The following is a 56,056-nucleotide window of genomic DNA, read 5'->3' as shown; positions in this document are numbered from 1 at the left end:
TCGCCCCGTGAAAAGCCATGGTTATTTTGAGGCGAGGTATATGTAGTAGTCGGTGACTACCCCACTGAACAACAAACGGGAGCCAAAGGCCCGTCGCAGGAATAGCTTTCAGACTTTGAGTAATATGTACGATTTGACAATTCGGCTGTCACACTATGGTATTCGATGGTCCGAGATTCGATTTCTAGCAAGAATGTTTTAAAAATAACAGTCCCATACAGCTCCTAACAACAGTGAAGCTTACGCGAGCGTATCCAAATTCAACGACAAAATGTAGTTTCCTCAAAAACAAGTTAATTGTCCGGACAAAGACCAGGGCAGGATGGTAGCCATGTATACACCTGGGCAGGTGTGTCAAGAGTGACACCTGTAAAGGTAAGCGTCAGTCAGGAAAAGAAGAATGGGGTCACGGGCCTAGTAAATCGCACGCCTGAATATATATACAGTGGCTCCCATTTACATATCTATCGGATATTATAATATTTCGCTTAATATAAAAAAAAATTCTATGTACCAGTTTTTTTCTTTATACACTAAGTAAAACGTGCAGTTTATTATGCAACATTTTATTATGTTACATGAATCCGGGTTGAGTGTGTTTCCTTGATTATTTTGTAAGCTCGAAGAAATCAAATAATGTCGACGTTTTGTTCGCAGAAATGTCAAAATGCACACGAGGCGGTAATACCAACTACACACGGTTTTGTCAGTGTTATTTAAGTGGTATCAGCATCTTCATTCACATTTACCCAAAGTTTCCGGATCCGGTTCTTACGTGTCTGACTGCACATCCGGCTGTGATAGTTCTATGGTTCCACCGATCACTGAATCATCTCCACCGCGGGTCACTAAACGGAAAACTTGACAAGTAACAACCTATTTCGGTGTAGGATTCGCTACCTCCCTTTCCTCTGTGTGTCTTACCTCATATTCACCACAAAGCAAGGTTCCTGTTCCGAATATATCAGCAAGTAACTGCCTACCTCGAAGGCCGATATTCTTCACCAGGACTCGCTCTCCTACGTCGGGGTGGGAGCCACGGACTGAACGGTCATATCGCTCATTATTCCGAAAAGCGACCTCTGGTGTCTCATCACGTACACATTTGTAGGCATATTGTATTCTACGTCTTAGTTTTCTTATGAGTTTGAGTCAGCTGTCCCATGTCCGCAAGAGTCATTTCCAAGGAACGCGTCAACAGACAGACGTCGAATAGGACTGAACATGAACTAGCAGGCTGAAAACCCCATGACATCATTTTTGGTAGCATTGTAAGCTGGGCAAATTGTGCTACAACATACTGCCAATCATCTTTCTGGTTTCTTCAAGAGTGGCAAGCATCCTTTTATAGTGCGATTGAAACACATATACAATATGTAAGTTAATAGATGGACAAAACAATAGGCGTAACTGGTGAGAGGAACATAGACACATTTATTTCAACAACATATATACAGTTTAAAAGAGTAGTCATGGGATGGATAAAGCAATTGGTATTGCTGAAGATAAGTACATAGAAAACATTATTTATCACAGAAAATAAACAACTTATAAGAACAGTTAGGGGATGGGCCAAACAATTGGTTTAACTGGAGAAAAACACATACAAATATGATATTAAACATATGTGATAAAGGACGGTCCTTGTTTTACGAAAATTAGCTATCTTACATAACTCATTAATCAGTTTGCTTTCAAAGTTTCGTCCTTGATCACTGTGAAGTCGCTCGTGGTCACGTGACATTGAATAGTATTGTGTGCGTCACAATATGATGACGTCATAGAAGGTGTGTCGTGATTTCCTGAACAATCGCGTAGCTACCGTAACACAGATAAGATCTTTCTCGTCGTCAGAAATGGCTACGTGTCACGTATCTCGTATGAGGAGACCCGTACGGGCTTCTATGCTGGACCCATTTCCAATAACAACTTACCAACAATGCTACACGGCAAGTCCAGAAATCTTACCCGCCATTAAATACCACCAGATGCCCTCATTGGTGCATGCGGGACTCAGCGGTCAGCGTCAGGCTAATCAACTAACCGTGGATCCTGATGGAACACTCAAAACAGCTCACAGGAACCCGGATGGATCTGAAATCAGAAATATCAACCCAGAAAAGTAAGTAACTGTTATTCTTTAGTAGATATTCTTACTGTTTAGTGGACAAGAGACTTGGCGGCAATGTATAGCTCAGTCGGCAGAGACTCAGATTTGTACAACCTCAAGTAACGATCGTAGGCGCGTGGTTCGATTCCTAAGCGGAGTGGTTTATGTTTCTCAGGTAGATGAGACCATGGAATGTCCGAGACTGTCTTAGTTGTGTCTTTTGAGAAACTTAGTTATGATTAAAAGAAATAAAGAAAGAAAGAAAGAAAGAAAAAAGGCTAAACAAACTGTGTGATTGATAATAGAAACATATTTCTTACGGGAAAAGAAATTTATCCGGTTAACATTCATGTGCAATTGAGTTTCATACAGATACCTGGTTACATGTCTCCAATGTTGGACTGAAATAGAGCCAGATTGTTCTGTCCCAAATAAAAGGAAGCGATAATTCTTTCCTCGGAAATGTTAAATGTTATTCTCAAGATTGGTCGCGATAATATAAGATCGTGCTGTGTAGGAAAGGAAAATTACACATTCAAATTAAATGACCTCTAATTGAATTTAATATTCCATGAACGAGAAATATCCTAAAGCAAAACGACAATAATTGAGACACATACATATCCAGTGTCAGTGAGCATAATAGAAAGTAGGAAATGCTTCTGTATTATCCGACATATGTTAGCCAGCTACACAACAATAACTAAATATAATTTTAGCATGCGACGGTCATCCCTTATATCGGTGTGGTAGTCACCAACTACTACAGGGACATCACTCTATCACACTGGCTATTGACAGAACTTAACAGGAGAAAATGTAATGGTTGCGTGTTTGCATTGCAAGCGAAATGAAAAGGATATTTACAAATTCTGGAAATAACCTTTTCTTTTCCAAGCGACATTTTGTTCAGTAATCTAAACAATGGGTAACATGAGGTACAAAATAATTCATTTTAAACAAACAATTTATATAAATTTCTCAGGGAAGTTTTCGCGGAAACTCTCCACAATACTGTATATACCGGCAGGTTATCGTAACTATCGTATTTCTCGGTTGACTTAACTTATCTTGTCCATAGCTTTCAATTTTAACATATTCATTGATATAAAATCTCTCAGAAGATTTTTACATTAGACATAGCCTTTCTCTTATTGCTCACTTTGATTAGGTGTGATTTTGTAACTGTCCCCTTAAAAGAATTAAAGTGTCTTGTCCAATCATTCAGAGGATTTTATCTGCCCTCCGCATTAAATAATCGCCAGCACTGGGTGTCACTTAATGGCTTATCTATAGGTACTAAAGGACAGGATGACATGAAATTTTGTCAGTTTAAAAGCCTTATAAACAAGCGATACATCGTCCTAAAAAGCGTCTAAATAACACCCTCTATTTGATCCCTCCCACTTAAACAAATGGGAGGGGCCTATACCAAATGGGAGGGGCCAAAACCTATTGGGAGGGGGCCAAAATCAAATGGGAGGGGCCTATACCAAATGGGAGGGGTCAATACCAAATGGGAGGGGTCAAATACACGGGATTTTTTACGCTTTTTTGGACAATGTATGGTTTATTGACCTATCAAAATGTAAACTTCAAATTATATCAACACTATTTTTTATATTATGTTAATCGCACTTATCGGCCCGAATGGAAGCGTGTGAGAGGTCTTAGTGTAGGAGGAAACCGGTGTACCCGGGGAAAACCCACGTGTAAGGCAGGTGACCACTAACCTTTTCACGTCCGATCGGGGAGTCGAACCCCGGCCGCCTAGGTGAAAGGCAAGTGTGTAACCACTATGCCACCCCACCACACATCACACATATACTTGAGGCTAACAAATTCAGTGCCATCCTTTTCTCGAGTACCTATGACTTGTTCTGGTGAAAGATGTCATACCAATTTCCCCAAAATAACAAATAAAAATGTATAACAAAAAAACTCTATACTCATTGTTAATTCAAATATTTTTTATCAGGAATCTGGAAACGAAAGCAGCCATGAACACGCCACTGAGAGAACTCAAACCAACTATGCCTACACGCACGCGCGAGACCGAGGCGCGACCTGTCGAGAAGAAACGTGAATTTGACACAAAGTTCGGCAAAATGGACATCAACATGGTTAACAAGCTTGTCAACCGTATCCGTTGGACATCTACAACAACAGATGCTTGTCAGGAGGAATTCGCTTCCATTCCCGTCCCTGAGGTAAGTGTTGTGTAGGTTTACTTGATAGTATAGATCATATAGTATAGCTGTATCAAAAATCTCTTCTATCATGCGACAAGAAACATGGTTTATATTGGTTTTTATTTTGAGCCCCTGATGCACAGACGGGTATAGACACATTTATACATGTATGACCTATTCTAGCTGGATAAGAAATAAGACATCAGTGTTTTCCTTCGACGTTTTTTCCAGATCGAACCTCCAGAGAGTACACTTGAGCCAAAAGCGGATATGGTTCGTTTGCATGGCCGGAAGTACGAGTCTAGTCCAGGCGATTGGCAGAAATGTATATTTTGGGACTGTGTGCAACCACGTGGAACCGTCACACATGGTGACCTGCTCGAGAAGACACATGGCCAGCCAGAGAAACTTTTGGCCAAAAGGTGAGATCTCCGACATGTATTCTATGATTTGACGGAAGTTGGTGATATATTGTGATCAATCGGCTGCGAAACTTATCGCTATTTACCATTCCCGCCTCAACTAGTGCAATCCCCCTCAGTGTCAACTGACGATTACAAACCTGTAAGTCGTAGTCAAAAATATATGTTAAAACAGTTTACGTTATCAGAATCTTACTTTGTAGTGCAAATAATATTCAGTTCATTGCGCAACCGGAAGGAAGTCGTGTACCGCCGCAAGATCATCACCAAACCCAAGATTCATCACAGAAGTCATTACGCCATCGTATTTTCGCTCCTTCGCTTCTTTGCTCTTTCGCCATCGTATTTTCGCTCCTTCACTCCTTCGCGTTTAGGTTGAAGGAACGAAGGATCGATATTTGAATTTTTGCCCTAACGGAACACCATAATTACGACTCAAATCGATGTCAACCAGTGATTCAAGTGATTGAGATACTGACAGAATAAGACGAAGGGAAGTAACTCTGGTAGATCAGGATGGGAATTAACGGGAAATGGGAAAACACATGTATTGCGATTACCGATTTGGTGTTTTTGAAGCTACAAAAACAATTTCACTAACTCCAGGAGTTAATCAATAAAATGGTTTGAATTTCAGACGTATACTTTACGAACCCGGGTTGTAAAAACATTCATGTGTAAGCCCGATAACTCCGAGTGACTGTGACTGTCAAGTACTACATGTATGTGTTTAAACAGTATTCTCATTGTACCTTGATTTAATTTTCTAAACTGACAAGTGACCTTTCGTCCATGTTCTCATTGTTAGAGTTTTCTTCTATACTTAGTAGCATAATTACGATAGATGTACATTGTATATATATAATAAGTTTGTGTTTAATATTCATCGGTAAGGACTTTTAATTAGCCTAAAAGCAATAAAAATATATACGTATATACAACTGTACATCTATAACTAATATTTACAGATGCAATTTGGGACGGATCCAATGGGTTTCAAGTTTGATTTGTAAATTCTTACTTAATTAAAGGGGCATTCCTTCTATCGGACATAAAATCATGCACAATTTCTATTCATGAAAAATATAATATGTTTGTGCCAACAAGAAGAAGACTTATCGTATACAAGTACCGTATGCCTTAACGATGATAAGTGATACTTCGGGGCGAATTAAGAATTTTCAAGATTCAATACTGGAAAAACTTTGGTTTATCTTGAGAGTAAAACTGTCGTATCTGAGATTACAAATTTAACTAATTTGAAAAAATACATATCTTCCAGTAAGTTTATTTTTTACGACCTAAACTTTATTCATACGAAGGAATGTCTCTTTAAAAGACACAGTTTTATTCAAATCAAGTCGAAACGGAAATGCATCTACAATATAAAAAAAATATCGATACATAAATAAATAAATACGCTCTGATGCTTGGAAAGGCATTCATCTGTTTGGTACAATATGATTTGATGGGTGTTTGTGATGTCGAGTTTCGCGTTATCACAGAGAGACATACGATATACTACAGCCTTCCAAAACACACACACATACTACACAGGGGAGAGCGTCTTCAAATTACCATAGCTATTGGTAGGACAATTTGGTTTGGTTTATTTTGTTTAATGTCCTATTAACATTCAGGGTCATTTAAGGACGTGCCAGGTTTTGGAGGTGGAGGAAAGTCGGAGTACCCGGAGAAAAACCATCGACCTACGGTCAGTACCAGGCAACTGCCCCACGTAGGTTTCAAACCCGCAACCCAGAGGTGGAGGGCTAGTGTTAAAGTGTCGGGACACCTTAACCACTCGGCCACCGCGGCCCCTGATAGGATAATTCTAAAGTAAACTGAACTGATCTATAAAAAACCGCATGTCCCTAAGACTGCTTGCAGTGTAAGGGTGTACAGTGTAAGGGTGTACAGTGCAAGGGTGTACAGTGTAAGAGTGTACAGTGTAAGGGTGTACAGTGTAAGGGTGTTATTTGGGGGAAATGCGTCTTGGTATTCTGACAGCTGTCTATTCCCATCCCGGAGTAGTGAACGGTCGTCAAGGCTCCGCCATTTGTACTCTTTGTACTCACAAAGGAAACGGGCGTCTTCGAAAGCTCACAAATACAGTTTTCAATCGGTGTTTGTGTTCAGTAACAAAAACTTTCCAAAGTACGTTCTGGGTTTTAAATAGGTGCGGAGGGAGGGAGTGGATTCGAGTCCCCTCCCCCTTACTCCCCCGCTCCCTCCCCAACCCCATGGGTCCGACAATGGAATATCACCTGCTATGATCTGTTGATTTACAGCGCTAAGGACTCTTTATTGAAATGTACATTGTCATAAAGTCACACTGTCACGAGAACAGGTCACATGTATAAACTGTATCGTGAGATATTAATATCACGGCAGGTAGAACAATAGCACACCTGAGATATCGACATCGATATGTCAATCATAGCAGTGTTAGGCCTCAGCAATGTGTGTATTGTATTACTTATGTAGGAAACACCCCATACATATCTACATAAATCTCGTTCAATATACACCACCGAATTTATCTCGGTTAGTTAAATATGAAATTAATAAACGAGTTTGATCAATTCTTTAAAACTACAACTACTATATTATACTAGACTAGTATGTTATTTTCTAACCAATTGCAATATCTCAAAGAAGTTTCCGGCAATCTTCGTAAATGCCCTGAAGATTACCGGCATTTCCGGGATCCCGAAATTCTGGGATTGATCTCATTCTGTGTTCAGGAACGACAACTCTTGGTAGAGATTGCTACAACCGGAACATTCGACACTTTCCGTTAACGAGAAAGGAAAGCGTTTCAAGAACACCATGCTGGGGTAACACTAAAGCCCAGTATTTGTTTAGAGATGTAAGGTGGTAAATGACAAATGCAATAATTTTATTACAAATACAAAAATGATGGTCTTCGCGCGTGTATCATTTTTCATTGATATGAACATAAACTATAATGTGATGTTTTTATACAGCTATAATCGGATTCCTTTACTTCTTCGATTATTGTGCTTTAACAAGGAAGAATTCTGTAAAGATATCAGTGTTCATTCCGAATGAAACCTACAGTGACAATATTTAATCTAAAAGTACATGTACTGAAGAATTTTCATATTTACGTATTTTTTTTATATCACTACTTCAAACATGAGGATAGAGACATATGAAAACATACCATATGTCAAACAACTGACACAGCATTCGTAAAGGTTTCTTGAATTATTTACTCACTACGATAAATCCTATTTAATTTCGATAGTGTTATCTGAGTAACCTTTTATAATGAACTCTCTAAGGATCACCTCCTCGCGGTAAGGATTAGCTCTTCGTAATCACAGGGGCCTGAGAGTTTGCTACACTTTAGGTTTATTTCGAAGTCTTATGTTAGGCCGAAATACGTTTAAACTGTAGCAAAATATCAGATCCCTTTGACTATATGATATGTCCAAATATGTCAAGACTGTAACAAATTCATGTGGCCATGTGACTTTAGGGTCTGTCCAAATATTTCAAGACTAACAGATTTTCATGTCCCTGTGAAAAGGGACGATTTTATTACTCCAAGTCTAAAACAAATTTTATTCTCATGTCCCTGTGACTAGAATTGGTCCAAATATGTCAAGACTAAGTCCCTGTGACTCTAACTATGATTGCTGCAAATAACTAAGATTGTAACAAATTCGCATGTCATTTAAATCCATGATCGATCTAAATTAACAAATTACCAGGTCCCTGTGTTCGTGGCGATCCCAGGCAGTTGACCAGTCTGATACAGACAAGAGCTGTAGATATGATTTAGTATCACGTGACCGTCTCTATAATATTCATTGACCTTATCAAACAATGAAGTAAAGTCTACTGATTTAATATTGGCTGGATTTCAGCACGAGCAGTAGTTACTTGGAATGATTCGCGTTTTATTTGATTAGGAACCATTAGATATAGCGGACACCTTTGGATACACAGAGATGTGATCGGGACACGGATTAAATATTCCGGACCGGAGTGTTGTGTTTGGACACAAGTTTTATCGGAATGAACTATTCATATAACTATTGGTAATGTGATTTTCAGTAGAATAGATATATTAAGATATAGATTTAACGTAGTATATAATATCTATGATAAAAATGGTTGATTTCATAATTTACAATAGGTGAAATATTAAGACCGTCTAACTTGGAATTTTTATACGGGTAGCACGAAATGAAAATTAAATGTTTTTGTTGTCTTTTGACGAGTACCATACACAGAAAATCCAAGTGCCGCTATTTTAAAACATTATGTGACTTGCTAAGTTGTTTTTTTCAGCAAATGGTTATACCTAGCAATCAGACACTTAGACCATTGTGTTTCAATATCTGTTCGTGTTTCGGGTAAACGAAAGTGACTAATGTTATAAAATAAGGACCAGTTGAACTAATTCACGGTTTTCTATTTTTTATGAAACCAACACCCTTGGGTTAGTTAATTTCTTCAGCTGTACGATATTTTGTTTTCTCATAATTTGGTATTATAAGATGGCGCCTGGTTTACGGGGCGGAAGTGGGGTATAGTTTAGGGTGTGTGAGCGGGTTGTAGTTTTCGGAGGGGGGGTGGGGTATAGTTCACGGGGCGGAAGTAGGTTGTAGTTTTCGGAGGGGGAGTGGGGTATAGTTCACGGGGCGGAAGTAGGTTGTAGTTTTCGGAGGGGGAAGTGGGGTATAGTTCACGGAGCGGAAGTAGGTTGTATTTTTTTCGGAGGGGGAGTGGAGTATAGTTCACGGGGCGGAAGTAGGTTGTAGTTTTCGGAGGGGGAGTGGGGTATAGTTTACGGGCCGGAAGTGGAGAAAAGTTTACGGAACGGAAGGGGAGTGTGTAGTGTACGGGCCGGAAGTGGGGTATAGTTTACGGAATGGGAGTGGGGTTTAGTTTACGGTGCGGGAGAGGGTTGTAGTTTTCTGAAATGGGACGAGAGCTTCGATCAAGATAGGATTTTAATTAGATTGAAAAGTTTGATCGGAAGTGTAAACAGTTGTATAATAGTACAGGCCTTTCTATTCACATATTACCAAAATAAAATACATGTAGATAAGAAAAATGATGGTAGCTTGTACTGTTTTCAGGAAGAGCCGGACTGGCGGATACCGGGAAGAATCCGAGAGGATCCGGAGAATGGCACAGGATAATATGCTGGCTAATATATAGTGAGTTTTTGAAGATACGCTGGATTTTTAATAGAAAATTGGCATCGTAATGACAATTAATATCCCAAAATGGAGGTATTTTTTAACTATAGAAGTAATCATAATCACAACCCTTTGGGTTTACGTAGCTAAAACTAAACTATAATAAATGGTAAAAGGGTTTATTTTATTTCTTTCAAGAAAAATATTTTTAGTTTGTTAAAATCAATTATATAAAAGAGGATCGGGAAGGTTCAATATAGTCCAAGTTTGTGTTAATACAATATCAAATTTCATGTTAGGAGAAAAATCAAATATCGTCACTTATTTCGTAATACTAGAATTCTATCTAAATCACGCTAACATGAAATAATTACAAGTTAACTCTTGAAAATTGTCTACCTCGTCAAATGTTTAAAAAAAAAAGTATATGTTGAATTTGATTAACCGAACATCGTGTAGATTAATGATAATTTTAATAATAGTATTAGTACATTCTGACTATACCAACCACTGATACCGAGTTAAGGTTTGTATGATCAGAGATTTTGGCGATCATCCTATAACTCGACACTTCATGTGTATCGATCTATAGATCGATAACCGATTATCGATCTCCCGATCAGTAGTACACAGACTGTCAGAACATGTACATGGGTATCTACACTCTATATAGATATGTCTGTCATAGTACAGATATATTCGATCGTCATTTGTACAGAGTATTGATAATGTGTAGGCTGACACGTTACTGTCTGCATTGTAAGATTAGTTAAACACAAATTAGCACGTTATATGTAAGATTTCATTTTATCATGAACATGAAAAATACCTAATAAAAATATCTACCTTCAACAAATATATCATATATTATTTCATTTTAGATTGATTTTTTTAAAAATAATAAATATTTGTTTTTAATTTTTGTTATTAAGAGGACAATACAAAAAAAAGTTTTAGGTCACGTGACTGTATATGTTTTGTTCTATTTACATGTACTTTGTTAGCCACACGTGTAAATATATAAACCTATCCCCTCATATAAAAGTAGAATCATCTAAATAAATGAATGGATGATTCTATTAAGAAAATATGGGTATGAGAGATACCAAATTGAATACTGATTACGTCATAATTCGCCCAGTGCCTACATTCGGATGTGTATTCTAAAGACAATTGTAGATTCACGATATTATTGGTTTTGTGAGATATATTTGAGGGTATTTACATAGAGGAAACGTCAGTGAACGTTGCAGTAGGCGAATTTATTTTAAAGCATTTCCAGATAATCACCAATTGTCATGTTTTCAGACAGGTAAGTTTATATATACGTAGAAGCTATAAACCGACACACATCGTGTTTTGTTTCTGTATAGGATTGATGTTTCCGTACTGTGGCCAACTAACGTAAAACGTTTCTTTGTATGTTTGCTGAACATGTACGTTTCAAAGGAAGGTTATGACGATTATCATTTGAGATAAGAATTTGTCTGTATATCAAATAGCTTCAAAAAGTTGTTTCATTTAAGCCCTGTACAAAGGATACTTATAATATTGAACGACTTTCATATGCATCAACATGTTGGACAATTCTGCCAATGTTCGGAATCCGAGTGTTGACGGAATTCGCCGATATCACGCGTCAGCTCCAAAATGTCGGTAATTTATGGAACTTCCGTTATGATACAACGAAAGCAGTTTGATTGTATCTGTTTCGCTTCAAACGGTCGCTTTAATTACTTCTGACTTTTTAACAACAAATACAGTATGTAAAATTCCTAACCGCGTGTCTCTATACTTTCAGTGTCCGTCAGACTCCAGGCTATGCAGGATTCGTACCCAGAGCTCCACCGGAAGGACAAATGGAGCGAAGGTTGGAGGGGGCACACATGGTCAGCACGATGAAGGCCACATACAGGTATTTCTATATAGTAATACAAATGAGAGAATTGTGGTCAGTAAGGGGATCTAGATTCTTATAGCTTACATTTTGTTCTGAAAATTTTCAAACTTATATGTATGTTTAGATCTTAATGCAAAGCGTATTGCAATAGCATATTTGCTTTTTGGTGAAGCATTTTTGAGATAAAAGAAATATCAAAAAAGAAATAAAACAAGAAATATCTTTAAAAAAGATAAACGGCATAGTTTAAATGCTGGTAGTTATAATGTTAAACTGCTGGTGAAATAAATCAACGAACTAATGCGTTTCAGCACGGATAACAACATTATATCAGTTTGAATCATTTATGGTGATAATAAGACTGCATTTGAATCAGGATTGTAATTTTATTAATATGTCATTTGAAAAGATACATCCACTTATTCAGCTTGCATTCAATCTTAACTTTGTTTCGTTTTTAACTGCATATCTGCATTTTGCATCTACCGCTACATTGACCAATGACATACTTCATCTTGACCAGTAACGCCACCTGTCGCGTCATATCCGGGGCCAAAAGAATATTTAACGGCTATGCCGAAAAAGAAGTAGGCAAAAGTAATATCCTTGCACAGGATGAGGGACTGATAATAAATACTGTGATGTTAGAGCCTCGTTTTCGACTGAGCGCTATTCCAACACTTTGACTGGCTATCTGCTTAGGTTTTTGAATCCTACAGACAGTGTTTTCCGGATCTAAACAGATGACACATCATAATTTGAATGACCTTCTCGCTACCATGAATTGAGACTATCTCAAACTCATTCATATAATCAATATGACGGCATCTAGTACATGAGGTCATAGATAGACGTTCGTACATTGCTCAGGTGCATATTTATAGTGACGATTCTGATATTTTTTTGTTTTGTTTTTGTTTTTTTTTTGTTTTTTTTTTCGAAATTGTTTTTCATACATTTTTATCAATTGAATTAACTTCAATTTTAACACTTCTTTCTTAATGATTGATTTTATTTACTCACTTTCCAGAGAACTGCCAGCGTCTACTTATCAGAAACAGCTGAATGCCAGAAAGGGACCATTGTCAAAAACGGTGACCTTGACCTATCCATTTAACCCCTATAATAAGGTTGTCCAGAGCTGCGTCCTGACAGAAAGTCAGCTCAAGTGATGTCATCGAGTTATTAATATAGGTCATTTGATTGAAGTTATAAAAGCGACATAAATCACTGAGAAGATAAGATATATACATATATATGCAATTAAAATTCAAAATAAAAGTGTTTCAGTTTTCATTAGAAATTTCATTTAATCATGTCAGAAATTGTATATAAATATCAATTACATATTATGTACACATAATGATGAATAAATATATCGAACATTACAGCATTAATCTGGCTTGTTCTTTAAATAACTGGCCTGATCTGATGTCCTACTGTATTAGTCGAAGTGAACGCTACATGAAATTTCAGGAATGTCACTATAATGCAGTCCTCGAATTGGTGACATTCAACAAAACAATTGGTGACATTCAATAAGACAATGTCCTTAAATAACCGTCACGTGTGTGATGTTAAGACGTTAACATCCACCAGCCTCTTGAAGCACTCATAATTTTTTCTGATAATTAATAAGTGTATTTATCTATAAATCGTAATGAATTGGCTGGTTGATCATGGATAATATTATGCGGACTGCCGACAACTGGCAGCCCAGTATACAATTAAATTATCTATCACAAAGAAATCATCATTGATCAATAAGTTAAATCAGCCGATGAACACACAAATATTTATATTTAAATTTTACAAAATGGAGCCATTTGCTACCAAAATGGTAGAGAGGGGAGACGACTCACATTTCAAATTAGTGTGACAAGAGGAAATAGCTTTTGAAACTCTGAACCTTCAAACAACGAACTTCCCAGAATAAACCGGTCTATTTTGTGAGAATAGATCTAATTACAAAATAATTTCCGTCGCTAAGAAATCGCCAAAATAGGCGCGTCTTGGTAACCTCTGCATGGTATTGTCAACGTCACAATGCGTTTACAACTTCCGGTAAAATTTGAACGTAAAACGTCAAAACATGCATTCGGGAAGTTTCGCCAAGTTTACATGTCAGAAAGGTTTGAGACGAGCGGACGGGCTATCTGTGGGGTTTGTGTGTGGACAGACTCTTCGGGAATGTAACAACATAGACAGTAATACCCGGTTGGCGGTGGACAAAATTGGGGCATTTTACGCCTCTTCGGACATCGTGACTCTCACTATTTCTCTGTACGACTCAACCGGAAGTTTGCTAACCATGGATAAGATTGCACATAAGTACACCGGAAATGTGATCGGAATTTCTCCGGAGTACCAAGAAGACGAATGTCTCCCTCATTGTCACGCGAACACGGATTTCAGTCAAAGACCGACGATAGAAAAATATATCGTTATATCAGAATGTCGTCATATTCTCGGCTTTCTCCGGAAACACATGGATCGTTTTAAGTTCTTGAAGACAATCACTTTCATTTGCTGTCATTATATCAATATTCCAGATGACATCAACTTCCTGTTGCGTGCGTCTCCGGATATGACGCTGATTCAGAAGCTTGACCACACTGGAACAGGTCCAGTCTTCGACCTTTCGGAGAAACCGTTTAACCATGGCTACACACCATGGAGATACCGGGCCAGTTTGACCATTGACGCTGGACACTAAACAGATGAATTGGAAAAATACTTCTGGTACCGAGTTGTGTTTACAGCCAAATTGCAAGCATGATGACAGTTGTAATACACATAATATAGATATAGATATATAATAAGAAAGAAGAAACACATTGACATCATAATAAAATAAACCCACTTCCGAGTCTGACTTCAGTGCCTTTATGAGGTTATTGAAATATCAACGTTTGATAAATTGGACGTTTACCGTGCCCGCAAAAAACACCGGTCGAACTGTATATCGTAAAACTGTTGTGATGATTAATCGATGCCTTGGGAGTTGAAAAACACCCTCATCTTGTGGTAGAAACATTGTACGCTGTACTTCACTGTTCAACATTTTTATATAAGAAAATCCCAATTATATATGACGCACGCTAAATCGTTTTTCAATTTTGATTCGACAGTAAAGTTTTTACATTACTTGTTCCAAGATATAACCAACAGTTCAAACCGTAGACGTTCCGGATTCCACTTCCTCTACCGGGGTCGTACATCTGGAGGTATCCAAATCTATTCCCAAATGGTTAACACTCAAGGCGGAACTACGTCGTAACTGGGAAAGATTTGAAGGTGAATGATTATGTACATTCAGACCATGTAGTGACACAGGACTTGAGTTTGCTGGAGTCTGCGTATTCGAACTATGTGGAGAACCAGAGGGACTTGGTTTTGTTTGATTCTGCGAGTTTCTCATGCTAATTTTTTGCATAACCTCTTTGCTTGGGCGATGGTTGAAGAAGAAAGATGGGCCGGGTTTTGTCTCCTCTCTGTAACTCAAGAATTCTGGAGGAACCTGATGTATATCGTCGCTTGTTAATTCTCGTAAAATAATTGGAACGTCCAAAGATCTGTTGTCGTAACCCAATGAGGGCGATGACGTCATACTGACCGAATCCAAGTCGATGATGGCGAGTTCCTGCCCAGCGATCGATGGTTGCATTTTCGGGGGGAATGACGTTATTTTTGCTATATAGAAGGCGAAGATGGCGACAAATAAAGAAACCACGCAGGCGGAAATGGCAATGTAATATCCAAAATCCAATCTGGACCCATGATCCGGATGGCTTGTGAAGAACAACACTAGCATAAGCATTGTAAACAAGACTGAAAAGAAAAGAAAAGAAAAGAAAATCAGACAAACGTTTTGAAACCCTATCTAGATATGAAATGTTTCTATAAGCATGTATTGAAGTTCAAGTTGCCTCCCTTTGGACGTTCGTACTTCATAGAAAGGCAACAATACCATAGTATGTCAATGCTATTCATCCTAGAATCACTTAATTTTCCTTATTTGTTTTACAGATTTTTTTTAACAATGCTGCATAAACATTCATAAGAAAATATACAAACTATATACAGATGTATAGCAAGTAAGAAATCTTCGGATTCCAGTTCACACGACTCCATTCTTCGACATTGATGTAAGTCTACACAGTGACCAATCGGGAACCGTCGGCACTTTCCGTAAACGAGAAAATACTTAGGGCGAATTTGTTCTCCTAAAACCAGTTTTAGTTTCGAACCGGTTCTGTAAACTTTCCATTTGTTGAGTAAACCAGTTTCAAACCACATTTAAACTGAAACCGGTTCATTCATTTGTTTATAATAAACCTTAACTAGTTTATTAAACCATTCAAACCACCACCGGTTGTGGTTTGGAAGGTTTCGTTTCTGAAAACAAGATGGCGAATGTTGTCAACACACATGCAGAATGTGCTCTTGAAGTGCGTTACGTGCTCCAAACTTGCCAGCTATGGCTTGTACTGTCACTTGACTGGACAAATAAAATATTAATTATAAATATTAATAATTGTTTTCCCATTGGTATGACAGCTTTCCCTTGTGTTTGAAAGAAAGTCTGCTAGAACTGCATGCGTTTCCCTGTCATTGCATTGAATTGTGGAAGTATGTCTTCAACATAATTTGGGATTCGGGGGATTTTTGTGCGTTCAGGAGGTATTAACGTTTCAAATACTGCTCTGAAGCTTTTTCTCCCAAAGACACCATATTGAAAATTAGAATTTCGCATTTGTTTCTCAAGAGCAAACCAGTTTTAGTTTACAAACCGTTTTGAAAACCAGGTTTAAACCATAAACCCAAACCTAAACCAGTTCATTTGCAACAAATTTGCCCTTAAAAGTATTTTCTCGTTTACGGAAAGTGCCGACGGTTCCCGATTGCACAGTGACACGTGTAAAATTTGCTTTCTGTGGTACACGTCTTCTTTCAAATCCAAGAGCTCTCACCTTTTACCTTATCGATTTGGTATCATAATTCTCATAACGATTTATTTTACATAATTCATAAATGTTTCCCAGTAATTTTCTGAAAAAGTTTCTGCTTTAGTTGCATACAAACGTATTTGGACCGGCCTAAGTCCTTTAGCTATTCATATTATTTTACATGAATGCTATTTTTATACTACAAGACATGAAACCATAAGGTTTCTTATAGCTTTTATGTAGAGCGAATACCACTAAAACAAAAAGATATTGATGGTATATTGATTCAAAATGTGACATTAAAAAGAGCCGCCAATCGATACCAAAGTCATAAAGACACCAGGAATGAAATCAAAACCTCAATATAACGTACATTTGTAGTTAAAATTGCATCCGATCATCTGCGAAATTGAAAACTGTTATAAAAAATCTGAATAGACATAATATATAGATGATTTCTTGTAGCTTTGATCCCGTTAGCTCCTAGATTTTGCCCCAAACTTGCCATCGTTGCAGGTTTGTAACAACTAAAATTCTGTTGTTTTTTTGTTTTTGTTTTTTTCACTTGAAATTAAATTACATAACGTATAACAAAAAAAAATTTTTTTTAGATTGAACTGCTTCCGGTCAAAAGATAAATAGAATATCTCATTCGTCCAATCGCCTATGATCGGTATTGCACCATACCATAGGGATTTATTTTCTATATTCTATTCAAAAATTGAAACCATCGTCATCTCTTAATGAGTCCATTAGTGTTTAGAACGCTGAAAGTAATATTAACCCCTAGTGATTCTTACCCGTTGCTAAGGATGACGCTGAGGCAGAAAACAACAACGACCGTTTCCATGGGCGTGGCCAACAGAAGACAATACAGCAACACACGAGCGAGGAGAAATACGTGATTAGTCCAAGTACTCCAAACGCTTGACTGGTCTTGAACAGCGCTGTAAGATAAACGCATACGAAACATTTTAGACTTTCAGAAAATGTTTAGGTAAATGAATTTTGACGAAAAGTACATATTTTTATTTTCAAACAATAGCTTGCTAAAAAGGCTTTTGCAAGGATTGTAGATATTTAACTGTTGGTTTGTAAATATATCATAGTCTTACCATGCAATATCAAAAGTGTATTTTACTATACTTTTTTTACGCAGTTCTCTATTTTCTGCACGTGGAACGAACACCTCCAATATTTATAGTTATATCCTAAATAATGATTTTATTTATTGCTTTGTTGACCAAATCATATTAATAACGAATACAAAAATGTATGCTTATAAAAAGTTATGTGAAGCGCTATGTCTTTTTGTATCAGATACTATTTCATCATCGTATTTTGACTTTCTTAACGCGTTATACGCCTATTTAGAATTATATAAAACATATATGACGTCATCAATAAATGACGCCACCAGATTTTTTCCGAAATAAAAACATACCATAGATTAGTTCGAGAGTGTAAGTATATGTGGTAAATAGAATCTCACACTCGAGTCAATTTTAAACGGGGTTGGCCACGAGCCTTCCTATATAATGTCTACATCGAAGCCTAACTTAATATTAACTATGAGTCAAAGTTCCGCTGAGTAAATGAACATCTTTTAAAAAAAGAATAACACTCTATGATATTACAGACGTATAGTCGGTATATTCATACTGAACAACCCCCTTAAAGGCAGTATGATAATATACCGATTCCTTTTGCCTCGTTCTGATTCATCGAAATTACTTCTCTTGGTTTCACTCTGTCGGGTGATAGCCGAGAATACAGATGACTGCTGTGTTGAGCTCATTCAAATGTCACTTTTAAATGTCATCACAAAATAAGACGTCATATCTTGACATCACAATCATCATTTGTAACAATAAGAGCTAGCAAATAGAAAACAGAACCCCCACCCCCAAGTATTATCATGATCGAAGGTAGACTCGTCCACAGGGACATGACACACATGTACATGTACTCTTGTAAACGAAAGGAAAAAAATATTCTGTTTAAGGACAATTTTAGACAGACTGCTAATGATGGTAGTGTCCCAAATAGGACACAGCCAAATTCTACAAAGAGTTTTATCTGCACTCTTTCAAGTTCTCTCTGGGTGCACAAGAGTTATCGTTCCTTACACTAGCTCATCTATCATATGTTGCCTTTTTCGAAGCGAAGTCGGAATAATCGTAGACAATCCATTATATCTCAAAAACTACTTATGAACCATATATCCCGTGATTCCATGCTCGAGTTAAAGTCCGGGTCGTATTGCATTCTGGGAGATATTTTCTCGGTATGCCAGCGGAAAATTGGAAAATTGGCCAACTGGGAGTCAGTGATCAGGGAAGCGCCTCAATTTTAGCAACAACAAAAATGCTATAACTCTTATAATTGAAGATAAACTAATTAAACAAAGAATAATATGAAAACAAAAAAAATAAGACTTCATACCATTGACATGGTCAGAACCTAAAGTTCCACAAGCCTGTTGTCCACTCCGCACGATACACGTTGAAAACAGTCCATAATAGTGTCGGTATCCCCCGATGATGTAGCTCACCCAGTTAGGCAGTAGGAAGCCCACAAGGTCAAGGATGAACCCACACAAACACAGGGCACAACACAACTTCCGGTATATGATCTGCTTCCGGTAGCTGACCGCCATGTCGATAGTGAAGGATTCTTAAAAAAAATGACAAAATTTGAATCAAATAACAATATTAACAGTAACCTATATAGAGTATCTATATTCAACATCATAATCGTTTCATTTACATTTAACTTGAATTTAGATTTTCCCAAGCATTGTCAAAAATTAACAGGGAAAAGTTACAAAGATGTCAAAGGTATCGAAATGACAGGGTTCATTTCTATAATTATTGGATCAATTCCTGTCGAGATTAAACTGTATATCATCTTTATAAAACTTGCCAGATTTCAAAGAGTCGAAAACGAAGAAAAGTCATAATCAAAACAGACAAATAAACAAACAAATGACAATTACAGTACTATAACCGTCGAATCAAACTGCTGACACGCTGACAAAGACAGTAAGATTGTAAGCTTACTCAATTACTTAATACAAATAATGTTGAAGACTTGTGTAATCTTGGGAAATATCTGTTAGCGGCAAATAAGTGCCGATCACAAGCATGAGATATATATATATATTGTAATAATAATATTGATTGATGTTACTATTATATTATAGTATTGCTTTGTTCATTCTCCTGTGGCCAATTTAACATTTTGTATATATGTAAATATCCTGTATATCATATGTTTACACTGATGAGTCGTAAGACTCAAAATAGTAAATGAACTTGAACTTATATTGTATAGAAAAGAGCGTGACATTGTATTTCTCTCTCTCTTTCTTGTGCCCTGTTCCTTTTGTTATATTTCACAATAACTACATGTACATGTACATACTTATTTCACTATAATTTTCAAAGAGACCTATCGAAAATGAAGAGAGACCGTGATAACTCTGTACAGAAATAATACGTCAGACATATTTCCCCTCGTACTAAGAGGTCTTATATTCTTTCTCGAATGCTTATTTATAATCATGAGAGACATCAATACACAAAACTGTCAGATACAGACATAAATTGTCTATGTAGGTAATTTACCATTTAACTTAACATACTCACTCTATCGTCTGAAAGTAAATCCCTAAATGGACGATTTCCATGTGGATGTTACTTGCCTTAAATCACAATTCAGAATATATCAAATACGTACATATACTTGTATAGAAATCGAACCTGTTGATCTCGAAAATTGACCGATAATAACCAAAGATAACGGTACGTCATCTGTTTCGCTTGACTAGCGATCAACCCGGATGTACATGGGTGACAACATGTGAAAGACTGACAGAATGACGTTCAGTGGGTTTTAAATATTTAAAAGGTTTAGCATTTATAAATTCTATAGCAATGTTCGTACAATTGAAACATTTTTAACAATCCGCTAAATTATTAAAGATCAGTATACAATTTCTTGATAGAATTTCCATAATAATGTTATTTAAATACCGACTACTTCATACGATGAATATTTTGGTTAACATACCTGAAAAAAAACATCAAATCGAGATAAAATATCTATATTTCCCATGCCACTTCCGATTGGTCGACTTCATCATCAAATGACGTTTTGATTTAAACATATTTTATTGTATCTTAATATATACATGGGAATTAGGCACAAGTTATCAAACTTATATTAAGCCCTTTCCCTATATAATTTTACATATATATAATACATTTATTTTTACAAGATGACATATATTTACAAATGACGTCAACGATTCACCTGCATTATTTACATTTAAATAAGCCATGACATAAGCCTGTAATTAATTTTAAGATTGAAAAACTTCCGAAAAAAATAATTGATTTCAATATATAATTATATATAGACATTATTGTAAAGATAAGATTTATTGAGTTCTTGTCACAGAAAAATCATGTCAAAAAGCATTGACATTTTCACCATAATGCGCGGTAATGTTACGGTACGTCATCAAAACAGCAATCAGATAAAGACTTTAAAGTAATCCTACTCTTCCTTATACATACTCATATTACTTATTTGTAAAACATTATGTGAATAGGGAAATTTGAGTACGAACTAGCTGAACGCTGGAAAAAACAACCGCAAAAATACTGTTTTAAAGATTGGTTTGTTTTGGTTTGTTTTTGTTTAACGTCCTATTAACAGCCAGGGAGACTGTTTTAAAGAAAACATTGTTCTGTTAGCTTTAACACTACAATTGTGATTATTTTTCTTTACGCCAAGAGCTGACTTTCAAAGGATTGTAAATCCTGTACATATTTAATGTCAGAATCAATCTGCGTATCTGTGTTCTACGTCAGTTTTTAAAGCATGATTGAATAATCAATTGAAAGAGAAATGAAAATATTAAACCATAATTATCAATCCAAGCAATATACCGGTACATTATATATATATAAATATCTCGATAAAGGATGATAGTTTCGGGAATAAATCCTATTAATGAATATCAGCAGAGTTTCATGTATTTCCAATCTAACAATACATTTTCTACCCAGTCTGACTAATGGGTCATGACTACGGTGTCTCGGTCTAATACCGTATCCGCGTCCATGTTGTCGATTTCGTTGAAACGTGATTCGGAATCGATTTCGGAGACTTGTTTACATGTTCACGAACCGTGTCGCCGGTTCCGTTATTGACAAGCTATGTTAGATAAAATTGATATTACCTTATTTGTATACAAGAAAATAATCATTGTTATTTACCTACACATAGTATACATTTTAGAAGCGTACTATCTAAGCTGAAGTAAAGAACGGATTGTTTTATTTGTTTCTTTGTTTATTTGCTGAATTTATTTATCTCCCCTCGAATAATCAGGATAAAATTGATGTGGAATCCCCGCGTAGTAGCAGGTGGATACCACAATGAGATGTTCAGGGTCGATAAACCAAGTTATCACACAAACTAGTGTTTACCTAACTGAAAAATATACTAGAGGACCGTTCCTGGTGCTCTGGGGCAATTTGGGTTAAGGTATTTTGTTAAATGACACAACGACGATAGTACAGGACGGCTTCCGTGATAAACACATCCCGTCCCAGCCAGGGATCGAACCACACGCCCCAAAGATCTTGACCTGAGAAAACTACTTTAAGTAAACTAGCATCTAAGGGGTGTGAGAATTAGACGAACTAACACCAGCGTTAATGTCACAGAAGCTTATTCTTTGAAAATAATAATTTGAAGCTATCCATGGCTGATGTCATCACAAATAATAAAACCCGTTTAGCAAATCCCATACAGCGATGATCACAAGCAAATGAAATAATTAGAAAATTAAGAACTAATTGACTAAACTCTATCTAATACACGACAAGGATAGGAAAGCCGGCTTCTATTTATGATATAACTTATATCCAGGGGGAAAAAACTAAGCAAAAAATCTTTCAATAGATTCCTCTGTAAGACAGGAAAATAGACTTAGACGCCACGTTTTTCACAGCTAAAAATTCAATTGTGTGACGTCATTTGTTCATGACGTCACAATGCATATAAGTATCTCATGACGAAACAAAAGTATGGAACTGTGCCAACTAGCAATTATTTAGTTCACTGAAACAAGATATGTTATTTATTTAGTATAAACCGTTGAAAGGTTTATCTAATCGCAGGGAGTTGACACAAATCATCTTCTCCACTCTATTGGAATTTTAAGTACAGACTAGGAATTAGTGCCAAGTTCCTGTATATTGATTACCACAGATTTAATGTGCAATAAACACATTTGTTTACCGCCTTTACCGACACGTTACCGACACGATTTTCACACATTTCGATTCGTATGAGCTTGTTCAGACATGCAGGTTAAATTTCTTTATACCAGTACAGGTTCCATACAGAGACGTTATCATGATACATGTACACTCTATTTTAAAGCATGTCATAAATATTCATATCCTTTTAAACGTCTAACAAATCAAACCAAGTACCCTCATGTGCTTTTCAAGTATTTCACAATATTACATGGGCATTTTATATTGTAGATATTTCAATTAATTCACGGACATTTTCCAGCGATTTCATACACTCCATATGTATTTTACAGTTCTTCACAGATATTTCATAGTAATCCACAGTTACTTCGCATGTATTTCTCAGTTCTCGCGGGTGTTTCACACGTCTTTCAATTTTCACGATAATTTCACTGCTATTTCACAGTATTTCACGAGTATGTCATTGAGATTTCACAGTATTTCATGGGGGGTATGTCACTGCGATTTCACAGTATTTCACGGGTATGTCACTGCGATTTCACATTTCAATATAATGTTTTGATTTGAAAAATATATATATACCGATATTTATTACTTTTATATAGGAATCCGCCAAGGTGCTCTTATTTGATGATACCATTTCAAACTATTGTGTATGATATCTCTTTTCCATGTTGCAAAATAAAAATATATTTATAAAATTGATGAAATGGTAACAAAACATATCAAGGGAAGCGAGATCTTAATCAAGTACTAGTACGCGGTATTGTACACCTTGCTATTAAAACGTTATCCATGTTAATAAATAAATCCTACTCATTTCTCTCTCGAGTATAGACCCTGGCTAGATAAATAGGCAACTTAACCATTTCCGAGAGTGTGAACCGAGGTGGAAAAGACATTTCGAGGGTGAAATGTTGCTTCTCCGTACGTGGCTAGAATTAAGACGTCATAATGGAAACGAGCAGGAAAAAACATTGAGATCACCCTCATTTACCGTGCTATAGACCACCTTCATTTACAACCCTTTAGACCACCCTCATTTACAGTTCTTTAGACCACCCTCATTTATAGTCCTTTAGACCACCCTCATTTACAGTCCTTTAGACCACCCTCATTTACAGTCCTTTAGACCACCCTCATTTACAGTCCTTTAGACCACCCTCATTTACAGTCCTTTAGACCACCCTCATTTACAGTCCTTTAGACCACCCTCATTTACAGTCCTTTAGACCGCCCTCATTTATAGTCCTTTAGACCGCCCTCATTTATAGTCCTTTAGACCACCCTCATTTACAGTCCTTTAGATCACCCTCATTTATAATCCTTTAGATCACCCTCATTTACAGTCCTTTAGACCACCCTCATTTATAGTCCTTTAGACCACCCTCATTTACAACCCTTTAGACCCCCCTCATTTATAGTCCTTTAGACCGCCCTCATTTATAGTCCTTTAGACCGCCCTCATTTATAATCCTTTAGACCGACCTCATTTACAGTCCTTTAGACCACCCTCATTTATAATCCTTTAGATCACCCTCATTTACAGTCCTTTAGATCACCCTCATTTACAGTCCTTTAGACCACCCTCATTTATAGTCCTTTAGACCACCCTCATTTACAACCCTTTAGACCCCCCTCATTTATAGTCCTTTAGACCCCCCTCATTTATAGTCCTTTAGACCGCCCTCATTTATAATCCTTTAGACCGACCTCATTTACAGTCCTTTAGACCACCCTCATTTATAATCCTTTAGATCACCCTCATTTACAGTCCTTTAGACCACCCTCATTTATAGTCCTTTAGACCACCCTCATTTACAACCCTTTAGACCCCCCTCATTTATAGTCCTTTAGACCGCCCTCATTTATAGTCCTTTAGACCGCCCTCATTTATAATCCTTTAGACCGACCTCATTTACAGTCCTTTAGACCACCCTCATTTATAATCCTTTAGATCACCCTCATTTACAGTCCTTTAGACCACCCTCATTTATAGTCCTTTAGACCACCCTCATTTACAACCCTTTAGACCCCCCTCATTTATAGTCCTTTAGACCGCCCTCATTTATAGTCCTTTAGACCGCCCTCATTTATAATCCTTTAGACCGACCTCATTTACAGTCCTTTAGACCACCCTCATTCACAGTCCTTTAGACCACCCTCATTTACAGTCCTTTAGACCACCCTCATTTACAACCCTTTAGACCACCCTCATTTACAGTCCTTTAGACCACCCTCATTTACAGTCCTTTAGACCGCCCTCATTTACAACCCTTTAGACCACCCTCATTCACAGTCCTTTAGACCACCCTCATTTACAGTCCTTTAGACCGCCCTCATTTACAGTCCTTTAGACCACCATCATTTACAGTCCTTTAGACCACCCTCATTTACAGTCCTTTAGACCGCCCTCATTTACAGTCCTTTATACCGACCTCATTTACAGTCCTTTAGACCGCCCTCATTTGTAGTCCTTTAGACCGCCATCATTTACAGTCCTTTAGACCACCCTCATTTACAGTCCTTTAGACCACCCTCATTTACAGTCCGTTAGACCACCCTCATTTACAGTCCTTTAGACCGACCTCATTTACAACCCTTTAGACCGCCCTCATTTACAGTCCTTTAGACCACCCTCATTTACAGTCCTTTAGACTACCCTCATTTACAGTCCTTTAGACCGGCCTCATTTATAGTCCTTTAGACTACCCTCATTTACAGTCCTTTAGACCGCCCTCATTTACAGTCCGTTAGACCACCCTCATTTACAGTCCTTTAGACCGACCTCATTTACAACCCTTTAGACCGCCCTCATTTACAGTCCTTTAGACCACCCTCATTTACAGTCCTTTAGACCACTCTCATTTACAGTCCTTTAGACCACCCTCATTTACAGTCCTTTAGACCGGCCTCATTTATAGTCCTTCAAACCACCCTCATTTACAGTCCGTTAGACCCCCCTCATTTACAGTCCTTTAGACCGCCCTCATTTATAGTCCTTTAGACCACCCTCATTTACAGTCCTTTAGACCGCCCTCATTTACAGTCCTTTATACCGACCTCATTTACAGTCCTTTAGACCGCCCTCATTTGTAGTCCTTTAGACCGCCATCATTTACAGTCCTTTAGACCACCCTCATTTACAGTCCTTTAGACCGCCCTCATTTACAGTCCGTTAGACCACCCTCATTTACAGTCCTTTAGACCGACCTCATTTACAACCCTTTAGACCGCCCTCATTTACAGTCCTTTAGACCACCCTCATTTACAGTCCTTTAGACTACCCTCATTTACAGTCCTTTAGACCGGCCTCATTTATAGTCCTTTAGACTACCCTCATTTACAGTCCTTTAGACCGCCCTCATTTACAGTCCGTTAGACCACCCTCATTTACAGTCCTTTAGACCGACCTCATTTACAACCCTTTAGACCGCCCTCATTTACAGTCCTTTAGACCACCCTCATTTACAGTCCTTTAGACCACTCTCATTTACAGTCCTTTAGACCACCCTCATTTACAGTCCTTTAGACCGGCCTCATTTATAGTCCTTCAAACCACCCTCATTTACAGTCCGTTAGACCCCCCTCATTTACAGTCCTTTAGACCGCCCTCATTTATAGTCCTTTAGACCACCCTCATTTACAGTCCTTTAGACCACCCTCATTTACAGTCCTTAAGACCGCTCTCATTTACAGTCCTTTAGACCACCCTCATTTATAATCCTTTAGACCACCCTCATTTACAGTCCTTTAGACCACCCTCATTTACAGTCCTTTAGACCACCCTCATTTATAGTCCTTCAAACCACCCTCATTTACAGTCCTTTAGACCACCCTCATTTACAGTCCTTCAAACCACCCTCATTTACAGTCCTTTAGACCACTCTCATTTACAGTCCTTTAGACCACTCTCATTTACAGTCCTTTAGACCTCCCTCATTTACAGTCCGTTAGACCACCCTCATTTGCAGTCCTTTTTTCATGTCTCTGTTGATGTACTTACCGAGGATACAAAAATAGACTAGCACATAGTTCTTACCTATAGCCTTTGTTGGCACACAACACCTGTGATTTATTGTGGTAGTGATATAACAGTATTTGTAAACGAAAGTGTTTACAAATAAGTACAACAATAAAACTTTTGAACTTCCTTGTACAGGTAACACTAAACCCGCTCAGAACTGAAATCTGTCGATCTCATTTTTTCCAAATTAAGCACGGATTTTAGAGTTAAATAAAAGCTTCTACCGATACGATAACCATGCAACGATTTTGTGCAAGGATAATAATAATGAACGTGAGCTGGGGTTGAACTAAAAATGTTTAATCATTTTCATACATCAAAAATAAGGACGGGGGGGGGGGGGGGGGGGGGGGACCTATAAAAACCAAGTTAATGAAAACCTAAATGATTTAAGATTAGTAGAAGTTATTGCAAAATTGAAGTTACTAATAAGTGTACTACTGGAAAATTAAAAATCAATCATGTTATGATTTCTTTTATCTATATATAAGCTACATGGATAGAATAAATCATGTGTTATCATTTCCAAACAAGACAAGTTAGATGCGTTTCATTAATTCAATAAAAATACAAAATTATAATTCTTTAAAAAAAATGATTTTAAAGATACGATGTTTAAAAAGTTTAAACAATAGATGTTACTTTAAAAGTGAAATAAAAACATAGTTTACCTTTCCCAGACGGATAGTCCTGTCGGAATGACGGCTAGGATTGAGAAACCAGTTTAAAATCCAAGATATGTTAATCTACTTCCTATTTAGCTTATTTACCTGGTATGACTATAAAAATAAACAATAGCCTATTGATAGCTCGGCCCAGGTACCTGCTCTATAAAAGAAAACTTAACTTATTACACGGAATACATGAATTGTGTTTGTCCAGTTATATAACAGGCATTAACTTGGTTTCAATATATCCGGTGTATAGAACCTTTTAAAGTTACACAATTTATTGTTCGTGTACGTGTACGTAAACGGTAATTAAAAAATCGATGTAGTGTGAAACCATTTAAACCACTGGAAGTTGTTTTATTATGTATTGTTGTCTACACAAGCCTACCTCGCGAAACTAAAATCAGGTCAAAGACGTGTGGCGCATACAAAAACAACATTATAAGAAGAAAATATGAACCGTTTCTCTCCGCTAGGCTGCGCTCATGAATACTATTTTCGAAGCGGAGCCTAGCGGAGAGTAGAAAAACTACGGCAGGTAATCCAGTCTTAGGGATATAGAGAATAAACAATAGGTGTGATAACTTCTTTCATGTGATATGAAAAATAAATTCGTATATGTAGGTTAAGTTTTTCACTTAAAATAAGATCTTTCTTCAACCAATTAACATTTACAGAGAATTTTGCCATTTTTCATCCTTATTTTTAAAACATACTTTTAGGAAAAAAAGTCTTGATATCGCGAGTGCAAATTAAGTTTTTGCAACAAAGGAATGGGTGGCACAAGGATCACTCATATCAATTTTCATGACAATTAGTTCATCACTTTATGACGAAGTCGTATCCCCTTAGCTTTCTAGCCGTGAAGGCAAGATCTACGATCTTTCAGGTATACGACGCTCAGGGTGAAAAAAAGGCATTAAAAAACCTGTTTTGTCTTCTTTTCACTGTCATCATCGTAATTAAGGAGAAGATTGTTTTATGCCAATCCATTAGTATCGAATTTAACAACTGCCTTCAACATACACAATAACATTTCTCACGTAATAGTCAAAGTAAAAGTAGTCCCATGAGTGTGTCTTTTTAACACCTTTTGTTGTACCAATTAAAACAGACAATGTTTTTATCACAAACTCAATTGTTTCTAATACTAGTAACCAATATAGAGATATACGTCCCTGACATATCACGGCATACTTCAGACTTGTGCCAAAAATGTAATTGTCCCAAGGCCCATCTGATAATTTCCACCCTTTTTGCTCTGGAATAACATCACTTATGCGTCCTTGAAGAACAAAACAGCTGTATGATAGTTTTATTTATTAGCATTTATTAGCATAAATAATGGACGCAGGCTTGTAGCCTCTATATCCATATCAATATCAATACATAGTATAATATAAATATTTCCTATGTAATTAATGGCTTTATATTAGTTCCTGTACATTCATGAATAATAACGTTTATTTTTCCAATGATCATCTAACATTATTTCAAATTTTATGACAGAATCAGCATCGACAACAATTTGTGGCAAGCTATTCCATAAATCAATAACTCGGTAACTGAAAAAATGTTTCCTCCCATCAAGACGACATCGCTTTTTGAATATTTTCTTATCGTGACCTCTGGTTCTACTCATCTTGTCCATTTGGGAAAAGTTTTTGAGTTATTCTACTATCGTATATGTTAATTAGTTCTGCCATTCAGAGTAAATGGCAGCAACGCTGGTCTCTCGAGACGAGCAACAAACTTTTTAAAGTACAACCAAAACTTAAAACATCAAAACCAAGCCGGAAGGATCGTAGAGAGGAAATAGTCCTCTCTCGGCTCCGTACCGGGCACACATATCCTACTCATTCGTTCCTTTTGAAACGAGATGATCCACCGGTGTGTTATGCATGTGATGTTCAATTCACAGTGCAGCATTTTTTAATAGAATGTTCCGATTTTAAGCATATTCGTGATAAATACTTTCGAGTCCCGGATATGAAAACCCTTTTCAGTTCCGTGGATTCGAAAACAATATTTAGCTACTTGAAAGAAATCGATCTATTTTATAGACTTTGATGTCTTTTACGTTACTGTCTTTGACGTTCTATTTATAACAAAGGTCACATAATCTACTCGTACATAAATATATTTTACCATTTTTAACCACCTTTTATCATAATGATGTAAATATACGATACGGATGCTTTTAAAAATGACAAATTTTATCCGATTTTAACTTTAAAAATAAAACATGTTAGAATATTGTTTGGCCCTAAATGACCCTAGTTGTCGATGGGCCGTAAAACATAAATAAACAAATAAACAAAATCGTATATGTTATTTACTATCTTAAAAACGTTAATCATATCTCCTCTGGTCCTACGGTGCTGTAGCGTCGGGAGATTTAACCGTTGTAGCCGTTCCGGGTACGATATATTTTTAAATCCAGGGATCAGTTTTGTTGCCCTTCTCTGCACATTTTCAATGAGTTATATATCTTTTACTTTTGATGGGTTCCAAACACTTGCAGCATACTCAAGGTGGGGTATAACTAGAGCTTTAAATAGCATTTTGAACATGAGTTCCTCCAGATACACAAATGATCTTCTTATCAGTCCAACTATACTGTTAGCTTTATTGACAATTAACTGTATGTGCGTTTTGAAGTTTAAATCCTCATCTATGGTGACACCAATGTCCTTTTCGTTCTTGACATGTTCCAGTTGGATTCTTTCTCCTCCCGATCCTTCCATATAGTATTTTCGTTTTTGAGTTGTTTTATGTTCTATATTCTACACATACATATATATTACTTATCTCTGTATTACTGTACTATCTCATATTTACTTGTAGGCATATCACACAATTCTTTGTATTGTTTCTTAAGCCATCCAGTCAGAAGTGGCAATTACCAGACAATGAAAGACAGTTCGAGTGGTCGTTATAACAGTATAAACGGAATTACCCCCGGCATGGAGACCCGACACGTACACATTTTATAATCGATTTAAAATAAATAGTACTGTGATGAGGGTTCTCGTACCTTTTTCTTTGGATGCTGTATTTATCTGAAATAACTGAGATATACGCAAGAATCAGTTTCCAAGATCGATATGTTTATTCTTTGACTGCTGCGTCCAGAGTGACGCTACATGAATACATCATAACATGAGTGTTTTACAATTATTGATGGTATACAATTAATTATCAATGGACATATATGATGCATAACGCTTAGATGAATAATGAAATACCAAAATAAATAATCTGAGATTATTGAGTGGTTAAATACTTCCATTTTTAAGTGTCTAATCTGTTTCTTTAAAATTACAACACGCGAATTGAGCCGGAAATTAAACAACTATACATAAAATTAGAACCAATTCCGGACAGTATCCAAATTTTCCGGATATTGCTAGTTTGTCTATTTTAGCTTTTAGATAAAAAAAACCAACTTATTTCTTATAAAAATAAAAATCTATATATCTAAATAAATAACTTATTTATTTGATTATAGATAAATAATGATTAGTAATAATCACAACTAATGATCACAACTTTAAAGTAAAAATTATATTTATGTACAAGCATAAAACAAATTCGACTATGTATACTGTATCGATAAGTTCGATACAAGAAAAAATATGAATAATGTTATTTACAAAATATGTAGTACATACCACATTGAAAATTATAAAAACTGAAACATTTATTAACTTTATCATTTATATCTATATTTGACTTAACTTTAAAATAATAGCAAAATACAAAAATGATTATATTATTACTCACCTGAGATATACGCAAGAATCAGTTTCCAAGATCGATATGTTTATTCTTTGACTGCTGCGTCCAGAGTGACGCTTTCTCTTGGAAACAGATGGTATATCTCAACTTCGAGATATTTCATTTGACCAATGAAATTTGTAGGGATTAATTATCACCCAATGAAATTACTTTCCCTAATCAATATTTACCCAAAGGGTAGACTAAAAATGGGGTCTGCGCATGTGTGCAGTATACCCTATATGTTAAAACCTGTTTTACACAACATGTATACGTAACTATACAGCGTGTTCTTAATCCCAGGTGATAATCGCCCTATGCGCGTTTCACCTGTACTGGAATGTGTCAGATTTGTGTCAGACACCTAAATTGGCTTATACCTGTTAGACAACATAGCGTCTATGTGAATATATGTGTATAATAATATATAATTTATTTGCAAATAGTAATAATATACAATGTTGTAGCCCTTGCGAAGTACATATATCGGGCTCAGTGATATCTGGATATAAACTTGTAGTTACCAGACTTCAATTAGTTTTACTTTACCATTTAAGATCACTAGACTGCGTAAACGTACTAAGCTCTTCCCGTTGTTAATATGCAGTATTTGTTGAAATCGTTCATTCGTACAAATGTCTATATACCAGTGGCTATATATAAACATTGTATGGGTTTACATATTTATATAGATATTTAATTTTAGTCATAATATAGCGTACAAGATACACCATTAGTAAATCTTATTCATGCTTTCTTCAGAGTACATGTGGTTATGTGTGAGCATGCTTGCACGCATGATTATACAATAGCGTTTATATAAGTATCATTGATTCAATTGTTTTCAGACGAAATGCAGTTTTTTTTTCCTCTGACCAATCAATTTGCGAACACCCTTAATAAGGGTGGTCGAGCATCCATAATTTGCTGTTATTTACCTGGAGCGCGTTATGCATATCGTTCAGTACTGACAGAATGAAATATACATTGTAGTTAAATTATGCGGTAATCTAAATGGATTGTAATTTGACATACATACCTCTAGAATTCGGAAATTAATGCTCAACCACCCAGTAATGTAAATGTAATATCCTAGCATAGTTATATGTACAACGTACATTATCTTATTATGTATCATTCCCCCTCATGCACCTGCAACTCCCCTCTCCAAATCGTATGATGGAACCAATTTCCGTCATTTACGTATTCCGTATTTTTTTCCCCTCCTTCCCAACTGTATCCACCTTCTCCCTGCACAATAATTACTTCCCCTGTCACATTTCTAACACGGAAACTGTTTATGCATTCTTCATAAATACTAATCGTGCCGATTACTACATTTCTTATCCTATCCAGACACTAAATACACTCATACTTCTCTTAGGGCCATCCTCAGTAACCTGAATGCCTATTTGCCATAGTTTGTATTCTGTCCGGATAGGTCTTTTCTATAATCGCGCTTATTCCCCATCATGCTTTTCCACTTACATCACCAGGTCTGTAATTATCGACATTTTATATCTACTAGTTATGTTACAAGTATTACGATTCCTAATTCACACGCTACGAGTTGCAAATAAACTGAAACATTACTTCTATTACAGTTTCAGACAAGTTCCAAATGTAGTAAAGAATGTTATATCTCCTTCTTCTAACTTATGTATCTCTTTTCTACTAATCAAGCTGCTGCTCCTTCTCTGTGGCGATATTGAATGTAATCCTGGGACCCAAGAGTCCGAGTCCGATTTATCATCCATCTCTTCATGTTCGTCCAATTTTACAACATTGTCTAATGAAGCTAAGTACGCGTTTGTTCACCTTAACGTACAGAGTATTAAGCAGAAATACGACATACTATATATATATATATAGCGAACTATACAATCTCGATATTCTATCGTTTACCGAAACCTGGCTCACTCCCGATGATACTGCTTCAGACTCCGACTTTCCTGGGTTCTCTTCTCCTTATAGTTACTGTAGACCAAATAGACAAGGAGGGGGAGTGTCTGTATATGTCAGTAACAACTTATCGTCAAAACGTAGACCCGATCTAGAACTACCCTCTATTGAATGTGTATGGCTAGAACTTAGTTTAGCTGGAAAACCTTCCCTATATGGAACGTTGTATAGTCCCCCAAACGCCCCTGTCGCTTGCTTGGATCACATTGCTCATTCCATTGAACTTACATTTAACACTGGAATTTCCAATATTATAATTACTGGCGACTTCAATGCAAATCTCTTAAGCGATAACAACCACTCCACACATCTTCGTAACTTACTAACTACTTTAAACCTCACGCAGAGCGTCGCGAGCCCCGCCTTCTTCACTGAATCATCCTCCTCCCTCCTTGATATAGTATGCTCTAACGATCCATCATTAGTTAACATTTGTCATGTTGGCGAAAGCTTTCTCGATCAACCTTTGAGATACCACTGTCCTATTTATGGTAGTATCAATATATCTAAACCTACCCCAAAATGTTTTAAACGCAGTATATGGCTATACGACCATGGTGACTACAATGATTATAGAGATAGACTTTCTCAAATCGACTGGGACACTATATTTGATTATGCTGACATTGACAAAAGCACAAACCAACTTACCGATATTATACTCAGTACAGCCAAAAAATGTATACCATTCAAGACTATAACCGTAAGAAATAATTCTCCTGCATGGTTAACCAACATGGTAAGGAGAATGATACGCAAAAGAAAATACCTACATCGTAAATCTAAACGATCTGGAAATGAAGACGATTGGGCTAATTTTAGAAAACTCCGAAATCTATGTGTTAATGCTATTCGTAAATCCAAAAGTAATTACTTTAATAAACTCTATAATAAGTTAAACAATAATACTAACACTAGTGCAAGGGATTGGTGGAAAATTGTAAATAACTTCATGACTAACTCTTTTGAAAAAAGCTCAATTCCCCCTATCACTGTAAACAATAGCATTATATATGACGATCCGGAAAAAGCTAATGCATTCAACAATTTCTTCTCCTCTCAATCTACCATTAATGACACAAATATTCACCCTCCTGACCTACTTCAACCTCCTCACACCCTTGCTAACATTGTTATCTCTCGACAAGACGTTCTCGACGCAATACACTCTCTAAACACCAGAAAGGCGGCTGGTCCTGACTTGATAAGTCCTCGATTGATAAAGGAAGCCGCCGATATTTTAAGTTACCCTCTACAGCTACTATTTAATCTGTCACTTACCTCATCTACATTTCCGTCTCCCTGGAAAAAAGCACATGTCACACCTGTTTTTAAAAAAGATGACCCCTCTGTTATCAGTAACTACCGTCCAATATCTTTATTGTCTATTATTGGCAAATTAATGGAAAGATGTGTGTATAAATATGTCTACAATTTCCTTATCGATAAATCACTTCTAACCCCGTACCAATCTGGCTTCAGATCTGGTGATTCTACCATCAATCAACTTCTATCAATTTCCCACGATATTTTCTCTAACCTTGATAAGGGTAACGAAATCAGATTGATATTCTGTGACAAAAGCAAGGCGTTTGACCGGGTTTGGCATCGAGGCCTACTATCCAAATTAAAATCTTTCGGAATAACTGGAAATCTCTTTTTATGGTTCTCAAATTATTTACGTAATCGTTGCCAAAGTGTAGTTATCAACGGTAAGCAATCCAACTTAGCCTATATTACAGCGGGTGTTCCGCAAGGTTCAATCCTTGGCCCACTACTTTTCTTAATTTTCATAAATGACATTGTTAATAACATTAGCTGTGCTATAAAACTGTTTGCTGATGACACATCTCTGTATGTCATCGTAGAATCTCCACATCTTAGCGCTAACCTGTTAAATGATAACCTTAGTAAAATTAACGAATGGTCTAAAACATGGCTTGTTAACTTTAACCCTTCTAAAACTCTAACAATGACCGTAAGCAAAAAAACTAACAAACCGATCCACCCCTCCCTATTCATGAATAATACCATACTTACGGAAGTCACCTCACACACACATCTAGGTATCACACTCTCAGCTAACGGAAACTGGACTGATCATTTACAGCACATTATAAGCAAAGCCTCTAAAAAAACTAGCTGTCCTTAGAAATCTCAAATTTGGCATTGATCGGAAATCCCTTCAAACTTTATACTGTTCATTTATTAGACCTTTACTAGAATATGGAGACATTGTCTGGGATAATATAACATTAGGCCAAAGTAAATTATTGGAAAGTATACAACTTGAAGCTGCTAGGATCATTACCGGGGCTACAAAACTTACAAGTCACGACCGCCTATATTTAGAGTCTGGTTTAGATACTCTTGTTAACAGAAGAAGAAAACATAAAATTATTAAATTTCATCAGATAGTTCATGGCCAATGTCCTACCTACTTAACAAACTTGCTTCCAGCTCGCCACTCAAATATCCACTCCTACAACACAAGAAGAGCCGACTCCTTCAAATTAATTCCCTGCCGAACTAATCTCTTCAAAGACTCTTTCCTTCCCTCTTCTGTTGTTCTGTGGAACGCACTCCCTGAGGTCATAAAAACTAACCCCTCTATTATTAATCTTAAAAAATTCCTCAATGCTGGCACTGAAACCGTACCCCTATATTACTATCGTTGTAAAACTAGACACAGTCAGATTCACCACGCACGACTCAGGATGCATTGTAGTTCTCTGAACAGTCATTTATATATACGCAATCTAGTTAACAGTCCCCTGTGTTCATGCAACTTATCTGACGAAACTACAGAGCACTTCCTTCTTCACTGTCCAAACTACCAGCACATCAGAATTCAATGTTTTAGAAACTTACCTCCCGACTACAATGTTAACATTTTATTATATGGTAACCCTGATATGCCAGACCAGTATAACGAAAATATCTTTGATATTGTTCAAACATTTATTATGCATTCTAAAAGATTCTAGAGTCACTGGTACACGTCTAACATCACATTCTTAAAATGTGTGCTTTTTATATGCGCAATATCTATACGTACCGAAAACACCATACGATTCCATACCGCAGACCTGGTTACCGATATAAGGTTGTAAGGTTGTAATACAATTATTTCGGTTAATACATGTGCAAATATATTTATATACATATGTATATATTAACAAATTAATCCTATCGGTAAATCCATGTAACAGTTTCCTCTTCTCAACCCCACACGCTTTCCTCCCCTCCCCGCACCCCCTCACTACCTGTATTAAATAATGTAGTCCACTTTGTCAGTACCGTCATTTTGCCAATATGTTACAACTTATGGAGACAGATTAATATAAGTACACTGTACTTGTTTCTGAATCCGATCATTTTCATTTATGTTGCTGTACTACATGTTGTATCGAATCACGAATAAAATACAATTTAAACTAACATAGCGTCTATTATTAAGACTATGTCAAGAATTTCCTAACACCAATTAATTCTAATACAAATTAATGTCCAATAGCAACAGTAAAACTATCCTAATTCTAAACGTATGTGAAGTTTAAAAATTGTTCTCCAATTTTTATGTTATATAAAAATGTTTCTATTTTGATTTATATATAAAATATTTCTATTTTTAATTTATATATAAAATATCGCTTGAAACAGCGTGACAGTACAAGCAGTGGTAGAGTTGTGTCCCCTATACCGGACATTAGATGTATGACCTTTATAATGTAGAGTTGTCTCCCTTATGTTCATGTGTAGAGTTGTTTCCCCTACATGTGAGCCTTCTTAACACAATTTAAATTTAATTTTCAAAAATATTACCAAAATACGTCAGAAAATATTGCAACAGTTCCTGTCTATTGGTGGATAAATGCCAATTGTAATACAATCTTCTAACTCTCCCGTAACCGTCTTGTATTTATTTATGTATTAATTTATTCATTTTTATTTATTTATTTTTTATTTTGTTTTAATTATTTATTTACTTATTCTATTTTCACCTCATGATGTTTTCGAGAATAAGGCACCCAGGGATCCGACTACTGCACGCACAAACGTTATCTCGACTGGTTGCTAAGAGCACAGGTGCTAGCCTCGTCTGTTAATACATCCTGCGGCTAAGAGAAGTTTTGATTCGGGCACGGAATGATCAGAAAGTATCAAGGTTATGGGAAAAACATGAAAAACTTGAGGCCTACATATCAGGAAAATGACACTATGATACGTTCATTTCCGGGCTGGGTAAGAAACGCCAATGCTGTGAAAGGTGATGGCGTTATCAACTGGCCCGTTGGTTCGGTCATTACATGCCAATTACTATCTCGAAATACATTGAAAAGTACACGTGATTATCATTAAACACCAATGCAAATAGCATCCAACTTACCGAATATTTCTTCGCCATAATCCATCATGTCGCGGCGCTCCTGGTCCGGCACTCTGAACGACCTTGTCACCAACGGTCGACCTAAATGTTCTTCATAGATTTGGCACCATAAACATTTGTAGGCATATGATATTCCACACAGTTTTATGTTAACAATTTGTAGAATGACTTGTCTACTCTTGTGATAGGCTCACAGGGAACGTTATACATAGATGTATCTCTAAACTGTTCACTTATCCATGAAAAATTAATTAAAATGTAAGTCTACTAAGTGTTAAAGCTTCTGCATCTAGGTTACTGAGGCATGCAGTTTAATGACATGTTTTAAATTAGTTTCATAAAGTAACGTACATTTTAGTTGTATATATTCAAATCAGGATATTTACCAGTGCTGGTACAAGTAGTTTTTAAATACCCCCAAATTGATTTCACCGGGACCATCAGAACTTTAACTGCCAAGTTGTATTACCAGGTCATGTGTCGTGTCCATTTTTCCAGCGAGGTGTGAGCACAGGCGCTTGCATAGAAAATGTTATTTTCATATATTTTTTTTTTTTTTTGACAGTGGTATGTGTAATCTGTTAAGTACAGCTTAACAGATTACACATACCACTGTCAAAAAAAATGAAAATAACATTTTCTATGCAAGCGCCTGTGGGTGTGAGGGCCAACATCGCTTAGGGCTGACATACTTTTAGTAGGCTGAGGATATTATGTCTTTTTCACTTCATTTTTGGCGGGTTGACTTTTTTCGTTATTGCCATCTTTCGCGGGCCACATCTTCAGCTTTCTGACAAGGAAGCAGCAGTTTGCAGGTTTGTAAATGTTGATTTCTGACGTAAGGACCGATAACTCTCTAGTTGTAGATTGTAATTACCCACAGAGCGCACCCAGTCGCTCTTCGCTTGGCGCATTGTCGCTATTCGCTTGGCGCACTGCTGCTCTTCGCTTGACGCACGGTCGCCCTCAATCTGATTAAAATTAGCTGTTACATGGATACGTTTTCAGACATAATACGTAGTAAACGTAGCCATGTAACAGCTGATTTTAATCAGATTGGGTCGTTCTTCACAAGACGCATTAACGCTCTTCGTGAGGCGATTGTCGCTCTTTCGCTTGGCGCACTATCGATCTTCGGATGGCGCATTGTCGCCTTTCGCATGGCGTGCGTGCGATAGTGCGACAGTGCGACATGACCAAATTCAGCCACTATACTGATATCATATCTCACAAAGAAATATATGCGTATTTTGTGATTATTTAACTATTGCAAAACACCCACGTACGTGATCATTAACAACATGCATCTTTCGAAATCTTTGGATGGAAGTTTTTTTCCCGTCAACATCTCTCACGGAAATCGTGATATTGGGAACATCTCCCTGGATATAGAATAACAGCTCCCTGGATATAGAATAACATCTCCCTGGATATAGAATAACATGTTGTATTTAGTAATTAAAATCATGGAAAATTGAAATCGACGCGCTTATCATACAAATTTAATGGTAAGTTGACCCTGTTGATACAGTTAAAAGTTCAAGAATTTAGGTATGTTCCTAGATGTAGGTCATGTCAATTAGTAGCATCGAGGAATGAAGAAAGGGAAGTGAAATATCATGGTCCTGATCGACCACATAACAATTTTGATATTCAATATAAGTATTGATGTTATTTCATCGGTTATATGATCTGTATGTATGTAAGAACTGAAGGCTATATATTCTACTGTTCAAACAGTTTTGATGTGTGTGGGGAGTGAGAGTGGGGGTGGGGGCTAGATAGCATGATCCCTACCTCCTATATAATAGATAGCTATCACAGGGGACTGTAACATAACCATACCTCCCATATAGTACATAGCTATCACAGGGGACTGTAACATGATCCCTACCTCCTATATAGAGATAGCTATCACAGGGGACTGTAACATAACCCCTACCTCCTATATAGTACATAGCTATCACAGGGGACTGTAACATGATCCCTACCTCCTATATAATAGATAGCTATCACAGGGGACTGTAACATAACCCCTACCTCCTATATAGTACATAGCTATCACAGGGGACTGTAACATGATCCCTACCTCCTATATAATAGATAGCTACCACAGGGGACTGTAACATAACCCAACCTCCTATATAGTACGTAACGATCACAGGGGACTGTAACATGACCCAACCTCCTATATAATAGATAGCTACCACAGGGGACTGTAACATAACCCAACCTCCTATATAGTACGTAACGATCACAGGGGACTGTAACATGACCCAACCTCCTATATAATAGATAGCTACCACAGGGGACTGTAACATAACCAAACCTCCTATATAGTACGTAACGATCACAGGGGACTGTAACATGACCCAACCTCCTATATAATAGATAGCTACCACAGGGGACTGTAACATAACCAAACCTCCTATATAGTACGTAACGATCACAGGGGACTGTAACATGACCCAACCTCCTATATAATAGATAGCTACCACAGGGGACTGTAACATAACCAAACCTCCTATATAGTACGTAACGATCACAGGGGACTGTAACATAACCCAACCTCCTATATAGTACATAGCTATCACAGGGGACTGTAACATGATCCCTACCTCCTATATAATAGATAGCTACCACAGGGGACTGTAACATAACCCAACCTCCTATATAGTACGTAACGATCACAGGGGACTGTAACATGACCCAACATCCTATATAATAGATAGCTATCACAGGGGACTTTAACATGATCCCTACCTCCTATATAATAGATAGCTATCACAGGGGACTGTAACATGACCCCTACCTCCTATATAATAGATAGCTATCACAGGGGACTGTAACATAACCCAACCTCCCATATAGTACATAGCTATCACAGGGGACTGTAACATAACCCTACCTCCCATATAGTACATAGCTACCACAAGGGACTGTAACATAACCCAACCTCCCATATAATAGATAGCTATCACAGGGGACTGTAACACGATCCCTTCCTCCCATATAGTACATAGCTATCACAGGGGACTGTAACATGATCCCTACCTCCTATATAATACATAGCTACCACAGGGGACTGTAACATAACCCTACCTCCCATATAGTACATAGCTATCACAGGGGACTGTAACACGATCCCTACCTCCCATAAAATAGATAGCTATCACAGGGGACTGTAACATAACCCAACCTCCTATATAGTACGTAACGATCACAGGGGACTGTAACATGACCCAACCTCCTATACAGTACGTAATGATCACAGGGGACTGTAACATAACCCAACCTCCTATATAGTACGTTACGATCACAGGGGACTGTAACATAACCCAACCTCCCATATAGTACGTAATGATCACAGGGGACCGTAACACGACCCTGTTTCCCATATAGTGCGTTGCTACCACAGGGGACTGTAACATAACCCAACCTCCTATACAGTACGTAATGATCACAGGGGACTGTAACATGACCCAACCTCCTATATAGTACGTAATGATCACAGGGGACTGTAACATAACCCAACCTCCTATATAGTACGTTACGATCACAGGGGACTGTAACATAACCCAACCTCCCATATAGTACGTAACGATCACAGGGGACTGTAACATAACCCAACCTCCTATATAGTACGTTACGATCACAGGGGACTGTAACATAACCCAACCTCCTATATAGTACGTAACGATCACAGGGGACTGTAACATGACCCAACCTCCTATACAGTACGTAATGATCACAGGGGACCGTAACACGACCCTGTTTCCCATATAGTGCGTTGCTACCACAGGGGACTGTAACATAACCCAACCTCCTATACAGTACGTAATGATCACAGGGGACTGTAACATGACCCAACCTCCTATATAGTACGTAATGATCACAGGGGACTGTAACATAACCCAACCTCCTATATAGTACGTTACGATCACAGGGGACTGTAACATAACCCAACCTCCTATACAGTACGTAATGATCACAGGGGACTGTAACATGACCCAACCTCCTATATAGTACGTAACGATCACAGGGGACTGTAACATGACCCCTACCTCCCATATAGTACGTAATGATCACAGGGGACTGTAACATAACCCAACCTCCTATATAATAGATAGCTATCACAGGGGACTGTAACATGATCCCTACCTCCTATATAATAGATAGCTATCACAGGGGACTGTAACATAACTCCTACCTCCTATATAATAGATAGCTATCACAGGGGACTGTAACATGATCCCTACCTCCTATATAACACATAGCTATCACAGGGGACTGTAACACGATCCCTACCTCCCATATAATAGATAGCTATCACAGGGGACTGTAACATAACCCAACCTCCCATATAGTACGTAATGATCACAGGGGACTGTAACATAACCCAACCTCCCATATAGTGCGTTGCTACCACAGGGCTTCTTGATATATTGTGAAGTGTGATGATATACATACGGTTTGCAATAGTGTAGTGAATAAATATGAACGAATACAGTTGAATGTGCCGATACTCAAAATAGTGAGCTTGCTAATTAAACGCCTGTGATGGAACGTGTGAGATGCAACATTTATACATTGAAATACGGGTGAATGGTAAATGTTTTAAATGATTTAGTTGTGATATGCCTTTTTCTCATATCAATCTATTGTTAATTAATAAACTCTGTGAAAGAAGAGAAACCAGAAGTAAGACAAATTAAAAAAAAAGATAAAAAAAATAAAATAAAATGGAATGTAAAAACAGAAACATATATACAAAAAAGATCACGGGAAATGGCAGTGTGCGACTACACAAAATAACCTTTTCATATGTTTAAATATGGAAAAACAGTTTGTAAATCAAATTTGGACGAATCGGTGGCTGAATTTATTAGAAAAATTTGAAAGCTTGTTTCTAAGTGAAGATAATTGCATAAAAATGTATCGTTAAAAAAACGTTCCATGTCGGACATTCACGCTGGCGACAAATTAAGTGAATCTGATTATATATTATATTGCATGTATTAAACTACGATCATTTCTGATATCTAAAAAAGGACACACATATGCTAATTCACGTATGTTACTCTGGAATGTACAAATGCTATTTTCCATTTTGGGTCGTCAAGTTACTCCATAATAAACTGTACTTAGATTTACCTGTTTTTAAAATTATAAATCTCTATAAAAACCTTTTTTTATCAAAATATGTTCCGGCTTTTAGCCGCCTTCCATTTTGATAATTAGTTACACCCCGCTAAACTGCGTCGCTTGAACGCTTTGATGCCGACAAAACATCAATCTGTCTTTGTCTGCATTAAATTCGCAGATTCATCGCATCAGGATGGGGAAGAAGCATAAAAAACATCATAAATCGGAACGACGGCAACGTGAAGGTATCAAACATTACCCTTAGCTTAATATTGTGATGTTTTGCGTGTGAATAGTAACGAAATGATTGTGAGGGTTGAGCACCACATCGGTTCAATCATCACAACGTTCGCTTTTCGTTTCATTTGTAACCTGTTCTTAAATATACAGCCGTATTGTACTGTCTTTGTGTATGTAACTACATTCTTAAACGTTCTTTCGTGTATTCCTATGGATGTTTTTATTGATATAAGACAAATAATGTTCGTGTTTGACACGACCAAGGGAGATAACTACGATGTTCTTCTATATAGTATGTTTTAATTTGTAGACAAAGTTTAAAAAACACTTACTACAATGTGGAGTAATCTGCATAAACAGTGAGTTTAGTCCATCCTTTACTGAATGATAGATTGTTTTAAAAATAATCTCCAGTTTGAGAACATTTTTCATTAGATTCGCCAAAGTCCCAAATGGAGACTTGATGGATAGGCTATCTTTTGTAACAGTTTTATGTAATTCCTACTATTGTAATCAGGTTGGGGAAAACCATTAACTTAATTGCATATAATATGCAAACTCGCATATTCTAGGCAAGATGGAGTATGGATTTGTTATCAAAAATAGCTAAAATCACTTAAACAGTGAGTTTTTGTATGTAATTAAAGTGCATTAATTAACGAGAGTAAAGAATTTCTTACTAAAAGATATTTATTAAAAGCATTATCTACTTAGAAATATGATGTTACTCTACCAAAAGTATTTCATAAATTTTTGATACTTTGCAACATGCAAATAATCTTTATTTTTGCATTTGCATGATTTTTCATCACTAAATAAATGCGACTTGGATGAAATTTCTTTGCCCCCATGGCCACTATGAAATGTGAGAGAATATAGTGTTACCCATGTCTGTCCCATCCCCATGCAATATAACTACATTGTAGATAATCTAGGGAACTACTGATGTAATCGTCACAAAGATTGTTTTGGGGTGTCAAGTTGAAGTGGGAGGATTTGTGTCTTACATACATTTTATGATATAACAAACCTATACCTCAATTGGCATATAATAGGCAAGCGTTTGTATGATACGGAAGTTGGTGGTTTTCCCCAACATGATAATAGTATTCATGCAAGAAATTTTAGCGACATAAAATTTTTAAGATCCATGCATGTGCCAGCACTCCAAATGAATTGAGACAACAACTGGAAACAACAAATATCATAACTGCTCATAGAAAGTAAGGAAAAGTGGTTAAATTTAAAAGAAGAAAAAGAAAAAAATAACCATAGTTTTCTAGCTCTGCCAGGTCAGTACATGTACAAGATTTTTCCTTTCTGGTATAATCCATAGGCCTGGCTAATGCTACTGTTGTACACAGTCAGGTCTTCCTAATGTCTCCCTTGACAATGCCTCACTTTTGGCCTTTGGTTGAGTGTTCGCCGCTGTGAGGAAGGCTTTGGGTTCTGTCCCCTGGCCGAGACATACCAGAGTCTTTAAAAATGGTAGTTGCTACTCCTGCTTAGCGCTCAGCATATTTGGAGTCGGACGACTGGTTCGCCGTATAATGTGTCCGGGTGGGGTGTCCTGCTGGTTGTCTTCGGCAGTATGCTTCAGTGAGGTAGCACTATAAATCGGCAAAAGTTCCGGCCTATTCACAAGGAGACATAACACGAAACATATCGCAGCCTCCCGAAACACACATCTGCACTCACCACACGCATGCATGTCGCACGCACGGGAGACCGTCCTTAAATGACCTTAGCTGTTAATAGGACGTTAAACAAAATAAAACAAACCAAACCAAACTATTAGACCAATAATCATGATCTGAAGACTTAACCAATACTTCTAGTTTGGTTAATACCTCATGTGTTTATTTTTCTACAATTGTTGATACAGTGGAACCTGTAGAAGAAGTACCTGAGCCACCATCTTTGAAGATCGTGCTGAAGAAATCAAAGATCGAAGTGCTAGAGTCAGACAGTGATGTGTACAACCAGAGCCCTGCCATGGAGACCAGTAGCAGCAGTAAAAAACACAAACACAAGAAAAAGAAGAAGAAAAAATCCAGTGACAGAGAGAAGAGTCGCCACAGAGATGAGGTATAATATTCATTTGAAGTGTCATTGTCTCAATTGTCTGACTTAATGTCTCATTATGTGTATTTGATTGGGTTTCATGTTTTCTTTGAAAAATAATGTTTTTAGCCTCCATTTAAAATATGTAAAAGTGTTATTTAAACTGTTTAGCTTGTTGATACAATTTATAACAGAATATCAGGTTTGATCAAATAAGTGACTTTATTATTGCTCAGTTTGAAGGTAAAATTTGAGAAAAGAAATATTTTAACTTGCCAACAGCCATTTCTATTTTGGAGGTAACTATGTTTGTAGATTTTTTATTTCTTACCTAAATTCTACATATTTATTGAAATGTTAACTCTATTATATTAAGTTCTATGCCATTTCTGAAAAGATTATTTTTTCATGTGTAAATATTCCAGAAGTCAAAGCATTGTACTTTTTTCCAGGGGAAACCAAAAAAACGCCACAGAGAAGAAGCTGAAGAAGAGTTTGAAGTTTCTCAGGAAGAGGAGCCACCGGTTGCTAAGCGACAAGTTTTGGAAGATGTTGACATCAGCGGGACGGGCGGGGAGGAGTCTGAAGCAGCGGAGGAGAAATCCGAGAGAGGAAGTGCAACTCCGACATCACAGGGTGCTGCAGAGCACGGTGTGCTTCGTATCTGTCTGAAACACCTTCACAGCAATCTACAGAGGTTAGTGAATTAAACCATGCCCAGATTACAATCACCTAATGAAAGCACAAAGAAATCAAGGGAATATTTACTATGTAGCAATATATATTTTTTAAGAGGTAAATGGCTTTTATCTGTTAAGGCAACACATGACCGGTTTCAGGTAAGCGATAATTGTTTTCCTTTTCCAGAAAAGATGCAAATGGATTTTTTGCTAACCCTGTGAATGACATGATTGCCCCAGGGTACTCCCTCATCATACTCAGCCCGATGGACTTCAGTTCAATGTTAGCCAAAATCAACACCTTCAAGTATAGAAATGTTATGGAATACAAGGTAAACATGATGGAAACATGGCTGAAAAAAAATCAATTTAATAAGCCTTATAAAGATCTGCATTAACAAAAATTAAAGGTACTTAGCCAAACAATTTTGAAAATCTTAAAACTAAATTAATTTTTTTTTTGTCTCCAGTAGGTATTACATATGGATACCATGATAAAAGCAATTGATATCACAATTCCTCAATTGATGATTTCTCTTATAAAGTGTTATATTTTTGGAGTTGATCAGACTTTTCATCACACTATGCATCGATAAATTATTCATCAATTTTGGTAATGCATCAACTAGAAGTTATATGTTTTGTTGAATTATATTATATCATGTCTAATGATTTTTTGAAAATTTTATTTTCAGAAAGATTTTGTGCTCATGTGTAACAATGCTATGACATATAACAGACCAGAGACCATTTACTACAAGGAAGCAAAGAAACTACTTCACATTGGAATTAAAATGATGAGCAAGGTAGGTTATTTTTTTTTTTTTTTTTTTTGTCATTTGGTTTTGTCTATCACAGGTATAATGTGCTACTTTACAAGCACACCTACCCTTAGCTGTAAGCAGTTTGTCATTCCTTCATTGAAATTTATGCACTGGCCCTGGTTTCATCAACATTCCTTAAATTAGCGAAATTCCTTAACTTATCTTTTACATTGAAAAGCATACTGGTAACCGAAACAATCTTTGATACCCTGTCCCTGGTAACTTTACTGACATTCAATAATGCTTTCCTTTCTAAAAAAATTCATCAGGAATTTTCCCTTGAATTACTAAGGAATGTTAGGAAACTTGGGTCTGGTATTGAAAACAGCATGACATGTTTATCCAGCAATAAGCAGATGTCTGGTAATACGTTTAAGTCCACCCATGTACCATTATAATGCAGTTCAGTTAAAAAAAAAACTTATCTCATTGTCCTGAAATATAATAAACACCTACTTTAAGTCAAACTACTGTCAAAATTACAACAAAACTTGGCTGTTATATATATTTGGGTATCATGACTGTTCAGCTAGATTGCCTGGTCAGCTGTTTCCATGTTTTTGATTTATATGTCTGAAAAACTGTTGATCTTAAAATTTGTTTGGGTCCAAAAATAACATTGATATTAGAATATTTGGCTATATATCTTTGGACAAAAAAATGAAAATTGATGAAGAAGACTTGCTTCCTGTACAATGGCTTGGCTTTACATTTTCCTACAGGAAAAGTTATTGTTTATGAAGAGGACCATTCCTTTTCTGGCGAGCTTTGCGTAATGAAGAGCTAGGAATTGATGAGCCAGACGAGACAAAAGAAGTGATTGAAGCTATGCAAGAAGAAGAGCGACAGGAGAAACAAAGATTGAAAGCCAGAGAAGGGTATGTCATAATTTTGTAAATAATCATGTTTGTTTGTTTGTTTAACATTCTATTAACAGCCAGGGTCATTTAAGGATGTGTCATATTTGTGTTGTGGAGGAAAGCCGGAGTACCCAGGTGAAAAACCACCAGCCTACAGTCAGTACCTGGCAACTGCCCCACCTGGTTTCAAACTCGCAACCCAGAGGTGGATGGCTAGTGATAAAGTGTCGGGACACCTTAACCACTCGACCACCGCCACGGCCCCATGCAAATAATCATGCCTCTCACTTAATTGAAAAGAGAGGCCTAGGGTTCTGTAGCAATCAATTTGTGTGTCATCGGTGATGAGCTTGTGTACAGGATATAATTGTGTAACTGGGACAGACTTCTTTCATATACAAAATTGTGTATTCATACCATAAATAATGTCACACTATAAAATTCTATACCTGATTCGTTTTCGTGGATCATCTGTCAGGGTTAAAGGTCAAAGGCTACAGTTAACCACTTTTAGAATGTAAAGCTTGTGTATATGATATCTCGGGAACCCTGGTCAGATTCAGAAGTGGTATGGAGGGTATATCTATGTGAGTCCATGCAATTGTTTACTCTGGTTTTATTTGATAAAGCACATGATGTTATGGTCATGAATTGCAATACATGAAGAATACACGGTACTTACAAACACTGTAAAGATAGGTGGGGTTAGAGATGTTGTTCTTTGGTTTTCTACGATTTCCAAAAATTCCCTTGATATTCACTTTCAAGGTGATGTAAAATTTTATGTTTGTTCTGTTTTAGAATTGGACGATACGAGGCCCTGCCCGATAACCTGACTCCCGAGGAAATCCTCGCCCAGGCCAAGGCAGCCGCCAAAGATGCAGCCGATATACTTACATTACGCAAACCTGAAAGCAGAGTGAGTAGACACTACCATTTGTATCCACTAATTAGACCATGTCTGGTAATATTCCCACTTGTGTTTGTTAAAGTCGAGTAAAAATGCCAACAATGGCTAGTTTATTGTTTAACAATAAATACACATCCTAATTTGAGTCGAAAGTTTGATATTTATATGACAGTATTCATTGTTAACCAGGCTGTATACAAATGGAGAATTGATTGAAATAAGTTATTGCATATTGAATTGAAAAGTAATTTGTAATTAAAATTTCCGAAGCATTTAGTAGATGAAAATGTTTAATTGTATTATAAATCAGTATCTATATGTACATGTACTGAAAAATATAAAGCCTAGTGTTATTTGAAAATAGTTAAATATTACTAAACATTTAGGAAAAAAGTGATAACTTAGCTTAACTTACTCAGTATTAAAAAATAAAAGTGATAACTTTGCTTACTTACACAGTGAAAAACTATAAATATACCTGTTTTTAAAATATATCAATATAATTACTCTATTGTACCAAAATTTAAAGAATAGGTCAGAGTTCAGTACATCATAATTGCAACCTTTCATTTATTTTTATTTATTTTTTTTTTTTTTTTTTTGTAATTATTTTTTTCATTTTTTTGTCTGAACAGTTTGGATTCCTACGACAGAGAGCAGATGGTAGTACATCATTAAATATCATGAACCCAGATAATGACGGAACAGGTATGGCTATTGAAATGTGTATCTCAAAATAAAGTCTGATAGGATTATTTTCATACCAAACCAAATAGGTTTTTAAGGCTTCTCAGACAGGTATTGTAGTTTTGGCACAGCCTGTCATCTGTTTTGACGCGTAATTAAACCAGTTTAGCAACATTTGATAAATAATTTAGGTCAATCTTTATATACATACCACTACATTGTGTTTAGTCTTTTGTAGTCAGGCCTCTGTTTCTAGAACATTGAAATTATAATGTTTCTAGGAAATTATAATGTTTCTGGAATATTGAAATTATAATGTTTCTGGAATATTGAAATTATAATGTTTCTAGAGTATATTGAAATCATAATGTTTCTAGAATATTGAAATTATAAATAAAATTGAGCTTATTTCTTACTCTCCGGGATATATCCTATTTTAGAGACCCCAAGATTTAAACTAGGGGGAGATAATCTATTATTAGAATTCATCTTTGGGCTGTTCGTTTAAATATGGACAAACTGGTTTGTCAGATTTTAAATATATCACTTGACAAACCTTCAGAAATTGAAATAGGACTTGACAGTATTTTTGTCAAAGTTAAATGAAATAAGTAGATCCATCTTGTTTTTCTTAAACAATCAGATTAAATTCAAGTGAAATTAAAAAATTGTCAAACCCTTTTGACTGCCAAAAAAAGAAAATGGCCATGGGGAAATATTTTTTTTTACGAAAACCTAGCAGATAAGTGTATAAGGTGTGTTTGTTATTTTAGTGAGTGAGACAGAAAAAGTAGTTAACCTTGGATCACTGATCGGGAAATTGACATCAGGGACAGGAAGTCTATCCAGTTATAAAGAGGACAAACGCAACAAAGTCACACCAAGTAAGTCGAAACTCAACAGTTCATCATCAGTATTTAGCATCTGAATATGAAAAAGAACTTTTTTTTTCACAAAGCATAACTAACTACTCTTATTGAGATCGATAGATAAAAATTTTCATTTCTTGTGTAATAGAGTTTGGGACATTGTAGCTGGCATTTCTTGAAAATTATTACAATCTTTACTGAAAAAATTTAATGTGAAAACTTTTTGTTAAATTAACTATTTGAACTACTGATGTTTAGATAGATGTCTCATGAAATTATTTCAAATTTGATTTTGACAAATTTCAAAGGGAAATAATCTGTTGTTTGTTGTTTAAGTAAACTATTTGAACTATGGACCGTTCAGTAGCTACGCACCCCAATATGATTCAACTTTCTCAAACATCTCGAAGGAAGAATCTGATCTGCTATTGTCGACATACGGAGATGAAACTGGTGTTCAATATGCTAGAAGGTAAGGCTTGGTATCTTTGGATGTTATTGAAAATTTCATCATGCTCATGATATGATACCTGCTGCGATACAATTGCTGTTTTGTATGTTTTGAAATATTACAGCTTTTGTAGGTAAAATGTCTAAAAATGAAAATTATAAATTTCTGTCACAGTATAATGGACTTCACCGAGAGCTCTGGAGACTATGCCATAGCTATGGTGGACAATCTCCTCGACATCCTCACTAAAGGGGAACACAGCAAAACTCAAAAACTCCTAGACGAGGTAAGAGTTTTTATCGCACTTTGGTATTGCATACCCTATTCTACTCTACAAACTTGCCCTATATTGTTTTAAGAAGTTAGAATAAAACAAAAATACTGAGAAATCGCTGTCTTGATATCCTATATCCTTCAAACATACTGTAGCCTCCTAAAATACACACATGCATTCAGCTTGCTCACAGAGGAGGCCATCCTTAAACGGTCCTACTGGTAGGGAGTGAGATTTGTATATACCTACTGCTCCCATTGGTGTCCTGTCTGTGGCCTTCAGCAGTATGCTTCAGTGAGATAGCACTACAGTCGGTCGCAGTTTCGCTCTATCGCAAGGAAACAACATCAACCAACCACAGACTCCCCAAGCACACTCACATTCACCACACACATACAGCACACACATGTAGCACACACACGCAGCACACACACCCTACACACACAGGAGACATAACCAGAGTCTTGACACAATTTATTGTATGCATAAATTAGCTGGGTTTTTTACCTCCTATATCATTGAAAAATCTTTTCGTTCTTGTGATGATCTTTATCAGGAAATCTTGTCTTCTAACATTGAACTGTGATATATCCTATCAATATCACAGCTGAAAATAAAATATTGTGTACGGAACATAATGATTGTGACATATCTGTACTTTTCAAAAACAGCAGAAGGCTCAGGAGGACATGCGTCCCGTTGATAGTGGTCCTGAAGTACCACCGGCGACAGCTGCGGATATTTCTTCCCTACGGAGCCTCAGCCAGCTTGGGGTCGATGTCTCGTTCCTTGACCAGTATGGTAAGCTATTTCAAGAGTCTGATTTGTGATTTTCTTCTTCAATTGTGCCTCGTATCTCTTTTGTCTGCTGACCTGTCATAAATACATCCGTTTTTCAATATAAATCCATTTCATCACTAGAATGGGATAGCAATTAACTATAAACAAGTATTTTTGCATGTTTCTGTTGAAGTTTTACAGTAGTGATTGCTGGGGAAATTCTAAGTAGATAGTACATACTTATGACATTTTCAGTCACTCTACTAGTTAGATATCGGGGAAAATTCACAAGATTTACAGGTGATTAGTGCAAAAATTAACTTAGATGTCAAAATTGAACATGCTACGACATAAAAGTTCAGAAATTAAACATGATGTTTTAAATTTGAAATAAACATGGTAAAATTTGTGATTGTGTAATTTAAAGAAAACATTTTTCTGTGGAGCCAAATTTTTCAATATTTAATAAATTTCTTATTTCAATGATTCTCAATCATCAAACAAATGTCTTTAGTGACCTTGGCAAGTTTGATCCTCACAAAAATGAACTGTACTAAATTAATGTATTTTTTTCAGAAAAGAATTAAATCATTCTCATTATACACAACTATTTATTTTATTATTGTAAAACTATACATTATCTGTTATGACAGAAAATGAACCTCCAAAGGACCCAATTCAGGAAAAGTTGGACCAGACCGCCAGTCTTTTGAATGATCTTCAGCAGACCCAGAATGAACGCCTCAGTAGCAAACTTCCCCCTCACCTTGCCCTTGTTCCCGGGCCTTCTGAGAAAGAACTCCAACTAGGTAGGGAGAACAGGCTTCACAAACTGAAGTTGTTGCTGTTTGTGTGCGAAAATTACCAATATGTATTTTTACAAAAAAGATGTTTTCAAAACAAAGGAGTTATATACATGTACTCTGAAAACATTTGTTTTCTTGCCACCATGAAATGATCTGTACATTATTTATCTCAAAATCAGATATTAAAACATATATCTAGATTATATATTCATTTTTAGTATTTGATTCACATAAAATAATGAACTTAAGTCATGAAGATGATTAAAGGAAGACACAAAAAAATGATCATAGGAGTACAAAACAAGAAATATCTTTTAAAAAATAAACGGCATAGTTTTAATGCTGGTGGTTATAATGTAAAACTGCTGGTGAAATAAATTAACGAACTAATTAATAAATATCAGCACAGATAACAAAATTATATGATTTTATTAATGTGTCATTTGAATAGATACATCCACTTATTCAGTTTGCATTTAATCTTAATTTTGTTTCGTCACTAACTGCATATCTGCATTTTGCATTTACTGCTACATTGACCAATCACATACTTCAGCTTGACCAGTAACGCTACCTGACGCGTCATATCCGGGGTCAAAAGAAAATTATACCGCTTTGCCGAAAAAAGTGATGTTTCATGACAACTTTTTTCCCCTTTTAAAGAATATTTGAAAAAAATGGGCATGTCATAATTGCATGCTTTGATATTAATGATGTAATGTTTGTTTTTCAGCACAAAAAGTAACAAAAGAACTGAGAGAGCTGGCAAAATCGGTAAGAATTTTACTATTTGTAATACAGTATGTTATAGTGTTAGTCACCCTGTTATGGCAATTGGTTGTTACATTCCACTTTGTCACATGTTCAAACAACAAAAAGTAAGATGTTAAGATGATTGTTATTAAGTTTTCTTGATAATTCTCACAGCATGTCTTACATAAGATTGTGTATATGTTTAATCATTTTTAAAAAGGAAACAATTAAACATTACATGAAGCCACCCACCCTATCCCACCAGCAAAGGTTGAAAGTTGCTAGTACTGGTGGTCAGTGGACTTTAAGAAAATTCTAGATATTTATTTATCTTTTGATAATGAGAGCTTTGTTTGTGAATCATAAAAAATAATCTGAAGGAAAATCAACACAGCATCACATGACGGTAGCATTGTAATTGATCACTGTACCAGCCATGTTATTATTATGGGGTGTGCACATGAATAAATAGTGTGTTTACATTGATTGACTCACTAGGGGCCTGTTGGTTTATGCGGACAAACTGGTTCGTCAGTTTTTAAATGAAACATTTCAAACATATATCTTGACGGACCTGCGAATGAAAATACAGGCCTTGGAAGTCTTTGTCAACGTTCGTCTGAAAACAATATATAAAATCACCAGGTCCGTCTTTATTTCATAAACGAACAACACCAGTCCAACTGGTCCAACCGTTTGGACCGCAAAAACGAAACTGGCCTTGTATACTTTATGCAGGGATTAGTTACCTGGTGTTTGTGATGTCACCATTCTTAGAGGTACATTTGGGGAAATTGATTGCAAACAAAATGCGATTGAGAAAATTGGAGCAATTAGATTGTACATACAGAATTTTTGAGGTTTGAAAATGTTTGTGATGAAAACTTACCAAATACTATGTTGTGTTTTCGTAATACCATGTTGTGTTTTCATTGGCAGTTTTTAGATGTATGAAAATATTCATCAACTATTGTTTTGATCCATCATTTTGACCTAGTTATAATCGATGTCTTTAATTGTTTTAGGCGAATCCCAGAGGTGTAGTCAGTGTTGAAGGAGTTCGTTCCGTTTTAGGAGTCAACTACGCACTCACAGGAGACACAAATTTAACAGCTCCAACACCTCCAGTTCAAATAGAGAACAAATTGCCGGGTGATGAACTTACGGACAATAATCCGATTATTTTAGATGACCAGGACGGCAATCAGTGCAATAGTATTAATGATAATGACTCGGAAGACTTGGACATAAGTGAATTTTTAAAGCTTCCAGCACATCTCGCCTCAAGCTTGGCTAACAGTAATGAAAATACTCTCAGTACATAGTTACATGTGCTGGGGTTTCCTATAGTACTTGATGGATACTGACGATATATTATTTAAATTTTGTGTAAAATTGTGCTGCATGTAATCACTTCACCATGGTATGTATTTTCTTCAAAGATCTGTGTCATCTCATTAAATCAAACATGTGGTAAATTGTTTTGTTGTTAATTGTGTTTTCAAATTTGTTATTTACTATTCTAAATATCTAAAGTTGTTAGTTGATTAATATGAAGAACTCCGGGTATAGATATACATGTACTAGAAGTCTTTAGAGGTGTGGAAGTTTCAAGCTGCCTATTGTGATTGTGTTTTGTCCCGCAAGTGCATCAATAAATGATAAAAATTTTAAAAACTTAAAATTACCTGACATTGACCTAGAAGCAGGGAATGGATTAAGCCCTTCTGGAACCGCCTGTATCTTTCAAATGGCTCTGTATACATATATATTTTGTATATAATTTGCCCGCATATTCTAGATTTTTAGCCCACCATCATCAGATGGTGGGCTATTCAAATCGCCCTGCGTCCGTGGTCCGTCGTCCGTCCGTCCCTCCGTCCGTCCGTCCGTCCGTCCCTCCGTCCGTCCGTCCGTAAACAATTCTTGTTATCGCTAATCCTCAGAGAGTACTGAAGGGATCTTTTCCAAATTTCATATGTGGGTTCCCCTTGGTGCCTAGTTATGCATATTGCATTTTGAGACCAATCGGAAAACAACATGGCCGACAGGCAGCCATCTTGGATTTTGACAATTGAAGTTTGTTATCGCTATTTCTGAGAAAGTACTGAAGGGATCTTTCTCAAATTTCATATGTAGGTTTCCCTCAGTGCCTAGTTATGCATATTGCATTTTGAGACCAATCGGAAAACAACATGGCCGACAGGCAGCCATCTTGGATTTTGACAATTGAAGTTTGTTATCGCTATTTCTGAGAAAGTACTGAAGGGATCTTTCTCAAATTTCATATGTAGGCTTCCCTTGGTGCCTAGTTATGCATATTGCATTTTGAGACCAATCGGAAAACAACATGGCCGACAGGCAGCCATCTTGGATTTTGATAATTGAAGTTTGTTATCGCTATTTCTGAGAAAGTACTGAAGGGATCTTTCTCAAATTTCATATGTAGACTCCCCTTGGTGCCTAGTTATGCATATTGCATTTTGAGACCAATCGGAAAACAACATGGCCGACAGGCAGCCATCTTGGATTTTGATAATTGAAGTTTGTTATCGCTATTTCTGAGAAAGTACTGAAGGGATCTTTCTCAAATTTCATATGTAGGTTCCCCTTGGTGCCTAGTTATGCATATTGCATTTTGAGACCAATCGGAAAACAACATGGCCGACAGGCAGCCATCTTGGATTTTGACAATTGAAGTTTGTTATCGCTATTTCTCAGAAACTTATGAAGGGATCTTTCTGAAATTTCATATAAAGGTTCCTCTTGGTGCCTAGTTATGCATGTTGCGTTTTGAGACCAATTGGAAAACAACATGGCCGACAGGC

The 56,056-nt window shown here is 36.6% G+C and overlaps 3 protein-coding genes across 4 annotated transcripts; 2 read left to right on the top strand and 1 right to left on the bottom strand.

Annotated features, from left to right (window-relative positions):
• Positions 1-1,503: 1,503 nt before the first annotated feature.
• On the top strand, positions 1,504-13,195 carry LOC117337545. Its single transcript, XM_033898570.1, has 6 exons — positions 1,504-2,122; positions 4,089-4,320; positions 4,534-4,724; positions 9,845-9,925; positions 11,709-11,822; positions 12,838-13,195. Exons 1-6 carry the CDS (start codon positions 1,857-1,859, stop codon positions 12,977-12,979), a joined length of 1,026 nt encoding a protein of 341 aa, XP_033754461.1. The 5' UTR covers positions 1,504-1,856; the 3' UTR covers positions 12,980-13,195.
• On the bottom strand, positions 13,098-27,839 carry LOC117337546. 2 transcript variants are annotated; one of them, XM_033898572.1, is made up of 4 exons: positions 27,754-27,839; positions 19,202-19,432; positions 17,557-17,703; positions 13,098-15,638 (listed from the first exon to the last, which is right to left on the bottom strand). In XM_033898572.1, the coding sequence occupies exons 2-4, from the start codon at positions 19,413-19,415 to the stop codon at positions 14,980-14,982; spliced, it is 1,020 nt and encodes a 339-aa protein (XP_033754463.1). In that variant the 5' UTR covers positions 19,416-19,432; positions 27,754-27,839; the 3' UTR covers positions 13,098-14,979. The 2 variants fall into 2 exon arrangements, with proteins under 2 accessions (XP_033754463.1, XP_033754462.1); XM_033898571.1 differs by lacking the exon at positions 27,754-27,839 and adding an exon at positions 20,407-20,553.
• Positions 27,840-43,124: 15,285 nt separating this feature from the next.
• Positions 43,125-54,721, top strand: LOC117337946 (bromodomain-containing protein 7-like). Its single transcript, XM_033899104.1, is given in 16 exon segments — positions 43,125-43,275; positions 45,156-45,358; positions 45,787-46,031; positions 46,202-46,346; positions 46,710-46,820; positions 47,561-47,605; positions 47,607-47,716; positions 48,500-48,617; positions 49,244-49,316; positions 50,069-50,179; positions 50,501-50,636; positions 50,790-50,901; positions 51,561-51,690; positions 52,323-52,478; positions 53,209-53,249; positions 54,254-54,721. Coding segments are annotated over 16 exon segments (2,088 nt in total). The 5' UTR covers positions 43,125-43,223; the 3' UTR covers positions 54,554-54,721.
• Positions 54,722-56,056: the final 1,335 nt, after the last annotated feature.

Source organism: Pecten maximus, chromosome 11 (genome assembly GCF_902652985.1).
Source record: "Pecten maximus chromosome 11, xPecMax1.1, whole genome shotgun sequence".
NCBI classification, from domain to species: domain Eukaryota; kingdom Metazoa; phylum Mollusca; class Bivalvia; order Pectinida; family Pectinidae; genus Pecten; species Pecten maximus.
This window is presented reverse-complemented; position numbering and strand designations above follow the sequence as displayed.

What these genes read in the sequence shown, in the direction of transcription:
- LOC117337545 (XM_033898570.1), top strand. Translation starts at nt 1,857, where the DNA reads ATGGCTACGTGTCACGTATCTCGTATGAGGAGACCCGTACGGGCTTCT. An exon ending in GAGAAACTTTTGGCCAAAAG is followed by an intron (nt 4,725 to 9,844) that starts GTGAGATCTCCG and finishes TACTGTTTTCAG; the next exon opens with GAAGAGCCGGACTGGCGGAT. An exon ending in AATATGCTGGCTAATATATA is followed by an intron (nt 9,926 to 11,708) that starts GTGAGTTTTTGA and finishes CTATACTTTCAG; the next exon opens with TGTCCGTCAGACTCCAGGCT.
- LOC117337546 (XM_033898572.1), bottom strand. Translation starts at nt 19,415, where the DNA reads ATGGCGGTCAGCTACCGGAAGCAGATCATATACCGGAAGTTGTGTTGT. An exon ending in AGGTTCTGACCATGTCAATG is followed by an intron (nt 17,704 to 19,201) that starts GTATGAAGTCTT and finishes TTTATCTTACAG; the next exon opens with CGCTGTTCAAGACCAGTCAA. An exon ending in AGCGTCATCCTTAGCAACGG is followed by an intron (nt 15,639 to 17,556) that starts GTAAGAATCACT and finishes TTTTCTTTTCAG; the next exon opens with TCTTGTTTACAATGCTTATG.